The sequence below is a fragment of the Amaranthus tricolor genome, chromosome 3 (genome assembly GCF_026212465.1).
Source record: "Amaranthus tricolor cultivar Red isolate AtriRed21 chromosome 3, ASM2621246v1, whole genome shotgun sequence".
Taxonomy (NCBI): Eukaryota; Viridiplantae; Streptophyta; class Magnoliopsida; order Caryophyllales; family Amaranthaceae; genus Amaranthus; species Amaranthus tricolor.
The window spans coordinates 33,249,607-33,321,324 of NC_080049.1; the positions used below are offsets into that span (position 1 = coordinate 33,249,607).

The 71,718-nt window shown below is 30.8% G+C and overlaps 8 protein-coding genes and 1 non-coding gene across 12 annotated transcripts in view; 7 read left to right on the top strand and 2 right to left on the bottom strand.

Moving 5' to 3' along the window:
* Nucleotides 1-2,317: 2,317 nt before the first annotated feature.
* On the bottom strand, nt 2,318-9,195 carry LOC130809084 (uncharacterized). Of its 4 annotated transcripts, none has more exons than XM_057674716.1 (8): nt 8,964-9,195; nt 8,376-8,630; nt 6,767-6,838; nt 6,452-6,519; nt 5,465-5,621; nt 5,278-5,358; nt 5,061-5,150; nt 2,318-3,724 (listed from the first exon to the last, which is right to left on the bottom strand). In XM_057674716.1, the coding sequence occupies exons 2-8, from the start codon at nt 8,622-8,624 to the stop codon at nt 3,605-3,607; spliced, it is 837 nt and encodes a 278-aa protein (XP_057530699.1). In that variant the 5' UTR covers nt 8,625-8,630; nt 8,964-9,195; the 3' UTR covers nt 2,318-3,604. The 4 variants fall into 4 exon arrangements, with proteins under 4 accessions (XP_057530699.1, XP_057530697.1, XP_057530698.1 ...); XM_057674714.1 differs by having other exon boundaries at nt 8,376-8,646; XM_057674715.1 differs by having other exon boundaries at nt 8,376-8,664; nt 8,964-9,171.
* A 6,253-nt stretch (nt 9,196-15,448) lies between these two features.
* Nucleotides 15,449-31,271, top strand: LOC130809085 (probable apyrase 6). The gene is made up of 8 exons (XM_057674717.1): nt 15,449-16,377; nt 18,282-18,394; nt 22,493-22,600; nt 25,211-25,265; nt 27,703-27,888; nt 29,799-29,896; nt 30,037-30,233; nt 30,516-31,271. The coding sequence occupies exons 1-8, from the start codon at nt 15,759-15,761 to the stop codon at nt 30,784-30,786; spliced, it is 1,647 nt and encodes a 548-aa protein (XP_057530700.1). The 5' UTR covers nt 15,449-15,758; the 3' UTR covers nt 30,787-31,271.
* A 1,086-nt stretch (nt 31,272-32,357) lies between these two features.
* Nucleotides 32,358-34,192, bottom strand: LOC130809086 (salicylic acid-binding protein 2-like). Its single transcript, XM_057674718.1, has 3 exons — nt 33,519-34,192; nt 33,043-33,183; nt 32,358-32,764 (listed from the first exon to the last, which is right to left on the bottom strand). Exons 1-3 carry the CDS (start codon nt 33,765-33,767, stop codon nt 32,489-32,491), a joined length of 666 nt encoding a protein of 221 aa, XP_057530701.1. The 5' UTR covers nt 33,768-34,192; the 3' UTR covers nt 32,358-32,488.
* Nucleotides 34,193-37,904: 3,712 nt separating this feature from the next.
* LOC130809087 (ribonuclease 1-like) lies at nt 37,905-41,264 on the top strand. Its single transcript, XM_057674719.1, has 4 exons — nt 37,905-38,063; nt 38,601-38,756; nt 40,030-40,222; nt 40,908-41,264. Exons 1-4 carry the CDS (start codon nt 37,971-37,973, stop codon nt 41,129-41,131), a joined length of 666 nt encoding a protein of 221 aa, XP_057530702.1. The 5' UTR covers nt 37,905-37,970; the 3' UTR covers nt 41,132-41,264.
* Nucleotides 41,265-45,725: 4,461 nt separating this feature from the next.
* Nucleotides 45,726-48,400, top strand: LOC130809088 (ribonuclease 1-like). Its single transcript, XM_057674720.1, has 3 exons — nt 45,726-45,912; nt 46,442-46,600; nt 47,786-48,400. The coding sequence occupies exons 1-3, from the start codon at nt 45,781-45,783 to the stop codon at nt 48,200-48,202; spliced, it is 708 nt and encodes a 235-aa protein (XP_057530703.1). The 5' UTR covers nt 45,726-45,780; the 3' UTR covers nt 48,203-48,400.
* An 8,737-nt stretch (nt 48,401-57,137) lies between these two features.
* LOC130809089 (ribonuclease 1-like) lies at nt 57,138-60,325 on the top strand. Its single transcript, XM_057674721.1, has 3 exons — nt 57,138-57,357; nt 57,489-57,644; nt 59,708-60,325. Exons 1-3 carry the CDS (start codon nt 57,241-57,243, stop codon nt 60,131-60,133), a joined length of 699 nt encoding a protein of 232 aa, XP_057530704.1. The 5' UTR covers nt 57,138-57,240; the 3' UTR covers nt 60,134-60,325.
* Nucleotides 60,326-64,268: 3,943 nt separating this feature from the next.
* Nucleotides 64,269-66,323, top strand: LOC130809090 (ribonuclease 1-like). The gene is made up of 3 exons (XM_057674722.1): nt 64,269-64,398; nt 64,652-64,807; nt 65,858-66,323. Exons 1-3 carry the CDS (start codon nt 64,288-64,290, stop codon nt 66,278-66,280), a joined length of 690 nt encoding a protein of 229 aa, XP_057530705.1. The 5' UTR covers nt 64,269-64,287; the 3' UTR covers nt 66,281-66,323.
* A 2,558-nt stretch (nt 66,324-68,881) lies between these two features.
* Nucleotides 68,882-68,999, top strand: LOC130809551 (U5 spliceosomal RNA). Its single transcript, XR_009040854.1, has one exon. It is a non-coding gene; the product is annotated as a U5 spliceosomal RNA (small nuclear RNA).
* A 1,628-nt stretch (nt 69,000-70,627) lies between these two features.
* LOC130809091 (ribonuclease 1-like) overlaps nt 70,628-71,718 on the top strand; it is a 2,885-nt gene continuing 1,794 nt past the window's right edge. Inside the window, exon 1 of the mRNA XM_057674723.1 lies at nt 70,628-70,796. Within this exon, the coding sequence (XP_057530706.1) occupies nt 70,689-70,796 (108 nt within the window). The 5' untranslated portion in view covers nt 70,628-70,688. The remainder of the gene's footprint in view (nt 70,797-71,718) is intronic.

The window sequence follows — 71,718 nt, forward strand, 5'->3', positions numbered from 1 at the left end:
CTCAAATACACCAACTTTCTTTTAAATCCTTGTGTTTTTATTTGTGGCTATAATTGGGTAACTATTGTTGAGAGACTAATTTAATTAAAAGTTTAAATTTATAGCTAAAGTTTTGCGATATGTCATATATATATTATTATGTCCCTACATTAGCAACATTTTTAGGCTAAAAGTATTTATGCAACACGAACTCTACTCATACATGGCGTCTGATGGATGATAATTGAATAATTTGTGATCTTTTGTCGTGTTTTCTTCTGATAGTATCTTAAGTGATCAACTCAACCAAAAAGTTAAACTATAATTCCTCTATATGTTATATGCTTTATGATTTACAAAGTATTTTGCATGCAATTAATTAAGAATGTATTAAAGCATATAATTAGTGATGCTTTATGAAAATGAGGTAACAGTATTATATTGTGCTACAAAATCAAAGGAGAGATTGGGCATAGTCCTAGTTTTAGTCATAAACTGTTGCTGAAATGTTGTGATTTGGTGACTCTACTTTTCTATTTTTAGCAATCAAAGTGGAAAAAATTAAATAAGGTCATTGGGTAGATGCTTTATTACATAGATTATTTTCTAGTTATCTTGAGCACAAACTTTTAAAAGCTTGGAGCACTTCAACATGTTAGTATTATGTGTGTTAGTGCTCCTCTTGTAAGTTGTAACTAAGGCATGGATTAATAAGGGTAAAGTGGGCTATTATCCATGATCTCAAAATTTTTAGGGTCCAAAATTAATTTAGATATAACTTATAATTTTTGCTAAGTAATATGAGTTCTTAGTGCTTTTTTATAAAGTAGTTGAAATATCAACAATAAAAAACAAATGGTGTATTATATTGTTTATTACGGCTGAAGTTTTTATGAGTTTTTTTTATCTTTTGCTCTAAAGCCCAAAAATAATCGGAACGACTCTGAACTAGAAAATTGATTGTGATCCTGACATAAATATTTTTTTAAGCATATTTTCAAATTTACACAATATGTTCTTACATTGATATGGTTAATTTTTTTTGGAGATATATGATAGAGAACCTGGGAAGAATTTGAATTATATGTTCTATTAGTATCTAATTGGCCTAGAAGTAATAACATTTGAGTTTAAACTTTAATATCTTTTTAGCACTTGAATAGACATTACTCAATGAATTACTAGTATTGGATAATGGGCGTCAAAAATTCTTTAATATGTGACTGGTTGTTCGATAATTAAAAAGCTTTTGTCTTTTGTTGAACATGTATTTAGTCTCCCGGCGCATATTTGAGCATTAGAAGTTCAAAACTATAATAGAGATCTTTAAGGAATTCAAAATAAATAGACATGTGAAGAATTTTAGAAAGAGACAAACCTTCTCAAAAAGTTTTTCCCTCCCAACACACATAAAACTACAGAGATATGATAAAAAAAATTAAATCCTCTACCATAAGCAATCGTACTATAAATTCCTGACTTAATTATTAGTATGATAGGATATTGGCTCAACGGATTTTTAATCATTTACTAGATTAAAGCTCAAATAATAATAATAATGATATAATCATCAAATATGAAGATAGCCGAGACAATTTTCACTTGTTAGAGATTAATAATCATGGTAATTATAATCGATAAAGATCAAAGTAGATTCTATTATACATAATGTTACCTCTAAAGTTCAAAATTATATTCTTAAATAATAAAATGAAAGAACCGTCTTTTTATTTCCTAAACAAATTTGGTAGGGTCTACTTAGTCTCTAATGCATTAGATTTGCTCTAATTTTAATGGATAACTTCACAATTAAGCAAATGTCCTTGGTTATGCACAAAGAATAAATACTTATTAAAATGGGTTTTATACTAGTTATTAGATACACCCTTTTTGCTTTAATTAAAGTTTTTATGATCTCGGGATAGGAGTTAGTCTTTTACTTCAAAAATGAATACAATTTTCAGTCTGTTTTCTGAGAGATCGTCTTTTTGAAAAAACACCTCTCAACCTCAACCCATTAATACTTAATAAAAGTAAAAAATAATAATGGGCTCACTAAATTAGAAATGGTCTCTAAAAAAAACCATCTCTCACAAAAATTTGTGTAAAATATTATTAGAGAAAATATAAAACTTCTGATAATCCTTTTCTTTTTTGATTCTCAGGGTTAATCTCAATTCTCAAATGTGCGTCTTTTTTCTATTTTAGTTTGAATCTGAGCTTCCGCCTTCATGACAAGGATGAATTCAAAGTAGGGTTAATTTGAAAGGGCCGTAACAAAATATTAATTATGACCCCTAATTATTAAATTGTAAAGCAATGTAATCTAATTTTTTGAATGTACCCGAGGCTTTCTAACTTCTTGAAGGGGTTAGTAAGTTAAATATGCAAAAAGATTGTTTGTTAATCACGTTACAGTGTTGACGGTAACATTAAGGAATTAATTAGGTTAATTGTTGCGAAAGTAGGTTGATCCCTGGCTTTTACAAAAGTTTATTATCCATGGAAATCAGGTAAGAATATATTCAGTGCCAACTTTAGCTTTAGCTTGTCATAATTTGGTCCATTTTGGAGGTACCAAAACTAAACCATAACTGAAATGTTAATTCAGAATATGTAATTTTAAACATTTACCCTTTGTTAAGAATCAATTCTAACACACTTAATATAATGTTTCCAAAAAGCTATTCTCTGTATGTTGTATATATAATCATATTTCCTAACATCATCATCATCATTATCAACATACACAGTATGTCCCATTTATAAAAGCTACGAACAAGATTTGAGGAGGATGATTGAATTAGGATACACGTACCTTATATAAAGAGATTGCGGCCGGCTCGAGGATGACCTGCATGTAAACATGTCCCAGAACACACCATAGGTAAAATAAATAGCAATACAAAGCAAAGAAGTGAAAGTGGCAAGGCTAATCATACTTCCCAACATGCCATTGTTAATATTATTTGATGGAAGGCAAATACTGCAATCAAACCAGTTGGATCACTTGCAATTCAGTTGAACAAGAATAAGACAAGATGGCTATTCAATTATAAATGGAAGAAAAAGACGAGAATAAACAACCGAATCAAGTTAAGAAAAAGATAAAGAGTTTATGGATGAAATGATCTTTGATAATATAAAGTATAAACCCACGTCCAAATACAAAATTACAGCAAATACCTTGAGACAAACACAATTGGTAAATGTAGCAAAACTATTAGGATGGAGCTATTACATGTCTTTCAATCTATACATGAAAAACTTTTTACCTACTAATTTACCTAGTCCAAGTCAAAAACGACATTATTCATATGGTTGTGTTTGTTGTGAGTTGTGACTTTGCAAATGACGTTGCTCGATAAAATAAAGGGCTGGAGTCTGAAAAGCATAGAACACAGAAGGCACGAATTTCTTTAGCGGCTCAAGACCTTTTTATACAGCAGCGGAAGGTTAACCACAAACGCTCTTGCAAAGAATATCGGGCTTCTGGACTTCGTCGACTGGCAGATAATCACAAGGGTGGAATTGAAGTTTTGAAAAATTAAGCAATAAACAAGACTGCTAGGTGGTGCAATCACTGTTTTCTTTCAAAGATGGCAGGTATTGTCATAGCAGAGCATCAAACAGCTTCTTGGGCGGCAGATGTAGGAGAGTGCGGAGCTATCATAAATTGTAAACCCCTACGCTGCCCTGATTGAAGAACAAAAGCAACTTGGGTAGCTGCCAAAGCTGCAGCCTCCTGCAAGCAACAAAATTGCTTGATTAAGTTGCAGCTTTTTAAAATGTTCCCAAACAGTATATGTGAAGTTACAAGACGTTTTCGACAAATCATCGATACACACATTCTCGCTCACAATAAATCGTCTCAGTGTACAATTTCATGGTAATGCAGAGATTTCCCTACCAATAGTCTCTTGAAAAGTGAAAAAAAGGAGCTTACAAAGATTCAACCAGTATTATTAGCACGATACTGTAGATGAATAGAAGCATTGAACCAAAAGGCCAATGATTTTAGTGGATGCTTCCTTCTCACCTCTCAGGTGGTTGGGGTAAAGATTTTTTTGTCTATCCCCTGTGTTAGCCCATCTAGCTGAGCTTTATGCAATTCATCAGGCTCTGTTTTGGTGTGGAATCACTGTGGATAGAGGGATGTTATTATTTGTTCTGACTATACTTATTTTTTTTCTGTTTCCTTGGGAATCCTATCCCCTCCCAAAACTAATGATTGGTCCACAAACCTCCTATGTCAATGCTAGGAACTGTTTTTCCTTCTAAGGGGTCGCCTGGATTCCTAGTACTAAGCCATGGAGATAATTTTCCATGTAAAATAGTAAAGGAGGATACAGTAATGGAAAAATAATTCTTGGAATAAATTTATTTATAGTTTGGCATTTATATTGAAGTGCTAAACTAATTTCAAATGTAGTGGTATGGTATTAAGGTACTAAATTAGTTGCAACTGAAGTTGGCAAAAGAAAACATGAGAGAGAAATTGCATCTTATTATTGAGGAAGAAGAAACCAAGGTTTAATGGTAGGAAAAAGGAGATGGAGGAAACAATTTCTGTCGAAATTATTACCTTGGGGTGGGGTGGGGTGTTGTAATAGCCCCTAATTGGAGGTAAATATTGCAAGCTCAAACATTTACTTTCAAGCCAAACCATATTTATATCCCTAACTTTTCATTGGATTACTATTTCTCCCCTAATACCCTCAATCCAAGCAAGCCATAAGACACACTCATCTCAGCAAGGTTCCTCAGTAGGTGGAAGGCTAAATCTTTCTATCCCACATTGTAGGCATGATATTCTATGTAACACTTTCGACTCTAGTTTAGATTACTGTTATCTTAAACTGGATTTCAATACTTGTTAAACTAATTTAGGTACTCGGTACCAAAAGATGTATAACTAATCCCTCTACGTTTTTTCTTACAACTACGTGATTTCGTTACTGTACGGATGTATAACTAATCACTCTACCATTTTTTTACAACTACGTGATTTCATCACTGTACCCTTATAACCAAAAAAAATCCAATGATAAACGAACATCAAACAGTATTTGCCAGACTACCTGGCGTTGCCTCCTACGCTGCAAAATACTGATAGCCCAAGCCATAATATAACATGGCAAAAGAAATCCAGCTGCCCTGAGTAAGAAAAGCTGCAGAAAACAACAGTCGAAGCAAAGCATTATGATTTTGTAGTAAGCATTGGTTTTAGGACAGAGGCACCGTATAAAAGTTATAGCATCTTTTTTTGGCAAATTATAACATCAACATCCTACTAACCGAGAAAAAGGCTGACATATCATCTTCACCATCAGAATCTGGTACAGTCCATGCATGCCTTAAGAGCAGAAGTGCCATCATCTGCCAAGAAAAAAGAAAACACTTCTTAGAATATCTGTCAATCGCGAAAGATCAGTATAAACAAAGATAATCTGGGTAATATTTATAATGTGACTTTAGAGCTTACAATCAATGCTGCTGAACGACAAAATGCAGCTCCACTAGCACTACTTGCAGCATAGTCTTCATATTCAGCTTCCAGAAATTGTCGCTCTGCCTCAGCAATGGCCAGAAGACGAGGATCATGCAAGTCCAAAGGAGTGCCTGAAATCGTCCAGCCTCCACTACGAATCACAATCAACAAGCATGAGGTCAGACAAGGAAAGAGGAAGAAAAAAGGGGCTTAGCTTTAATTTGGTATGTGAGGGATCAATGCTTATAGTGTAAAAATACTTAAAATGGAGAGATCATATGAGGAACGCTTTTAATAAAGTGAGGATTCTTATCCCCTGTACCTTTGCATCGAACTAAAACCAAGCAAAAGACAGCCAATAACTTTTATGCTTTCCCTGTGTTCCTCTCTACCCTTTACCACTCCACCAACACCATAGATGCTTCATGCCACTGATAACCTCTGGGCTATGGGTGATAGAAAATGAGATAGCCATGGGCGAAAGAAAAGAGAGGGTCGACTGGCAAGATAAGAAAGTTCACTGATGTACTAAGTCTCTTCATTTACAGTCAAGCACCCCTGTCGAGTCCTCAAAACTGCAACATGGTTATGAACACTTGGACACTCAATTTTAAACCAAATAATGGAACTTGTTTTATGAAGCAATTGGGTCGGATCACTTAAACTCCTACACGTGTCAGGCATGAGTAACTGAGTCCGTGTAAAATTGCTGCTAACCACTAACCAGCCACCACAGCTGGAAACGAAATCAGGAGAAGAGGAAAAAAAAGCAAAAGAGATTGACCATAAAAAAGTTGTTAAAATGACACAAAACCAAAAACAAATAGCCATTCCATCTCAAATTCTTATGGTCTAATGCTTCTTGCAATTAGATACCTTCTCTTTTGACACTTTAAGTAAATGTGAATATGAATTCGTGTAGATGCTTGTATAGACAGGTGCACAAAATTAAGGGAATGCACAAGCAAACTAAACACTCACCCAATATCAATTGCAGTGTCTTCAGAAGGTGGTGGTGGTGGAGGAGCAGTGTAACCACCTTGGTAAGGCTGTAAATGTGCAGAATACCACAATCAGACTATTAATAGAGCAAAAAAAACCCAAATTATCTAGACAGAACCGGAAGAAACTAGCAATCACAGAGACATCAGCATTTGAACAAAACCACAAATGTAAACATTTGAAAAGAGGGTCTGTTGGCATGAACTATAAAACTCACAACGTAAATATAACCAGGATATATCTACAAGACTACAACACATTAAAACCACCCAAATGTGAAACTCAAGTGCATACCTGGTGACATATTTCACATGTTACGTCTCCTTTCTCATTGCACCAACGTTGAACACATTTTCTGTGTGCATACTGTACAGAATACAAAAGAAAAAGTCAACATATTGTTGTGTAATAATAAAAATTTAAAATTGAAAAGCTAATAGCTGGTCAATGTGTATGGAGAAACAACACTCGTAGTCATATCCGAGAAGACATAAACTAAGAACATACATAAATCTTTAATGCAACATTTAATTTGTCATTCACTTGAATATCAGATAATATTTTTTTGTAATTCAAAGAGCATAGTCAATTTGGCAACCAATATACTAACCAGAAAATACATTCTTCTTCATTTACATATGGTCCCATTTGTACCCAAAAATCAGTTATCTAAAGCTTTTGGGTCTCTATCATCGGTCTACGTCTCTTGCTAATGATGCCTCAAACACTCTAAGGAAATACTATATTTCTCTTCCTGGTGGACCTGGCATCCAAAACACCACCTCACAAACCTTAATCAATATGTACATTGTTCCCCTCACACTACCTCTATAGAAATGACTCGTCACATTATACCAAAATGAATACTTATTTTAGACTTCTCGATTCTGAAAATCTAACCGTGAATGATTTCCCAAGTAAACTACAGGTCCATCTATCAAAAAGCACACCACTATGTTCATAGATCCTCAAGTCTACAAGTACACCGCTAAGTCGTAATGATATACACACTCATATATCACATTAGCCGATTAAAATAGCTCCTATTCAAACTTAGCATATGCCCTCGTAGAAAATTTGAAACAACCTACATAAAGCTTTGCTTAGAGTGTTTCTACAATTTTTATAACTCAATTCAACACAATAGTACATACTAGAAAGGAATCACACGGGAAAAAAAACACCTTTTCACTAAGGTGCTTCCTTTGTAAATACAAAGTCTTCAAGGTGCAAATCAGGGAACAAAACTAAACAAGATCACCTATTCTAAAAGAAGCCAATAATTGATATATATCAAAAAAAGCTTACTTCATTCAAATCCTACTACATATAACCTTTGCAACACATGACACTCACAATCCACATGACAATGCCCTTATCACCACTTCAAACTCAAAATAACTCTTTTCTTAACACCATAATCCGAATCATGGGTTACCACCACAAAAGCCATACATAAACACAAAACAGACACATTGCCTATGTTAGAAAATGCTATTAAAACATATTTTCTCTGATTTTGCCACAATTACATTTTGAATAGTCCCTTTGATTTAACTACATATTAATTATTGACAACGTTTCCACATTTTCTGTTATTATCTATTCCATAAACTCATTATCTCTCTTCGTCTCATCCACTATTTTTTTTTCTTACACTCCAACTACAAATTAATAAAACTTTGCACTATCATAGCGAAATTCCAAATCAAAGAGACAAGAGTATAAAACAATAAAAATCTCTAAAATAGCTCCTCCCGCTAAAAAATTGTCAACTTAGCAAAGCATGCTAACCAAATGCTTAAATATCATCTTTCCATCATAAACGATAAATCTCAACATAAATATGGCTCAATCAAAAATAACATAATGAATTAAAAACAAAAAAAAATTCAGGGAATACCTTTACGCTGCCACTACAACCACAGGGAACTTCCAAGCCAGAAACACTCTCTTCTTCCTGGCAAATTCGACATTCAGCAATTTGAATAAGTGGTTCATCTTCACCTCCCTCTATTGGCTCATCTTCATTTCCTTCTCTTTTTTTCTCCAACGCGGAATTCCACGAGGACGAAGAAGACGCAACCTCTGATTCTTGCGCATTTCTAGGGTTCACCAATCGTTCTACATGCAACACCAAATGCTCTCCCATATCCCTCTACTCCGCAACAAAACTGATTAATTAACAAGTTCTGAAAATAAATCCCTAAAATTACCCAAAAATTGAATGAATTAACATTTACAACAGATTTGGATAAGGATATAATTACTACTACGATACGAAATTACAATCGCATGTATAACAAAATCACGAAAAAGAGGATAGTTTATAAGAAATCCATGATCACGCTGAGAGAAAACCAGCGGATCGGAAGATTTCGAACTTTTAGGGGAAATACTGCATAGTAATTGAATTGGAAAAATGGGAGTAGCGGATGAGAGAGAGGAATGCACAGATTTGTAGCAAGAGAGAGAAAAATAGAGAATTTACCTGAAAAACAGCGGAATCACGTACTAATTGAAAATGGCGAAGACCAAATTTAGGAATTTGGAAGGGAGAGAAAAAAATATGAAATACTCCTAAGATTTTACAAAATATGATATGACATAATAATTATTATTACAGAATGAATTAAATGAAATGATATATGATATGAGATGAAAGGAAAGGTGTGTGTTGGCTGTACTCCGTTACAAGTAAGATCGCCGCATTTGTAGGTCGTTAAACAGTCTTGAGTCGGTTAAGCTAAGGAGGTGTTGGTAATTGTGTTATGGCGTTTTTTTCATTAAAAAATTATTGTGAATAATACTTGGTCTTATTAATTTAAGTGTCTATTTTTTATTGGTTAATTCACTTTTAAGTATTTTATTCTTATTAAAATTTAAAAATGTTAACTTTTTTTTTTTTATATTTAATTCCATTTAACCACCTAAAAATGGTAAAAAGTCAAATGAGTCACATTAAATTAATAGAAGGGAGTAAAACTTTTTGCTAATTTTCCTTTAATAATATCAACCTTTGATTGATCATGAATAAACTAATTTATGGGTTTTTTTCATTATGGAGTAGTATTTGTTTGCATTAAACTCGATGGATTTTTAAGCTACTAGTTACACAAAAATAAAGCAATAAGTCAATCCAAAAATTATAGCAAAATTTAACTTTAAATGTATGAACTTTCTCTCTTTCATTTTTAGAAATTCAAACTTTGTTTATCTTTTAAAAATTCTAACTTTAAACTACATCTGCTTTTAAAGATTTCTTTGACCTTTAACCTAATTAATAGGTCATCTTCCACCATTTCCAACATCAATAAAAATAACTTATTCTCCCTTTCATTTTCTTCCTTCTTAATTTTCATTAAAATGAATTGTGAAATTTAAAATCTTCTTTTTTCTACTTTTTCTCTCTCCATGAAAAATAATGAATTTGCATAATAAAATTCCATTAAAATGAATTGTTTTTCTTTCACTTTCTTTATTTTTCTCTAGTTTATTCCTTTTCCTCAAGCTCTCTGTTCGAAACGCTTTGTTTTCATGATGTGTTTTGACATGTCAAAATTACGAAGTTTTGAACTCTCAATTAATACTGTTAATGTTGTTAGGTCAAAATTCTTTTATGTGTTTAGCTCAATTTTATCTTTGTTGGTCGGAAAATTATTTTTCCCATCTCATTTGCACTTGCCTAAAAAGAGAAGCGCATTGATGTATTTATTTGTTTTGTTTCATTTATAATACGATGGCCTATGAACATCGTTTTTGCTTTAATCAGCTGGGTTTTGACCTGATTTTGTCTTTTCCTTCTTATCTTCATAAGAAGAAGAGACTATGGTGAAGGTTTAAGGAAGAAATTAGATGAAAATCAGAATGAAGAAGAAGGTAACATATTATTCTAAGTTACTACAACTAGAAGAATCTTTAGAAGCAAATTTAGTTTAAAAATGCAACCGCCTTGAATTATGAAGGCAAACACTAACTGGAATTTAGTATTAATCAAGCGGAAGCTTACTTTTGCCAACACAATTAAGGGGTTACTTAAAGGTCAAATCAATATCCAAGCTATATAATGGAAGTCTTAACTGTCCAAAATATAAGAAAATTACAACCAAATCGAAATAAGTCCAAAGTTCAAATTACATCCTTAAATTAGTCTAAATCTAAACTAATAGTCTCTCAAATAAAATAACGAGATCTAAACAAAAGGGGAGTCATACTCCAACTCAGGTTCATCTTCCGCTCGCATATCCATTCTCCGTCGAGGTACCATAGGGTTTTACTCTAAAAACAAAACCATTGGAAAAACATACAAAGCATAGTATCAGCAAAAAGGCCGAGTATAAACACACTGGTGTCCGTCAAACAAGTTATTGAAGCCCTTTTTTTTTGAGTAAATTTATTTTGAAATATGCTTTTTCATTTGATAAATCATATTATGATTCAAATCCAGTTCAATGGCTCTATAGTCATTTCAAATTCTCATTTTCATCATAAATGATAAGATCTCAATAGATCCAAATCAATTTCAAACTCATATCATAAGTTTACATGGGTACTCTGTGAGTCATCATGTGACTCGTTTGGTAGTCGGTCTACCGTCCGCGACATGTCCGGCAAGTGTAACACAATGGTATTGTGAACAATACGCGCTCAGCATTGGTGAGCCGTTTAATCATGCACACAACATTTGCTGTGGCATATGTACCCGCCATTTAGGCTAAAACATTTTTTTGTACATAATATATATCTTGTAATTTTAATAGCATTTGAAAGTCAAAAGTATCAACTTTTTCAGTATGATAAACATCTTTTATTTGCACATAGCAAAACATACTTTATTTGCGACTTAGCAAAATCAAATCATAATATTTCCCACATGGGTAAAACATGCTTAGCATAATCATATCATTAAACATAACCTTTGTATTATATTGGGGCATCACTAGCATATATGGAAATGCATCGTAACAAAAAGTAATTAAAGTTCAATACAATGTTTTTTTTTTAAGGAAACCACTAAAATGTTTCGTTTCAATCATTCTTAAAGTAAATATAACTTTAAAGGGTTTTGAAATTCATTCAAAACAACTAGAATATGATTCATAAGTCTATAAAATCATTACAATAGAAGATTTCATAAAACACTATTTTCTTAAATACGAGATAGTTTTGCCGGTAATAAAATCGATAATTGATTTACAAAGTAAATATTAATTCTCCAACAAGCCCCAAATTAATCAAGTCATTATAATACCTTATTTAAAATGAATTTAAGGTTGTCCCATCAGATTATAATTGGTTATGCGAATTTATAACGATCTTACAATTACTTTCGACAATTTGGGTATTTACCGTTATTTAAATGGTGTCTTAAATCCGTAAAATTTATAAACCATCTAATTTAAACTTAATTTATACTATGAGGCAGTAGCTTATTAATATAATTATAAATTTTTTATATAGGTCTATTTTTACCCAAATTTAATTAACAATATTACACTTTTTAATAAATAAACATTGTCTATTAATTTGATAAATTAGTAAATAATTAATAATTTATCATATAAAATTATACCAAAGTTCCAGAAGTCATATAATATGTTTATTAGGCTATTTGAACTTATAAAACTCATGTATGATGTTTTATTATTTTGTATAGACATTTTATCGATAAATAGGATAAAATATGTTTAAAATTATTTGAGTCCAAATAAAATATTATAAAAAATTATATGATATTCCAGAAGCTATTTTAAGGGGTATAAAATTTTAAATAACCATTAAAAATCATGTGGGGTATTTTTAATAATTAATATCGTTATTTTACCGATAAATCGAATAAAATTTATTTAAGTCCATATATGGTCACGAAAATCCATATAAATTTTTGAACATGTATCTACTGTTTATATAAGTGTCTCATAAAATTTTCATGTCCAAAAGACGTCATTTAGTTTTTATTTTATATTTTACCGTTTTCAAACTTACCGATTATTAATAACCGAGTAAAAATTATTAAGGTCCTTAAATGTCAACGAAACCTTCCCAAACTTTTACCAATTTTACCTACTGTCCATATGAGTATGTGATAAAAATTTCAAGTCCATATGTTTTTGTTTGGTAATTATTTTATATTTTACCATTTTACAATTTACCGTTAAACAATTTAACGATTATTCAAAAATAATAAAAAAAAAAATTCCAAACTAAATATATTCTGGCCAAATCTTGTTGGAGACATTATAATATGTTTTTATTAATTATTTTTGATGATGAAGAGTTCATCTAATACCATGTTTTATAGTAAGAGTATTTAACACTTTAAAATCCATTAAAATATCAATTTAACGAATAATCTCAACAAAAAGTATCCAAGAAAATTTCTTAACATATAGCTACTGAAAATTTCTTTTAAAATGAATTTCAAATATTTTCAAATTCATATAATCATTTCCATCACAATAACTTTCACAAAGTAGTGTTAAACATGCCTTTAAACATACAATTATTTATAAAATCAACATGCATGATGCCCACAATAATAATACATGTAATAAATTATTCCATACTCAAATTTATCATTTTGACATCATTTTTCAAGATTTAAGAACTTCTCTTTGGGAATTTTATTATTTTTTTTTTAAAAAAAAAGTTTATACACAAACTTTCCCAACTTGTTCTTAAATCCTTTAAAAATCACCCCATGTGACATACCTCGACTCCAAGCCTATATAATTATTCCGTAAGCTCCCACGTAAGCTCCTACGCGTTCTTAGATGTGGTTTTAACTTCGGGTCCTTGCCCTTCAAGTCCCAACTCCAACTCTTCAACTAAATCTATTGCATTCATCCAAAAATCAATAATAATTTTGGATTTCTAACATGCACTTAACTTCCCTAGTTAGAGTTGTCAAACTAATACTTGTGATGATTTTAACATATTTGGAGTATACTTATTATGTTGAGCAACATACTTAATTAAGTCCCATAATTTTACTTGAATCCTTTAAGTAACAAAATTTATATGTTTGTGGAAAAACATCTTCTTACTTTCTATTGTGGCCGATTTTTATAGATTTATAAGTGATGATTTTCTTAGTTTAGAGATAAAATACTCATTTTATAAGGATCTTAGTTTATAGAAAGATTCATGTAAAAAAAATGTTTTACATGAACAAGTTTTAACAAAACTAGTGGAATAAAGAAATGAACATAACTTACTCTATACTTGGTGGATTTCTTCAAGTTTGGTGTCTATGGAAAGCTCTTAAGATGAAGATTATTTTTATGGGAGATTTGAGTTTATAAACATAAATTTTCAGAAGTTTTAGATGGGTTTTTGAAGAAGATTTGATGAGAAAATAAGGTGTTTTTGCTAGGAATTGTAAGATTGAACTTCAACTTTGCTTATGAATGAAATAAGGAGTAAAATGAAGAGTGAAAGAAGGTTGATGGAGCTGAAAATATAGACAGCAAATATGTATTGATTTATTATGTTTGCATGCTTGTTATGATGGTGTTTTTGGGTAAGAACAATAGGGGCTTTGGGTAGAGAGTTTGGTGGAGTGTGCAAGTGAGTTTTGGGGCTAAAAGAGGGCTAGTATGACAGCTAGGGGCTGCTGTTTTGGGGCTGGTTTGAGGTGATTTATGTCCCCAATTTGGTCTAATATGGTGTAAGAAAGGTTTATCTAAGATAGTTTAAGGTTTGGGTAAAAATTGTTGTACATGTAACAAGTTATGTAACTTGTACTTCATGTTTAAAAATCACTTGTGTATGTGTGAAATATTTAATTTACTCCCATCATGGTTACATAATATGCTTGGGTAATAAATTTTTTTTTTATTTTTCGAACTGTTATGGGTAGTTGCTCAACTTTAAGTTTAACCTCCAAAGTTCACGTTACTTGTCACGATTCATAATCATGTTACGAATTAACAAGTTTCTAATCATCGTAGAGATTTTTCAAATTACTACCATCACTAATTAAATTATAATTAGTAACGAACAAATATATAAGAAAAATTAGGCGCTAAAAACGACTAATGAAATCTCCTAATAATACGACTGTTTCAAAAAAACTCGAAACCTTTAAAAGATAAATTAAAGTTGGAACCCTTAAAAGCGGATGAGAGAGAGTTTATACCTTTTAAAGTCAATTTTTCTAAAATTATATAGGGTAATTTATTTATTTTTGGCATGAAAACCAACTTTGACGATTTTAAAACAACAAATTTTTTACTACTTAACCAACTAACAACTTAAAAGTAATCCAAGAAAAATATCGCCTAAAATTTATTATCGATACACACTCTATATTGATTAATAATTGTGTTAAATTATGTCAATCTTGAGTTGAATTTAGTTCAAACTTCAATTAAAATGCGAATTAGATTAATTAGATTTTTCTATTATTAATATGTGGTTTCCATTTGAACTTCAATTTGATAAAAATTGATTTAATTGGTGCTAAATAAAGTTTGGTATAATATTATAATTATAATTATATCATATCATTATTAACGATAATACATATTCACTTTTGAGTCAACGGTCAAATCTACAAATATTAAATTTAGACTCAATGCTTTTTAACGTATTAAGATCTAATTGTGACCTATTAAAACTCAAAAAGGACATATAGACCTATCAAAATCAAGGAAGGAAGTGAGTCGTGGGTGTAGAGCTCAATTATGGTTTAAGGTCTTGTCTACTTAGATCGATATTCCCAGCTTAAAAAAAAACTTACAAAAAACTTATAAGCAAGGTTAAGATTGTTTTCGTGAGAGGACTTAATATGGACTGATCTAATTTTAAATTTCTTAAAATTTAATGAAAAACTGTTTTTTATCTAATTACCTCTTATGTGAATTTAACTTTGTGTTGCTTGCATGAGATCGTATGAGCCCGTCTACGATCTCATACAAAAATTGCTAAAACTTTTTTATTATTAGACTATTTAAACGTAAATATGAGGCAAAATTAATTAATTTTGAAACATAAAAGTTCTCTCATTTTTCCCCAGTCTTCAGGCAGTCAGTGATCGGCCGGTGAACCGATTAGGGAGAGAAAACGCGCGCAAATCCTCGTCGTGTAAAGGGGAAAACGAAGATCCAACTTCGTCTACAGTATACATCTTCTTCCGCTTCTTCCTTTACACTATTTCATTATTTTTCTCTCCTCACTGAATTTCATCTTAATGAACCCTAATTTCATCGGAACCTCAATCTCCGATCATTGGCGAAGGTTTAGGGGTCGATCAAATGATTTTATCTTTTTACTTTAATATTTGATGCACCAACGACATCGTAAGCCTAAATTCGAAGCAAACTCTGTCTCAGATCCCAAGATGGAGCCTCAATCTATCAAATCCTTTCAATTTAGGCAAAACCCCAATCCTAGATCAAGTTCCTTCTACAAAACCCTAAAAAATCAACCTAAGTTGAACTTTATAACCATTTCTATCTTTTGCATTGCATTTTCCTTTGTTTTCTATCTGTTATTTGTCCTTTTCCGGCATAAAACTCCGTATAATGGTCGGAAATTTGGGATTATTATCGATGGAGGTAGTACTGGGTCTAGAATTCATGTTTTTGAGTATAGGATTGAAGCTGGGGTGCCAAGATTTGATTTTACACCTAATGGGCACGCATCTTTAAAGGTGAATCCGGGTCTGTCGTCTTTTGAGGATGATCCTGAAGGAGCTGGCGAGTCGTTGGTGAAGCTGTTAGATTTTGGGAAGAGAATTGTGCCTAGAGAATTGTGGGGAGATACTGAGATTAAGTTAATGGCCACTGCTGGGCTCCGGCTGCTCGATTTGAAAGTTCAGGATCGGATTCTGGAGTCCTGCCGTAGAGTTTTGAGGTCGTCAGGGTTGAAGTTTCGTGATGACTGGGCATTGATCATCACAGGTATAAGTCTTTTGAATTAAGTTCTTGTGATTATTACACATTTTATCATATTGCTTTTTGGTGGATAGCTTTGCTATCTAACTCATATTAATTCTTAATTGTGCTATGGTATTAGAGTTGGTTGGTTACTAAATTGAATTTTCTTGTTATGCTCAAGATCGAGGTGGTATCAGTTGATTTCATTTTGTAACCGACTTTATGGAGTGATATTAATGTCATCATTCACCAATACATTTAGCTTCCATCAAGGCATTTTCAAATTAGCGGTTGTTAGGATAGAATAATTTTTGGAGGGAGACAGGGAGTAATTAAAGGTGTGTTAGTGGGAGGTTGTAAAATTAATATACTTAATTTTTTTGCCTTATATAATATGGGTGCAAGTAATAGATACCAAATAAAAGAAAATGGTGCAAGTAAAAAAAAAGCGGAAGTTTTATTTTAAAAATTAGATTAAACAATTAAAGATGCCCCAAGTGAGTATACGAGTTTTCCTACCTAGCTTACCAGTTAGCCCGTTACTACTTTGATTTTTCTACAACAAGGAAAAGTTACCTTTTTAAGCAAAAGAAAATTTGCACTTAATCACCAACAAGAAATTTACACACCAAAAAAGCACTAGGTTAAGCTGACAAACCGAATAGAAACAAAAGAAGCTTTACAAACTATATTCATGTACAAATATTCTTTGACCTTTCTTTGCTACTAAAGATGGTACGAGCTTTAGTTTCATCTTGATCATTTTGACAAAGTGATTCTATACGCTTTTCCATTCCAAATAATATTGTTTCCATTTACCTAAATTCAATAAACCAAATTTGAAACAACAATGATGATAACCTTCCTCTTGCCACTATGCGCTTTAGCTTGCTTGCATTTCCAAATAAAACATTAGATAGAGCCATTGAGGTTGCCCCAACCAAGTTACGACACTCAATTGAATGCACAACTAACGGAATACTAGTAGAAAAGAAATCCCATGTATTCAGTGTGCATAGAGGAGATAAGCATGAGGCATTTGATATAACTCCCCACTTCATCAACTTTCTTTCCATTTCATTATGTTTTGGATTGCCAAACAAAGAGTAAATCTGTGCTTAGGGACATACATTATGTTCCAAACATTCCTAAGTCCTAACCCAATGAATCGATAAGGTAAATAGAAAACTGAAAATTGAAGGACTTAAATAGAGGGCGAGGATGACCGAAGATAACCTGGAGGGTGTAAGTGGAAAATATGAAGTATTTAGACTAAGAGGTTGAGATAGAGAAAATTAAAATGAACACAGAAGAAGAATTTATGTGGAAGAGCACTGAAACTAATATATTGGTTTATTTACCCAACCCTAATCTTTTAGGATTAAACTTTTGGCATTATTGTTGTTGTGTGGTTGTTGGGGAGTGAGGGTCTTTGGAGAGTGGATGTAGGTGTTGGTGAGGTGGTGGGTAAATTTTGCAAGTGAGCGGTGGTGCTAGACGTGGATGTGATGGTGATGTTGTTGAGTTGGTGTGCATCTTGAAGGGGAGGTTTTGCTTTTTTTTCTTCTTTTAGTGGTGGGATTGGGATTTGGAGGAAACTCAGTTCCTGCCACTGGTTTGAGAAACCCTTATTTGTCGGAGTTGGGAACAAACAATGAGGTGTGTGACATTGCACATGATTATTAATGATTTCAAATCTATACGAGCATATGATTCACAACCCTCTCTTTATTGGGATTAAATGATATGAATTGTATTTTTTTTTGATACTTTCGCTTGAGAATTCTGATCTCATCTCTGTGTAGTGAACTTTTATCTTGTTTTGCAACGTATGCATTCCTTGATTATTTGGTGAAACCAAAATGGATGCTAGTTCTTGTTGCTTTCTATTTGTGGATAATGCAATTACATGTTAATTTCTTATGCAGGATCAGATGAAGGTTTATATGCTTGGATTGTGGCAAATTATGCACTTGGCACTCTTGGAGGGGACCCTTACTTAACAACTGGTATCATTGAGCTTGGTGGGGCTTCTGCTCAGGTATTTTTCTCAACCATGTGTGTATGGATGGATGAGATGAAGAGAGATTAAATGCGTGGATGAGAATACGTGAGAGAATGTAGGCCCATGTTTTCAAAAAGGAATTACCGGCAATTTAGCGGGGTTAATGAAAATGATTTATGTAGAAAATTCAAAGGGAGGTGGGAGACTGTTGTAGTTGCTTGGGTTCTTCTGCGCATCTTATTGATTCAGCTCGTGATGAATGCCATATGCCTTATCCATCTAATGTTCAATTTATAGAGTTATACTTGATAGGCTAACTTTTGTTCTTTAACTATTGTTTCATGTTACGTTTAGAATGGTGCATCGGTAAAGAAGTATTTATATACTGGTAGTATATGTACAGTATAAAGTTTGACATCTAGCTTCTGTTTTCGAAGGGGACCTGACCTTTGGCAGTTGGCGCATTGCTTCATGTGTCGCTGTTTGACTGGAAGGTCATGGGTTCAAGTCTTGGAAGTATCTGAGATGCTTCCTCAGATCTTTGCTGTGTGCGGACGCTTCACACACTGGATGCCCCCCTAATTTCTATTTTACAAGATGCTCTCCTTGGAATTGCCATTGGATGAGTCACTAGAAATCCAGTATGGCTGGTGTCCTGGATTTCCTGAGGACTTTCTTTTTTCAAAGTTCTGTACATCATTGACAGAAGGTGAGGCCTTTCAAAAGACAAGGAGCAAAGCCGAGTAAGCATGCACACTAGGAAAATGTACTAACAAAGGGCATCATACAACTATACAAGTACCAGGCTGTCCCGGTCACCCTTTGGTTTCTGAGAAGGAAAGCTTGTTTAAAAGTCAAAATCCAGCCACACACTCAAAATTATGTATATCCATTACATTAGTATCTGTCTTCTAGCAATACACCAACAGTTTTGCATAGCTTTATTTTTGCATAGCTTTATTGAAGACTTTGTAAATCGAGGGACTTTGTTTTCCACACTAACATCAGTTATTGGGCCAGGTAACCAACCTTAGTTGTTGGATTACCCATTAGAATGCTCGACTTCTCCGCTATACAAGTGGCCCCAGTGGTGATAAGTTCTCATTGCTGTAACCTCTCATTATTGTGGTACCAAACCCCCAAGTAATCATTTTTTTTTTTATTAAATCTCGGACAATTACGATAACTCCCACTCACTATCTTCGGCCATTATGGTAAAAATCTTGGAGTGAAAATTGTTGGAAACTTTGGGGTGTATGTAGCATTTTCTTTATTTTGGACAATTATTCTTTATAGCTGTAGCCTTTGATTCCTTTGTTTCATAATTGGGTAGGCCATTAGATGCTATCGCATCCTTGTTATCTCTGATCACCTTATCCTCGAGTTATACTACTTTGGATAAGAGCAGAGAAATTTCTAACTAAACCTTTTGCTGAGAGTCACTGATATGAAATACTTGTGTACTCGATTGGTCCAGGTAGCCACATGTAAGTGCTGTGGATTATGGGTAAAATCCCATTTATAGGTCGCTTGTAGCCATCAAGCTTATTCTCCATCATGGACTCTCAAGCCATTAGAAATGCGCCCCTCATCAAGCCATTTCCTGCATTTCTATGCAACAGGGTCATAGATATAGAGAGCCTGCCTGCCATGTTCAGATTGTTTTTAAAGTCGTTAAAGTTCTATGTGGTGCCCTTATGATTTCATTTTCTCGGAAACACCTTTATCCCTCAAGTGGTGCAATTTCTCCATGAAGAGGCTTATCCATTCTTTTCTAATCTCACGTAATCAAGCTACAGTAGGAGTGCTAAAACCTTTATCCCAAAAACATATGGGATTGGCTACATGATGCCAAGCAAGTCGTTGCGAGTGGTCGCTGCTACAATGATTATCTAATTCTAATCTACTATTAGAAAAATCATATTTAATGATCATGACATGTTCTTGTCCTCCATTCATTCTTACCTGTTTGTAATATACTCCTGCTAATTCTGCATCTCATTCTTCACTTATGTTATTCAGATTATCTTCCGCCTACTGTCTCTCTTGTGCTTGTCAAAGTTCCAATCTTTCACTTTGTTAAACGTTGTATTTTTCAAGATCGTTGCATGTAGCAATACCAACGTAACTGATTTTATATCATTTTTTAATTCAATATATTTAACTCAAAAGCCCTTTCTTTTGTCTCCAATACAAATTCTTTCCTTTAGCAGATGTTCACTCATCCATCTTATTTATGCATCTCAGCTACCCCTATTTTAACATAGTTCTAAATTTGCAATTATACCCCTAAGGTCTTTCCTTGACCGTAGAATGGACTTCACGTACAATTTTCAAATTAGGGTCTGAAATCCAATGATTTTATGTAGGATCCTTCATTGTTGCAATACCCATGGGCTAGTTGCTATTACGGTCTTTTCCTTGGTCATAAGGGAAGTATCTTTTCAATCTTGTCTGCCCTTTTTTGCAAATTCGACATTGAAAATGCTTGTTTTCTGAATCTTTAGTGAATTGTTGTGCTGCAGTTGTTTGAGTCATATATCTTTCTTTGCTGCTATCTGATATCAATGACACTATAGCCTCATAAAATCAAGGTATTAGACATCATTTTGAGTCATGCCCATGGTTAGCTGAAGGCATACTCATGGACATGCCTACAGGACTACACGGTGACATGCCACCCTCTGTGTCTGGCGTAGTTATGGACTTATCCAAGCATCTTTTGTTGGTGGTGATGGGTGAAACATGGCCATACACCATCCACTTAGCGTAGCTGAAAGAGTACTGCATGGTTTGGTTTGGTTTGATTTGTAGGATTATTTGATTAAGCCTATATAACAGTAAACACCTCTTTTGGATCCTGTCTCTGGCTTAGTCATGGACTTGTCCAAGCATCTTTTGTTGGCTGTGATGGGTAACATGACCACACAATCATCTACTTTCAGGCTTCCAGCGGAGCTGAAAGACTCTGCACAGTTCGGTTTGAAGTGCAGGATTATTTGATTAAGCCTATATAACAGAAAACACCCTTTTTGGATTGTAGGCGTGAATTTCTACATCCTACCCTCCCCATACCTTGCTCGGAGAAAGCCTTTATGAGATTTTGGCATAATGTTATGTGCTAGTTTTGAGTTTTGACACTGGTCTAAATCTCAGCGAGTGGCCAGCTGTTCAAGATGCTTGAACAAGTTTCCCGACTTTCTGTTCTCTGCTAAGTTGCTAGCTTTGAATATATTACTATTAATTTTTTGATTTAGTTCCTATTTTCTCTTTTCTCTTCCTTTTGGGTTCCTTCACCAAAAATTTACCAAACAAGCTGTTTGTTGTTTCAATTTTCAGCCCTTGGAGAATACCATTGTTCATTGTTACATGTGTACTTTATGAGTATTTTATCACTTGCAATATGGATTTGCTGATATGTGAGTGAAATGATGGGTCCATGTTACAAATAGAAGATACAGAGGAAGTATTAGCAATGGAAAATAACAATTCTAGAGAGAAGTTTATCTACTTAGTTTGTTTTGCATTCTATTGAATCTTATGTACTTGATTGATCAAAATACGGCTGAAAGAAACTGCTACTTGATGGAGCATCTTCGTATGCCGGAGTATTGGACCTAGTAATGGTTCATTTTTTAAAATCATGTGAAAACTCAAAACCATCAATTTTTCTTGAAAGAAGCGTGAATTACAACACGCCATTACCCAAGTACCAAATGGCGGGGTTGAGGATTGGACGTATGCGACCTCACCTTGTCATAACAAAACAGTTGTTTTTGATTGACATTTGATTGTAAAGATCATCTGCAAACATAACTTCACTTTGAATAAGGAGTGCTTACTATTGTTTGTTATAATATGAAACCAAAAAACTTTGAATCTTTGGCTCCATCGAGAATGGACATAGAACCTTGAAAAGTGAATGATATATTAAAAAAAGCCTGAACTCATTTTGGAAATTGTCTCTAAAATTTTAGGTTTGAGGTACTAATCCACTTAATTCCCTCACTGTAACTTTTGAAGTGATCTTCATTTTTCTACTATTCATATTTTCTTGTGCTGTTATATGTTAATTGTGAATAGTCACTTTATCAAGATTGGTAATCTGAGTATTTGACTTGCTTATGCTCTTAGGTCACATTTGTCTCGAAAGAATCAGTGCCTCCTGAGTTTTCTCGTTCACTTAAATATGGAAATGCAACCTACCATCTCTACAGCAACAGTTTGCTTCATTTCGGTCAGGTAGATTTAAAATCAATTAAATTTCAAATATATTTTTTTCATTTTTGATTTTTCAACCGTGAAACTTGTTGACAATCACTGCCTTTATTGATTAAATATATATTGCTAATTTGCTATGGACATGTTTTTGAACTAGCGTTGAGTAGCTGGCATCTATGCTGGCTGACATGTTCACAACTATACATCATTTAGCATCAGAAGTTACCCTTAAGTGCTCTTCTATAAGCTCATCATTTGCTTTTCTTGGCTAAAGAGCTGATTTTTTTATTGGAGCTTAATTTGGTTTGTCTAATTAGAGCGACTGTACTTTGGATGACTGGATTGGACTTTGCCCTAAGAAATATACCATAAGTCTTATAGACTTAAATTTTTAATGTAAACTCAGCAAGAGTTTGAGTGGTTGCAATCCAATTGACGTAAATCCAAGTCCAATCCATCTTCAATTTCAAACTCTTTTTCTCTTTCATTTTGTTAGAAGCTAGAAAGCTCACTTTCACTTAATGCAGTCCAAATATATGTATTTACTAGAGTGTTGTGCTTATGTTTGCACTTTTGAATTCTAAAAAGTTGAGTCTATCCAATCTAAATATCATATCTTAACGTACAAATATTTGCTTTCAAGTCTAGTTTAGTCCTGTTACTTTAGACTGAATTTGATGTACTTTGGATTTTGTCCAAAGTACCAACAAAAAATTCCATTAAATTTGACATCAACGTTGATTAAATTTATGTCTGGCACTTGCTTGTTTATGATATGTGAATTGTGGACGATGTTGCTCATATAGAGAGGTGGGAAATGGAAATTGCAACAATATTTTTTCTACTAATATATTTTGTACTTTCACTTTTCAAGAGAAATAGGATGCCATTTGGTAGTTGGTACGCTTAGAGGAATTGGAAATAGATCAGCTTAAGGAAGCAATTAAGCTTCTTTGTTCAAGGGAGAGAAATTTCGCTCTTCCTGTTTTTGTTTTATGGTTCTCAGAAGGTGAATTACATTAGCTATTTTCATAACATTCTTACTGCCATTTCCTTTTTCCATCATTCTTCCACTCGTTGCTGCCATGTTTTTCTCCACTATTTCACTTACTACTTATTTCAGCATCATGTGTATGCTGCCAGCCTGCTGTTGTTTGCAGTCAAGATTGTTGCTGGCACCTAAATCTGAACTACATATTCTCCAATTGATCCATTTAGGTTCTGCATTTAGATACTTAATAACCAATTGAGTTATTGATGGATTGAATCTTGCCATCAGTAACAGACAATTGAAGCTAATATGTACGATACTTTTTAGCTCTGCCATGGACAAACCTCCGTTTGTGCTTTTTCAGGCCTACTATATGGGTGATGGTTGAATATGGTTGTTGGGTGCATGGGAGTTGATAATTATGGGCTGTACAATTGTTTTATTCTGTGCCATAGGTGGTGGCTATGTGGTTTGCTTATGTTAGGTGATTGGGGTCAAGGATGGTGATGGTTGACTGGTGTTATGATTACTACCCCAATGGGGGTACTCAATTCTTACGCATGGTGTGGGAATTGGTGCAGAAGGATTTATGGGCATTGCATGAAGCAAAAAGGTGGAACTAATCAAATTTATGTTTAGAAGAAAGAGTTGTAACGGTGATAAGGTTATTGATTCCCTACCCTTTCTTGAAACCTTACCCAACAACAATGCCAAAGCCTTGATCCCTCTATGGGGTTGGTTATATAAGCTAAAATAAATCACCATGAGAGATCATCACTGACAAAGAGTAGATTTTATTTGGATCTTATCTTTGATGCTAATCTACAACTAAAAACATCCATTTGTATTTGTTTTCACTCCTTAACTACCCTTAAATGTTGCAGGATTAGTTTTCATATTTCAAAGAGACATCACTTGCTACTAAAAATATGTGAGAAAAGAATGACTCCTTGGAAGGTCACACCCATTAGCAGAACTATCTCTTGTTTTAGTAAAAAAGGTCTCTTAGCTCCTGCTCCTGGTTTGTCCATTGATATCATTCACTGAAATATATTACGTTGAAGTAATTGAATGTTGTTGTTATTGATGCTTAAGAGGGTCCTTGTGCCTGCCTTTTGTATTCAGTCAGTTGTGATGATGCAGAAAAAAGAAAAAACCTGTCCCTTACCTTCTCATGTTCAATTTTAGAGGCATAACATTTGTCCTTTTATATTTATTATTTCTAGCAGATTTAAATTATTGGTTTTTTGTTAGTGTCAAAGTCAGATGTTTTGCAATTATTTGAGGTTTAGAGTGACATAGGCAAGTTCAAAATTTGAGTATATATTATCCATCCTTTTTTTAGACATGTTGTCCTTGTTTCTTTAAAGAAATATGCGGTATGCACTTTTCATTATCAAGATATTTGGATTTTACTTCATATTGAACATTACTTGAAAAATTAGTGTTACTTGCTATATAGCTAAGGCTGGTGCCAAGTGGCTGTGTCAACTTTTGGCTCTGATTTATTTTCACATAGTAGTATTTAGCAGTGCCCACGTTCTTTATTTACAGGAAGGAAATATTTTGAGTAATTTCAGAAACATGAATATTGGGTTTGCCATAATTTGCAGCTTCTTACGCATTGTTTTTTCCTCCAGAATGTAGCCTTTGATTCACTGAAGGAATTACTTGTTTCAACTGGTATAAAGTCGGGTAAGTGACCTGTAAATTATTTTACTTAAGCTGTGTTTGTGAGTTTCTGCTTATACCGTGTGCTTCACAATGACTATCCTTGCTCATAAAATATGCATTGTATGAAAAGTTCAAAATACTCAAACCAACTAGAAGTAATGTTTCTGGAGGTATAGTGGATCAATTAATAAATGTGTAGTGATAGTGATTTAAAAAATATTTTATTATCCCAATGCTATTAAGTGGCTCCCACCTAGGTGGGGTCTAGGAGGGTCTGATGTATATGTTAATGATAATACTAAGAAATCGTTTCCGATTGACCCTTGATAGCAAACTTCATTTGCAATATCACATAAATAAGAAGTGCACATGATTTAGGGAGTCGTTTTATTGTAGTCCATTATAATCCGAAACTAAAGAACTACAAATCTTAGGCTCGACATAGTGATAGTGATTAATATGGAAAATTTGAGACATGAAATAAGAGTGGAGTTTGGTCAGTGAAATTGAAACAGATGGAGCTCATCCTATATTTTTCTTTTGGTGGTCAATACAATGATGTTCAAACTTGCCAAATTTGCCGCCTTTAACTGTTCCTGAGTGCAATAATATGTGTCTGGCCTGATAAACACTTAGAATGCATGTCATCTTCCAACCAAACAAAACTTGGTAAATTCAAAACAAAGCTTATCTCAACTGTTCTAATCCACCGCAAAAGTGTAATCTACATTACTTATAATTTGTCTCACTTGTTAAGGTAAAGAAATCATGTTGTTATCACTAACTAAATAATCATAGGACCATTGGTGATATGAAAGGAAGAAAATAGGGAAGAGAATATTGTGTGCTCTAGGCTTACAAATGGATTGGAGCTGAGAATTTGAATAATTCATAATGTGAAAAAGCACATATTTAGTCTTCTAAAACCAAGAATATGTTTTGTGAATGCTATTTCCTTGTACTAATATTTTAGAATGCTGTCCTCAAATTTGAAAATTTGAGCTCTTCATTTCTTATATTTGGGTACGTAAGCCACCTATGTTGAAGTCAAGTAGACCTTGAATTTTAACTTGAGACGATGATACTTCACTTTTACCCAGGATTTAGGGTTTTATTTAAAAATTCTATATTAGAAACTGAGCCATCAATTTGGGATTTGGCCGAAATAAATGGAACATTAGAGAATTGAATCTCCTTAGACAAGTGACCTCCCTGTGGCTCAGTGTAGCTGGTTTCAGTTTGTGGTTGGTGCTTGTGGGGTAATGATCTCTATTGAGAGCCCATCTACAAATGCTTTTGTCTATTTCTCCCTTTGTCCCTTTGGTTTTACTACTAGGGGGTGTTTGGCATGTGGGATTTGAAGAAGGGAATGAGACTTTGTCCCAAAAAAAGTCCAAGACAAAGTCTAAGTCTTTGTTTGTTTAAAGGGAATGAGAATAAAAAAAGAGAAAGTCCCCAAGAAAAATGTCTTGAGGGAGGGAGGGTATTTTAGTTGCGCTTTCATTTTCATCTCTTTTTAAAATCCTGACAAACAAGGGATGAAACATTTTTATCTTTAAAGTCTCATATTATAAGTCTCACAAGTCTTATCCTTGTGCCAAACACCCCCCTAGGGGACAATGGTTTTTTTTGAGTAATTTATGATTCTAGTATAAGATAATAAACAAGTGGTTATAAGAAATATGTGGCTGAAATAAAGAGAGAATGAATTTGTGGAAATGTAACAAATGAAAAGGACAACCCAAAATAGATAGTGCAACAAAATTAAAAGGACGGAGGGAGTATTTATGTAAAGGAATAAGGTTTCTTGGTGAGAGGACGGATTTATTACTAAATAATAACATTTCAAATATTTCTCCCCTTTTTATTCTTGTGCTTTTGTGCCAAAATTTTTAACGAGAAAAAACTATTTATTGGACATCTGATTTCTTTAAACAGAAAAAACATTTCAAAGATAAATTTGATTTTGGTTTTTAGACAAGAAAGAAGCTTCGGTGGAAATATTTATCTTCTAGTAGAATTTCTTAAATTAAAACTAGAAGTTGCTAATTAGTCAGTCACCATGTCGATATCCTAGAAATGGATGTATTTGTGTCCCCGTATCTTTGAATTAACAGATTTTCATATCAAAATCTTAGATCTATGCTGGAGTCTGAAGCCTGCCTCCTAAATTTAGGAAATAATATATTTTTGTAGCATGCATGACCTAAGCGTCTGACAGTCATAGGTTTGGCAACGTATTGATGAACTGAAGGACAGGGGCCTTGTACATATAATAGGATTTTCTCTTATCACACTTTTATTGAATGTGAGTATTGCATTTAAACGGTTTATTCTGTCTTGATAATATTAGTTGCGCTATGCCATTTTGAAATTTCCTTACCAATTACCATTCATTAGCAACAGTTATTTTGATATGTAGAGGTAGTCCATGTTTTTAATAATTTACTTTTTGCAGCTACTGAGTCTTCTGACAAGGAACTAATAATGGATCCCTGTACTCCTAAGGGATATGCTCAGGCCACTAAATCGTTTAACTTTTCTCCCGATTCTGTTGCCAAAAAGTATTCGTCTACATTTCATGCTATTGGGAACTTCTCAGAGTGCAGAGCTACTGCCTTGAAGCTCTTACATAGAGGCAAAGGTTTGTAAAACAATTAATTTCTCTATCATATTATATTATTGTACAATTTAATAAACACATTGGAAAATTGCAACTCACATAGCCAATTATTATCATCCTCACATAGCCCCTCTAAATGGAACAATTTTATTGGCTGATGTTAACTTACGTGGAAAATGGAATTTACAACCAAATCAATCAATCGACTTATTTAACAATTTGGAAAAAGGAAAAAATGATTATGTCTTAGATCAAACAATATTAGATGATTATTTACCATCTTTAAAGATTGAATTTTTTTACAGATTATACAATTAATAAAAGCGCCGGGAAAAATTTAAATGTCATCCTCATATAGCCCCTTCAAAAGGAAGAATTTTATTGACTGATGCTAGCTTACGTGCCAAATATCTTTACCTAAAAGGAAAATAAAGTATGATTTTGCCTTATTATTAAGATATACCAAAAATTTAGTGATTTGAAATTAGTTCATACCAAAAGTTATACCATCTTTACGACTAAATAATTTGAATTAATTTAAAAATCAAGAATGATCATCTAAATAAGGTAAAAATAATATGGGTTAATTACATTTATTAGAATTCACCTAACATAGAAAGCGATTGATTTATTTATTTAAAATATAAAATGAGCCTTTCTTAGTTGATTAATTTAAATTAGTGGGATTATTGATTAGATATATATTTTTATTACGTATCTTTATGAGATAAAAATTGCTGTTTTGATTTTACTATAGTTTTAAATTGATTTACAGTATGTTTTAATACTGAAAATACTAAAAATTAATCCTACCCTTTTTCAAGTATAAATTAAATATGTTGGTTTATTCTTACCTAAGCCTATTTTTAGTTTTGAATAAGTTTATGTTGCTAAAATGACTAAGATTAATGGTTTGAAACTCTCATATGTGACAAGACACTAAGAATCTTGTATACAAAGAGGTGTTTTACAACCTGTGTAATGTTATTTATATTTAATTATTATCTCATCAATATTATATATATATATATATATATATATATATATATATATATATATATATATATATATGTATATATATAATAGGAAGAATTTCAAGTGAGAACCATCCTTATATGAGAACCGTGAGAACCAATCTGTCCGACAAAAAAGTGTTACTTTTTTACTATAAAGGTGTTACTTTTGGGCAACAAAGTGTTACTTTTTTTTTAAAAAAAAAGATGATACTTTTAGGCAAATAACTGTTACTTTAAGAAAAAAATTCTGAAAAAAAAACTTACAAAAAGGTGTTAATTTTTTACATAAAAAGGTGTTACTTTTTGAAAAAAACGTGTTACTTTGTATTTATATTTTTTTTCTGAAAATAACACTTTTTGCTGAAAGTAGCATTTTTTTGTCCAAAAGTAACACCTTTCCTCTGAAAAGGTAACATATTTTTTTCGGAGAAATTGGTTCTTACGGTTTTCATATAAGCTTGGTTCTCACTGGAACTTGATCATATATATATATATATATATATATATATATATATATATAATTTATACTATCTCAAACTGTTACATTATTGTGATATCGATTATCATATTTTAATGGCAAAATTTGATTTTGATATATATAATTTATACTTACATTATTATTTAAAAATTACACTTTTTATATAATAATATTATAAACTCTGTGCATTATAAGAGTTTCTATACTAGTTTGACATAATAAGTTATATTTGACTTTGACTTTTTTTTTTTGCTAGTTCTGAGGTTTGACCTTAAAATATATTTTGTTGCTATAAGTTCTCACAAAAATTTTCTACTTTCAAAGATATTTTGATTAATTGTGATTTTGGGTGAAACTAAAATGTGAATAAATTAGAATTGAGATAATATTTTCTCTTTAGTTCTAAGAAGCTTATGCCAAAATCATTACCTTTGCAGATGATTGCTCTTATCATCACTGTAGTTTGGGTGCCACATTCATGCCTAAGCTGCATGGAAGATTTTTGGCTACTGAGAATTTTTTTCACACTTCCCAGGTTCATTTTTCTCTTTTTTTAATGGGTTGTGGTTTGTGGATGGATATGCTCATGCATTGTTTTTTTTTCTTTACTTGGGAAGACTTCTGTTGCTCTCATAAAAAAATGATTTTTTTTATCCCTTGTCAATTTTTGTTTAGTTCTTTGGTTTAGCTCCAGAAGCCGTTCTTTCTGATGTATTGAATGCTGGTCAACAATTTTGTGAAGACGACTGGTCAAATATCCGAAAGAAATATGCTTCACTTGAAGCGGAAAATATCTTACATTACTGCTTCTCTTCGGCCTACATTGTCGCTCTTTTACATGATAGCCTTGGTGTTGCCTTAGATGACAGAAGGTAATTAAGCTTAATCTGAATCTATACTTTTACCATCTTGTTAATTATATCTAAATCCCTTCCTTTGACTCTCATTACCAAACCAAAAATTTCTCGTTCTATTCTAAGGCGAACTTTAAAATCTTGCTCTTGATATGCAAAAATTTTATTTGGGGGTGTATGAGTGGGAGGAACGATGAGAACTATTTGCAATGCAGTTAAATTGTTTTTTTTTTTTTTTTTCTGTTTAGTTTTCTTCATTTCTCCTTTTGACGATTGTTTACTTATAAATTTTTTGTGCAGGATTGGATACACCAATAAGGTTGATAATATTTCTCTCGATTGGGCGTTAGGTGCTTTTATCTTGCAAACAACAGAAGCCAACAATGGAGCTAACCATTGGTGGATTGCCTCTTTAACCAGTGACATCTTTTCTAATGTTTTCTTGATTACTGGTGCCTTTATCTTGTTAATATTTGCTGCCTGTTATATATCTCAATGGAGAAAACCATACTTCAAAACCATTTATGATTTGGAGAAAGGACGGTACATAAAGACTCGCATTAACAGGTGATGTTCATAAATCATATTTCATACATTTGCAAATTGAAACCCCTTGCATGCCTTGCCGGCTACAGAACAAGGAAATGGATCAATCATCAACATATACCTTTTGGGTGACGGTATTCCGAGAATGACAACTTACTCCTGGAAGGTTAGAGTTTCATTCTTTTTGTGGACAGATTGCAGGACCCAGATTTTCAGAGTTACATCCCCCTCGTTTTCTTGTGTGTAAATTCATTGGTTCTCCATGTAAACTAGAGGCAGTCGAAAGCCTCGTAGCGCAGATTGCTAAACTACTGTTGTAGGCTGTTATGACACATACTTGTATGAAGCTTGCCTGTTATGATCGATCTTATTTTGGTATTTATTCTTAATTCTAACTGAATAAAATTTGTGATTCTATTGTTAATTTCCGTAATACACTCTTTCAATCGTGATCTCAACGTTTGAGAGGCATGCCTACTGTAGTTGTACTAACCTTCTTCGTTTCTTCCACTTAACTTCATGTTAGTTTCCTTATTCAATCTAAATGCTCTGACAAATTTAATTCAATTGTATTCATAAGATTTCATAAAAATATTCAGCAAGTCATCATTTTTGGAAGGTATTTTTTTAGTGATTTCTCTTAATTTTTTGTATAATAAATACACATTTTGCTAACATTAGAGTAGACACAAGTACTACTTTACCTTCGAGATAATAATTTTTCTGTAATTGCAACTCTTATGGTTATGGAGGCTCTATTAGGAAAACACCAACATGAGTTGCAAAGACTATCATTGCTGCTCTAGTCGCTTCTTTCGTGATTCTACCTTCTCAAGCAACAGGTTAAAAAAGATCATTCTTCATATCAATATTTAGCACAATTTATTTTTATTTACTTTTCATTTATAATTTTGTCATGTCACTTTTCATGCATCCAATAGTTCATAATTCTTTGGTTTCAAGTTTCAACCTGAAATAATCCTTAGTAATTCAAAGGCATTAATTTTTTTACTTCTTTGTTTTCAATTCTTGTATTGTTTTTGAAAGGTAAAACTGCATACATCAATAATCAGGTTGTAAATATTGTGTAGCCAAGGGATTTTTTGACCGCATTCTTCTTTATGGGTATGAGTTGTCGTCTTTCTTCCCTTCCCAAACTCTAATCATAGTTTTCTATGAACGAGATACTGCGTGTGATGATAATGACATTTCGTAATGTTTTTTATTTTTTTTAGCTTGGGGGTTAGTTTTTTCTTATTTTACTTGCTATTACATTATTTTGGTTTGCAGGGTTTGTTGTGGATTTTAAGTTTATTATGTGTTTTGTTTATTATGTTTGCAGCAGTAAAATTGACACAAATATTAAGATATTGTTTTGTTGGTGTGATATTAAAATAAAAATTATTCATAATAATTAGTTTTAATTTTTAAATATATTACTTTATAAATACTAACTTTAATCATTAGAACACTTCTTACAAAATGGGTTGTAGGAGTATAAAACAATGGGAAATAATATATGAATGCTTGTAAATTAGCATTAAATTTATATTCTGCAATAGAATTATCTTATGAATTCCATATATATTACACATAACAAAGTAATTGATGTTTATTTTTTTATCAAATATTATGATATAATATTAATGTAAATTACACATAGACGATGTAAATAATACTTATTTTTCACAAACTATTTCTACTTTTACCTCCAAATAAAACAAATTTCAATGGATAATGTGAAGAAGATAGTTAGAAAGCTGTTTAGGCTGACATAACATGGCCATATGATCTGAATTTCTAAGTTGGAAAACCTCTTTAACATTAGCATTCTGAATCATCCACCGTTGAAAATGTGGTGGTATTGCTTCATCTTGGTCGGATATCACATAAACACGCCTCACTGATCCGTATCTTTCTTTGGACAATTTGGTCTCGGGTCTCCATAAATCATTTTGGAACAATGATGATGGCCTCCTCAACGTCATTGCAAGCTCATAATCCTTCATACATTTTCATATAATTAATCACTTCATTTACCACAAACAACAAGCTAAGTAGATATATATATTTTTAAAATGTGGTAACAGGCAGCGATCGCGTAAGAGTGATGCGATTATCGTAATAATTAAATATCGGTCAAAATCATAGAATATCTCATTGATACGGCCTAAAACACATTTTTTTTTTACGCTTTTATAAAGCGGAAATATCAGTTTATTTATTTTGAAAATCTTTACAATGATAGATATAATAAAATGGTGGGGCAGAGTAGTATTACCTGAGGAGAAGAAAGGCGGTAGAGTTTAATCAAAAACCGGGAACCGAAGAACATTGTTGTGAGGGTCTCTTTTGGATCTCCAGAGCTCTTGAATTCTGTGTCTAACCAGTAATCATCTTCTGCAGCCATACTCGCACCAAACTTTTCCAATAAAACCAAAACATTTAGCCTTTCTTACTTTTTACCGCAATTTTTAATCTCATTACCACCGTTTATTACCACCTACCAAACCGACAGTAAGATAATATGTACCTGAACTATTTATATTACTTACTAATAATCCCTAAAGATTGGGTCGACTATAATGAAATAAAATTCCTTTACCCAATGCCATTAAATGACTCCCATTTAAGGTGGGGTTTGAAAATGTCAGAATACGCAATCATACCTTTGTTAATGATAAATTTAACAAAGAGATTGTTTTTAATTGATCCTTAATAGCAAACGCATCATACTATAAATAAATAAATAAATACCTGATCAAAAATAAAGGAAGGAGTGTTCGTAGAATCAGGCATAAAAGCAGCAAGAAAAACAGCAACATGAATCTTGTGAGGGAACATTTCCATAGCCAATGCTATATTCATTCCTCCCAAGCTATGTCCAACAAGAACAACTTTCTGATCATCAGGAAGAGATGACATGAATTGAATCAACGGTTCAGAATAGTCCCGAAGAGTTTGGAGTTGATTGATGTTTTTAAGGTTGATCCCTGAGGCAGCCATGTCAAGAAGTGTTACACGATGTCCTGCGCTTTCAAGTAGGGGCTTAAGCTTAAACCAGCACCATGCTCCATGGCATGCACCATGTATCAATACGAAATGTTTACTTCCTTGCACTCAATAAGATGCTAATGGTAAGCAAAAAATCTTCAACTCAGCCATGCACAAAGTTTTTTTGCTGCGTTTCTTGAAGAGGGATCAATACGAATCAAATTCAGGGCTTGTTAACAATATAGTACTTGCTAAAATTATTAGGATCTAGTACAACTAGATTTTTAATTTGGTTTGATTTGTATTTTGTAAGTAAATGGTGGAAGTCTCAAACTAGTATATATAGAAGAACATGGAGGATTTTATCGGACCTTTGAAGAAATCATGTATGTTTAAGCTATGTTATTTTTTGGATGGTTTGTTTCAAATTGATAAATTAAAAGCAGACTTTATAAGTCTTGAGATTGTCCTTTCTATTATGGTCTTGTAGTTTTGGGATGATATCTCCATGATTTAGGATGTGTGTGCACCTTTTGTGGTTTTCTATTATCTCCATGATATTTCCATGTGGTTTTCCTAATTATATATATGCTGACATTGATAATAAGTTCAGTCAAATGTAACATGGAATTGGAGCCAATAGTTCGATTAAAAAATTGAATGTAAGTGTTGGAATAATTTGTCTCACATCGATGAATTAAAAATGGTAAATACACTTTATAAGTCATTAAAACACTTCATCCTTGCCATATGATTGGGATTATATCTTCTTAACTTACAAAGTGTATACTTCTTAATTACTCGATTATATGCCGATAATTTTGACAATATATAAGTCGAGCCAAATTTTAAAAACTCTTTGTACTTGTTTCGGACTAAGCTGGTTGTTACAACTTTTAATGTAAGTAGCGTAATGAATAAGCTTAGCTTTTTTTTATAGAAAAAAAAAAGAACCAAAAAACTATGTAGCACGTTATATTTAATACTTATACACATACTAGTGATGAAGTTATAAAGAAATTTAGAATGTAATAACGCCATAAAATAAGAAAAAAGTTGAAATTTTTAAGGGAAAATGGCCAAAATGTAAAGCAACTATTGTGGCGTTTGTGTCTTCCGCTAAATACAACTGTTTCTCATGAATGTCATGATAATTTTCAACAGAAATTATAGTCTAGTGACCCAAAACTATGAGCAAAAAGGTACTGAAATTGAGGGGTTTTCACTATAGGAAAATATTATTTAATAATGTTGTATTTTGCTCACTCTACCACTAGTTGACTGAATTTCACGTATTGCATATATTGAGCTGAACTTGGTCAATTTATTTTATTGGGTTATGAACGATTGACAAATTACATTATTCGATTATGATCATATGAAAAATATATAGGATCCACCGATTTAATTTGTACAAAGTATCCATCTGGTTCCATTATATTTTAATTTGAAATTAATTTGATTTGTAAAATTAATCTTTATTTTATATCTAATTTTTAAATTAGTTATTTTTATAAATCATAATTTTTTATTTTAATTACCTAAATAATTAATTAAATAATTAGTTATTTAAATAATAATATAATAATCAAAAAAACTCAAACCCCATGTAACCCTCCCCTCTCATCTCATAAATCAATTAATTAATGATTCTCTATAATCTATACAAATCTTCTATTATAGGAATTAAATTATTTTTCCTATTTCTTGTTATTTAGAATACATACAACTACTCTCTAAAAAAAAAGAAAACATACAATTATAAATATCTTGAATTTTTATTTTACGTAATAAGGGAGAAATATTGAGTGAAAATACATATAAGCAAATTAAGTCCCAAAATATTATGTTTGATAAGTGCAATTATGTACACTTATTCATATCATTTTATACTCCTTAATGATGATCATTGTTAGTAATTTCGTGCTTATTTTGAAAATTTATGCTACTTTACCCATTTTGGTTATTCATGTTCTTTTTGAGTGGTTTTGATCGTTTTTAAGCATAATTCTTATAGTTATAATGATGAGGGAGTTTACTAAGGAGATTATTTCTCGTTTGAAGATGTTTTACAATGAAAACGGGCAAAAGAGTTGAGAAGTGTTTAAAATGCAAAAGTTTTGAGGTGAAATTTGATACATGCTCACTCTTTTGGTCATAACTTTTGATAGAAAGATCTTATTAATGCAAGGTTTACGACATTGGAAAGTAGACTTCAAGAGCTTTCCAACAGTATATTATATGTCCAATTTTGACAACCGAGCAACAAATGCCGATTGTTTAAAGTTTTCCGGTTAGAAGCAAAGCGACGAGTCGTCGCCTGAAAGCCACGACTCGTCGCTCCTGATGCGACGACTCATCCACACATATGCTACGACTCGTTGCTTCTTCACTGTACTCGCATACCCAAGCAGAAACAAAGCGACGACTCTTCGCCTGAAAGCTACGACTCGTCTCCAACCTGCAGATATCCAAATCTAACGGTTTTCTTTCACTATTTTAGTGGTTTTATTTATTTTAGCTTTATTTTATTATTAAAAATCAGTTATTTTTGGGGAGATTGTTCCCCAAGTAACCATAGGATATAAATAGGCGTAGTTAATTTCATTTTTTTGTGCTTTTAGTGCCCTAGATGCCCTAATGCTCTAGTTTTCATTTTTAGTTTATTAAGCTTAGTTTTTTATGTTTTTTATTGCAACTTTCATTTATTTATGCAATCTAGGGTTTGTTTATGTTCCAATTTGTAAGTTTCTTAATCTTGTCCTTTAATTATTCATTAAATTGTCTTTAATTCATTATATTCATCATGTTCATCATCTAAATTAGGGTTTTGTTTATTATTAATTTCATGTTAGTTATTATGTCTAGTGAGTAGTTTTCTCCTTTAGGGTTAGGGTAAAAATCCTAATTCAAAGTATGGAATGATATTCTATCGATTAATTGTGTGAAATTTGGGTTTAAGATTAAACCTATGCTTAATGAATCTTAGTTTAAAATCTTTATTAACCTTTTCAATAAAACGGAAGTTTGAGATTAGGATTAATTTAGGATCGAGGTATATTTAAGTTAAATTCCTATTAGTTTAGCCAATAAAGCGGAAGTTTGAGGATTAATACTATTAAAGTCTTAAGCCGATATTGATCAATAGAGCGGAAGCTTGAGATTAATTAGATCACGTTTAATTACGCCAAAGACTCAATTTTTCATACAATTATGAGAGTTTTGACTCCCATGTTAGAATTAGGTAAATCCTGACGCCCCAAAATTTGTCTTATTATTATTATTATCCTCGCATCAATCATTGTTTTAGTTTTAATTATTAGTTCCAGTTGCATTGTAGTATTACTTCTCAACCCAACTATTTTCGATCCGTGTCTCGTAGTCATAAATCGAACAAATTAATCAACTCGCTTACCTGAGTTCGACCCGTATTGCTACACGTACACCGTGCGCTTACAGTAATTAAAATTTGCACATCAATTACACTTGACAATCTATTTTAGAATATTACACGTATAATTTTTCAAGTTTTTTATTAAATAGTATGATAATTTTTCATGAAGTTTCAACCAACAATCTAAAATAACAATATGAATTAAAAAAAAACTCTTGTTAGCCTAAAAATTTAATCTCAAAGTCTGGATTAAAAGTCTTACGTTTGGTGCTCGCTCATCAAAAAGGTTGGCATATACATAAGAAATGCAAGTTGGTTAAACAAAAATAAGAGAAAAAAATGTTCACGCAATAAAACACTTTTACATGCATACAAGTTAAACAAGTGATAAAGACAAGCATTTTTGTATGATTATTATTGCCGACTTTTGATGCAAAAATTAATATTTGCTACAACTACCAATCATTTGGGGTTTCATTTCATACGTTATATTAAATGCAAAAGATCGTGAGTTCATGTATTTTTAGTCCCAAGTATTTCATGAAAATAAGAACAATAAAAGGTATGATCAAATAATGTGAACCTTTTGACCTTCCATATATCATCCCATCAATATGAACACATTATATCTTGCACTTAAAACGCCGCATAATATCGTTGAGGATATTCGCTTTATTAGACCTGCTAAATTATTTGATGAATCAATTACTTATTTTGTTATATCACTTCATATATATATATATATATATATACACTCATAAATCATAATTCTATCAAAAAAAAATATATTTATTGAGGGTAAAAAAAGCATAAAGGGAATCATGAAATCCATTTACTCCATTTTGTTAGTGCAATTTTTGTTTGTAGTCTCTTCATTTGCCAAGGATTTTGATTTCTTTTACTTTGTTCAACAGGTAAAATATTAGCTACATTGTTTTTTTTTTTTTTTTTTCTCTCTATTCAAGTTTATTGGATTTTTTTGGTTGTTGATTATCGAATTATGACTTTTAGATCTCTGTAGGGTGTCAAACCACACAAGCCATTTAAATTAAAGAAAGATTAATATTAATGATCCAACCTTTCACCGTTCGTTGTGAATAATTCCAACTTTAAATCATTTTTAAAAATTTAACTTTTGCTCTTAATTTGCTATCACCACACCCTTTTAATTTATAATAATATAACTTTTGCCCTTAATTTGCTGTCAGCATATCTATTAATATGATTGAATTATTAAAATAAAAATTCAAAATTGGGAATATTCATAAAAATGGGTAAAAGGTTTTTATTAATTTAAATTTTTCATTAAATTAATCAAGGGGCCACTAGTAATTATTTGCATTACTTTCACATTAATTTAAAGGTCGAAAAAAGTATTTTTATATATACTCTTACTCTGATTACAATTATGGGATGATTTATATTGAATAAAAGTTAAGATGAATTTGTAGTGGCCAGGATCATATTGTGATAGCAAACAGAGTTGCTGCTATCCAAGCACAGGGAAACCAGAAGCAGATTTTGGAATTCATGGTCTCTGGCCAAATTACAATGATGGTAGTTACCCTTCTCAGTGTGATCCCACCCGTCCTTTCGACCAATCTCAGGTTTCATCAATTCTTTTTTTCTACTTTTATGTTTCATCTTATTTTGATATTTGGGTTTTTTAATCTTGGTTTTGTGTATACCGTTTTAAATAATTTAACATAATACAATACACCAAAAGTTACTTTTCCATGATTTTCTAAAAGAATTCCGCCTATTGATAAATTAAAAATCATGTATAATTCCAATTATTAAGTTTATTTTCCTAGAATAAATCCAGTTATCGGCTGACTTGCTATAGCAAATTTGTTTTTTTGAAAAAAAGATAAATAAAAATAAAATGTCGAAAAAATGTTGAAATATATTAAAAATATTTTTTTATTTTTTTCATTATTGAGATTTTGAATATTTTTATGTAAATTTTTTAAATTTTTCTCTAATTTTAAATTAATTTTCATCTGTTTTGGTGAATTACCTAATATAGTAAGTCATTGGGTTACTTGAGTTTACTCTTAGCAAACACTCTCTAAAGTTGAAACTATTTATAATTAATCAATAAATAGAATTATTGTAAGAAATCATAAAAATATTTATTTATTCTAGTAATATTTCCTATAATATAATATTACATATTAAATATTAAAGCAAAATAAACATAAGATATTATCTTATTAATTAAATTTCCTTAAATTGTTCTTGTGGATTTGAGGTAAAGAATTGGTCTCACTTCACAACAATTTTGGAGTTGTGAAAAGGTGGAACTAGCTACTCTATAAATTAAATTTTGGATTATACTAAATTTTAAATGAGAAAAATAAGAATTAGCAAATTTGTAAGTATATATTATTAGAATAGACACTAATAGTACTCCTTACCCAATTGTACCCAATTGTACCCAATTTCTACTAATACAGTGACCGTTAAATATATTCTTCTTTTGTCCTTTTCACTTTGTCCTAATTGTATCATTTTAATCCGTTCATTCATTTTCATTAATTTTTTTTGACGTGTGGCTAACACTCTCAAGTGTTTTTTTATTTCTCACTTATCCATTAGTTTTCATATTATTTCCTATAATCTTAAAAGTTATTTTTTTTTGTCATTTTGAGTGTTTTATTTGTTATTTACTAAAAAATATTTCTTTTTATATTATAAATTTTAAACATAATTAATTTTATTCATCTTCATTTTTATATTTTTGATCTTTAAATATTTTTCACTAATTTTATTTATTATTTTTTATATTGTTTTGTAATCCATATATGTTTTCTAATGACTTTATTAATTTTATTAACTTTATTTTAATATTTTGTACTTAATAATGGATGTTGACAGGTATCTGAACTGTTGAGGAGAATGCAAACAGAATGGCCAACGTTGGCTTGTCCAAGCGGCGACGGAATGAAATTTTGGTCGCATGAATGGGAGAAGCATGGGACTTGCTCGTCCCTTGACCAACACTCATACTTCCAAATCACTCTTGACCTCAAAAATCAAGTTAATCTTCTCCAAGCACTTGCTACTGCAGGTAATTATTCATTAATCATATTCTATAAATCTTTAATCCTCTTCATAATCCGAAAGATTGAAACCAATCATCTATAAATAGCAAGTACATATTATCTAATGAACATAATAAATTGTGTTTAGTACCAGGAGCAGGGGCGAATTAAGTCAGAATTTTAAAACTACTTAAAATTATGAAAAATTTTTAAATTCTATAGATTGCAGTGAACTTGAATTATAATAAAAATTATATTCAATAAATAAAGTTGAAGCTTCTCTATGAATATATCTTTTGAAAAAATTAAGTATTTTTGACTTTATTATTTGCCTAGTAAGTCTCCAAAAAAATACTATTAAGATTAAAATAGCAAAAATATAAACATACGCACTAAAAAATAATAAATATTAAATTATGAAAGATAATGATATCATAATTTAAATTTATTAATTAATTATTAAAAAATAATTGTTTACATTAGAATTTAATCCCTTAACCTTAAGTAATAAATTTATTACTCCAACCATTGAGTTATAATAATTTTTGTTATATTTTACACTGTTTTAAACTTTAAAATATATATTATATATTAGTAAGGTGACTAAAGCTAAAAATACAAAATATTGTATTTTCGGTAAGGGGATATAGCATCGCCCCTATTTTGTACTAACTATGCATTATTTAATTTATGGATACGTACGTGATACAGGTATTGAACCAAATGGGCAAAGTTACTCTCTAAAAAGCATCAAGGATGGCATAAAAGAAGGTGTTGGGTACACACCATATGTGGAGTGCAATGTTGATACATCTGGAAATAGTCAACTTTACCAAATTTATCTTTGTGTAGATCGTTCTGCATCCACTCTTATTGAGTGTCCTATTTTTCCTCATGGAAAATGTGGTTCTGAAATTGAATTTCCTATCTTTTAAATTGTAATTCTAGTTAAGCAACAACATAATATGAGATGTTTTTATTTTTTTTTTCTTAATTCTTTCAATATCAGAGATAAGAGTTTTATTTATCAGATATTTAAATGAGAGAAATTATACTTTTCATAAAGACAAACTAAACAACAAAACAAAAATTATTATTTGGAATTGTCATTGCATTCTACGTTTTGTGTCATAAAAAATGACTTCAAAGCATCAACAACATCTTGCGTAATTCGTTTTAGCCCCCTATAATTGTGTACGTTACATCCAACACGCGTATACTTTCCGGTATCATATAGTGTTTTTTTTAATTATATTTGATCCGATTAGATCAGAAGGAAGAGGTAAATGAAAATTAAATTCAAGACTTCGTTTGAAAAAAGAAATATTCACTTTAACCAAGACAAAATTCGATTTTTATTTCTCCTCTTTAATTTATTGCTTCATAGTGTATATATTAAGACTTCAGGCAAGTATTTAAAGTTATAAAAGTGTTTTATAATTTGTATTTTGCAAAAACATAATTTTTCAACAAATTAACTAAATTTTTAAAAATTAATTTTGATAAATTTCGGGGCATTCTCGGCGTAATGTACTGATAAGATAGATGTTAGTGGTCTGGGTAGTTTTAGTTGTGGATAACTATAGCTGTACAATTATAGTTGTTAGATATTTAGATGTCTAATTAGCAGTTGGAGTATGATTTGTTGAAAATATGTAGATATGATTTTAAACTATTAATTTCGATTTTAGAATGCTATAAGTTGTTACCTTTAGAAAACAATTATTTACACCACTAAAAACCAAAACCGTAAAGGATGGGAGGAAATTCGAGTATGTTACAACTATTTTACCGAATAATGTCATTTTTATAGTTTTTAGCCAGCTACTTTCTTAATTATTGCGTCATTATACTTGGGTGGAAGTAAAAAAGAAGGTAGTGTATCTCAGTCATTTTCTCCGTTTGACACGTAGATTAAATAGTTGAGTAAAATGAGTTAAAGTAATAAGATATTTAGAAATAAGAGAAAAGATAAAAGTGATAGGATCATCTTCTTTCTCAAGTAATAATAATGGAACAAATTAATTTAAAGAACTTTATTGAAAAATTAAACAAAATAAATACACTCAAGAGTATGTGGATGTATCTTTTATGGAGATTTAATAATAATGGAACAAATCAATTGTTAGGTTGATAACGTTAAATATTTTTTCAGTCTACGTGTTGAAAAATAGGCGAATAAGTATTTGTTTTAACTGGATTTGCGAAAGGGTTATCCCATAAAGATGATGTGTAAAAATGACGTTAAAATGCTAGGAAAACACAAGGATACCATTGTTAATTAGAAAAGTCAAAGTTGATTGAGGTTGGTCAACGAAAGTCAAAGGTGATTTGTAATGGTCAAAGATTATTGGGGTTGATCACCGGTCACTTGGCCTGAATTGTGTAGACTTTGATACTTTGATAACTGTAATTCGAAAAAAAAACTTTAAGACTGTAATTTGTATATGCCCTAATAACTTAAAGACCGTGTAATACGCAAAATACTCTTGTATACAATTGTGCTAGATCATTGAAGACCCCAAAAAAAAATGTTTTTCGAGTCGGGGGACTCCTTTGACCGCGCTCTCCTTTATGGGTATGGGTTGCCATGGTCCTTCTCTCCCTAGGCCATAATTTTTATAGGTGGAATATACCAAGTGCTATGATGATTAAACTATTTCTTTCTTTTTCTTTTGTATCCCTCAATTAATTTTTATAAATTATATATGGAATTAAAAATTGTGACAAATGTGTACTAGGTCTTATCTTATAATTCTTATCATCGTCCTCATCGATTTGAACAATAATTAAAGAACATAAGAAACCTCGTGAACGTGCCAGCGAATGATTATCGTATTCTTATTAATCGTGATTAGTGCTGAGGATATTAAGTCAATTGTTATGATCTAGACTACACATTTCATATCCTAACGACATAAGTTAATTAACGACAATCATTTTAAATGGAGTTATTTAATAATATTAGAATAATAAAATTGATAGTTTAATGACGATGAAAGTAGATCTTAAGCAATATAATTGTTAAAATCAAAAAGAGACAGATACAAGATTTATCACTTTTTTTTTCAAAAAAGGTGATGCCCTAACGATGCCCTGGCAACCGTCTAGAGCAATGACATGTGATGGACTGATGGTCGCCAAGTTGTCACCGTAATATAAACTTGCTTAAATTTTTAAAAATCTTTTTTTAAATAATGTAACAGTGTGACAACACCGTCTACATAAGTAATCAAATGAAGTTAGAAAACATGTTGAGAAAAGGGTTTGTTCAGAATTACTACCAATACAACTAGACCTGGGAAAACGGTCGGTCGGTCGGGTTTTGGGTCGGATCAATTTCGGTCGGGTCATTTTCGGGTCGGGTCAGTTTCGGATCAGGTCAGTTTCAGGTCGGATCACTCTGGGTTTCGGGTAGGTTCGGATTGACCCAACGGGTTACCATAAAACATTAGAATATCCAATCGACTAATTCAACATAAAAAAAAATCATTAAAATGTCTAAAAAAAATCATTAGAGAAATTACATGTACGATTTTCAAAAAATAGTTGGTATGTCAGGTTCATTTAAGTGCAAGAAAAATAGGGGAATTAATACTTATTTTGAAAGACTTGTAAGATACGCGCTTTATAAAAGTTATTTTGTTTATTATAATTGTAACGTTAGATAAAAATGACGTTAAAATTATCTTCACAATTTTCATGTTGGAAAGATATACAACTAACTAAGTACTTATTTCGTCTTATAAGATACGCGTTTTATAATTTAGGGTAGCGACATTCGTTTTTTGAAAAGCTCATTCAAACGTGCGAAACGTTCGTATAAATGTAGAAGAATTAAAAACTCATTTGACTAATTTAACAAGATACATGTATTCAATTAAGATGATTATAACGTCCTATTTTTAAAGAAAAATAATTACGATGGCTAAAAAGACGTAAAATACGTGTTTTTTGAGATCTATTGATGAGTTTTAGGGTTCAAGTGATATACTCAATATGTTGAGATACTTTGAAAACTAAAATTTTATTTGAAATGAATTCTAACATTGAAATTACTCTAAAAATTGATATTAAATCTGTCAAAACGGGTCGGTTTCCGGTCGGGTCATTTTCGGTCGGTCATGTTTCGGATTAAGTCGCTTTCGGGTCGGTCGGGTTCGGATTTTGTCGGGTCGGATCCCGGGTTTATTTTCGGGTCGGATAAAATTTTCCCAGGTCTAACTACAACTATATATCATTATAACCAGGAGAAAATTTTTTGAATTATCCAATATCTGATAATGTTCTCAAAATTTGCAAAGGATTGGCGTATACTTATTATTTAGCATCGATGTGGATAGCGAGGAGCAAAAGTTTGTCGCCAGGCCATTGCTAAAGCTACGTTTGGCAACGCCTTGTAACATTGTTATTTGTGTAAATGAGCTAGAGATATATGAGTCATGACTAAAAATATAAATTAATAAATCTCATAAAACTGATCAAAACAAAAATATAACAAAATTTGTGAGACAAAGTTATTATTATTTAAAAGATTGAAGTCGATTATATGGATCGATTTATAAAATAGTTCTTTTAGAAATCTAAAGTTTTTTTAAATATTGTATGTACGCTTTAAAAATATATTAACTAGAAAGAAAAATTAATAATTTAGATGATTTCACAAATAGAAATTGTATAATTATAATGGTTGATTTCAAAAGTCGATTGCTATTACAAAAAATTTCAAATCTTAGAATTTTATATCAAGGATGGTCAGATTAAGCTACTTTGATGACTGATCGTTTCTTAAAAAGACGACCTCAAAACAAGAAGCTCATATTCTTATTTTCACTTTGATTTGTATTAATTGGGCTATTTAGCCCATATATTTAATGCGTCTCTTAGAAAGACAACAATTTGTGTTGCAAAATTACTATATCAACGAGATTATTTGTTATTAGACATTGCCAATCTGGACCATAATGATAGATCTACAGAAGAAACATCGTTGCATTTATGAGAACATTATTGTAAGTTAATTATTAACTTATTATTGACAAAGTCGTTTCTTATGATCTCATTGCGTCATCTTCATAAGTCATAATAATTAACCAAATATGAAGTTTTCAAACACTATAATTTAATCTTAAAGTCTTGTAAAATAATTATTTATGGAAGAATAACATTAGCTCAATGCTTATGATCAATTTAAACACCCGATGGAATTAAATATTGTTTCGGTTGGAACAAATATCATTTTCTTCAAATAATAATTTTGAGTATGATTTTCATCTAATTTTTCTCTAATTCTTTTAGCCTAATTTGTAATAAAAAGAAAAAAAATATATAGAAACACGCAAAAAGTAGTAGCCATTAAATTTAATTCCATGACCATGGCATTCTGACGTGCATATCGCTTATGGGATATGCCAAGTTATTTGAAGTGGTATATTCCGTGACGTAAAGTCAAATACAATTCTAATTTCTAAGTGTACTCTATATATATATAGCCTACCACTCTATCAATCCTTATTCAATCCCAACACGACAAAAATAAGTCATATTTATTTAATTTTAATTAAGGCAAAGAAAAAGATACATAATGGGGAAAGTATCAACGATGATGATCAACGTTTTAGTGGTCTTATGTTTGTTTGGAGAAGCTTTCTCTAAGACCAAAAAACATCATGAAGAGATTAGTACTGAATTTGATTTTTTCTATTTTGTTCAACAGGTAAGGAAATTTCATTTCCAAACATATTACATTGTACTGGCTAATTTATTTTTTGTTGTTGGAATAATATGTGCAATATTTTTATGTATATTATTTATTGTGAAGTGAACTTATATTTATACACTATAAACACTAACTAGAAAATATGCATGTTATATGGTCACAACAGATTACGACGTTAGTCATTAAAAAATTATATATTTATATTAAAAGAGATTTTTCTCATGCTTAATGTGGTGCAATTTATTTTTCCATGCGTTCTTTCCATTACACTTATAGACTATAATATATAATCATCCTCAAAGTTATCGATGTATACGTACGATACATATAATCTTTGCTTTAAAATACTTGCAATTAATTGCATGATATACTGTACAGTATAAAATTATGTTATTATCAGTTAGAAGTATAATGAAACGGAGGACCAGGGAGCATACATGTATTACGTTCATATATAATAATATTAGTTCAATGATGTGATGGAATTAAGTAATTGATAAAGTGAGGTGATATATGTATAATGCAGTGGCCAGGAGCATATTGTGACGCAAAAGGAAGGAAATGTTGTTATCCAAATAGCGGAAAGCCAGCTACAGATTTCTCAATTCATGGGCTCTGGCCAAATTACAAAGATGGTGGTTACCCCTCCAATTGCGACACTTCCAACCCTTTCGATCCTTCTCAGGTTTTTTTTTAAAACGTTAAACTCGCCCGTAAATTTAAAACATTGTCTAATATTTACGATATAAAGGTATTGGTTAATCGAGAGTTTAAATCTTGACCTATTAATGCTTTTATTTAAATAATAATTTTGATTCTTTTAATTTAATTTACGTGTTAGAGTCTAAAATTGCTAAAATTTGATTGCTTGATTTGTTGCCACAATCTGAAGATAACAAAAGAGGACAAAATTTTCTATAAAGCTTAGTTAATATATTACCTAATTTAATTTAAACGAAATATGTTGCGTAACATTTCGAAAGTTGGCGTAGAAACAATCTAATTATGGAACAATTCCACAACCTGTACAAAACTCTAGCGTGACTCGAACAATCAAAGAAAAATAACAAATAAGATTCTTTTCAAGAACAATTATAAAGCTTGTTAATCTATTTTTTTCATTTAGTAATCAGAAAATACTTTTTTTTTGTACTTATTATTAGCATATATAGTTAGAAAATGTGATTGGCGACTTTATATGGGTAAATACTAATTAATTATTATGTAATTGAGTTATATCATTACAAATTTACACATGCGCTCTTATTTTTTAGTCATAAACTACAATAAATTTAAAAAATTAAAATATCAAATTCTAGATTATTAATGGTGTCTTGAAATAATTAGATTTTTTTTGTTAAAATTTAAAACTTTTTATAGGTCATTTGATATTTTCAAATATTCTATTCACATTTTATTTAATTTTCATTAATCAGAAAAAGCTCATATCTCATGATGGAATAATCAATAGTTGTTTAGAAATAATTTAGATGTGGTGTTAAAATTTAAAAAACTTAGAGGTCATTTGAAATTTTTAAATATTTCATTGGTATTATTATATTTATTTTTTTGTAACTCAGATTTCATAATGCAATAATAATCAATTGTTAGCAACAAAATATTGTGAAAGCTGACTTTAAAAGTCAACCACTACAATTACCGAAAAATATATGTGTTGATAAACAACCAGAGTCCAATATCTATATAATTAACTCATTAAGGCTATAAATGATTGATTTAAGATTAAATGTATAAATTAGGTCAATCCAATAGAGATGGTCTCAAACCGTGTCATATGAGAATTTGTAAAAATAAAATGTAAATAATTTAAACTCATACTTTTTTTTCCTTTCGCATGACGAAAAATCAGATAGAAGAATTGGAGGGCAGGCTAGAAAGTGATTGGCCATCACTAGCATGCCCAAGTGTAGGACACAAGTTTTGGGCACATGAATGGAACAAACATGGAACTTGCTCATTATTTTCCACCCAACAACAGTATTTCCAAGCAGGACTAAACCTTAAAGACCAAACCAACCTCCTCCAAACCCTCAAAGATGCTGGAATCGAACCCAATGACGAGTTCTACAACGTGGAGGACATGAAGGAGGCCATCAAGGAGAAGATCGGATATTACCCATGGATCGAGTGTAATCGTGATTCAGACGGAAATAGTCAGCTTTATCAGGTGTATATATGTGTGGATACTAATGGCAAGGATCTTATTGAATGTCCTGTACTTCCTCGTGGTAATTGTGCCTCTAGAGTCCAATTCCCTAAATTTTAAGCTATAGCTAGTTGCATTAATTTTCATTTTTATTCTTTGGAGATTGGGGTGTTGATGTATTTTTTTCATTATCATTCATACATGTGTATCTTCATTTATGATTGTTTGAATAACCATTCATGCTTATTAATTTTAAAAAACTTTAAAGTTCTCTTTATTAATAATCGGATGTAATATGTTAGTCTTTTTTTCGGTGACATTAACAATGTTAATGTTTTAATTGAATAAGACTGGTTAGATACATGAACCAATCATATTTTAAGGATTGTTCACATGGTTTCTCTTCATTCATTTTAATTTTTACTATCTTAACCTCTATATATAAATATTTTCATATATTTTCCACTCCCACCCTTTAAGTCATCTTCGATCTTAGTTTCCTCATCCTTGCATTAAATCTCCCATGTTTTAGCTTTTGATTTTGTTTACCAAATCTCCCATGTTTTAGGTTGTCTTCGGTTTTAGCTTTCATCTTATCCTCAATCATTATGACATACAAAACTTTTTTCTTCATTTCTAATTCTATTCGTGAAAATATGTCGACTCATATATCTGAGCATTCATATTTCATAATACCTTCGATTCTCCAACCTTTCTACAACAATTCTTTCTAAAAGAACGACATTTTGATTTATATAGTACCTTTGGTCTAATGTACATATATGATAAAACTTCACATTTAGCGTTATGTGTACAATTCGATCACATAACTTTAGATTAATTAGAAACAACCACCTGAAGCTAATCTTTCTTTTCTAACTATATAGTTCGTTCATTATTATCTCATTAAGCTAAAGTTACACTTCATATACTCAATCTTGCTCCACTTTATTTAAATCTCGTGACTCCAATTAATCTTATCTTCATCGTTTTAACTTAATATTTACTCTCACCTAATATTATCTATTAAACCAATATTCGTCTCTCCTAATCTTATCTATTAAAACAATATCGTCAGCAATCAATATGAACAAAAACACATCTCCTACGATCAAATTAACTTTATCTCATTTAGGACTATTCCAAGCAAAAATGAAGACTTAGAATTTATTACAAAAATATGATGAATTTTGTATTATTAGGGAGTAACTAAAATTAAGAGAGAAATATAATATGATGAAAATAAGGTAATCTTGGGAGAAGTTTATCAAATTATCTTTGGATCTTATTAATTATTACTATATTTTTGCTTTTACGTTATTTAATATAGTATTATTTTCACCTTTAATATTTTTAATTACATTTATTAAAAATTATATAAAATAAATATTTTAAAATATACACTAAAATAAATAAAATAAGATTACAAATGACGTTATTATTTTTTTTTATATGTAAAAAAACAAAAAAATAAAATAACAATAGTTGATTGATAATAGTTATTATGCACGAATACCAATTATTATATAATATTCTCTCATATTTTAATAAAATATTTTATTTGGTTTAGCACTAAATAAGAAGGGAGAGAGACTATAGGAGATGTAATGAAATAGTAAGTAATAATTTTATGATAATTGTGTGAATAGTTGGATTCTATAAGGCATAAGTAAAGAAAAATTACCAGATAAAGAAATGAAGCATTCGTTAATTTGTCAAAAGAGAATATGAGAAATTAGATTAGAATAGGAGGGAGTAGAGGTTTTTATTTGGATCATCGGGTAAATTTTTGGTCATGTATTTCGAATCAATTTAAAATTAAGTCTTACGTCCACGTTGATTTTATATAGTTTTACATTCACTTTGAAGTCGGTTCAAAGTCAAATTCAATTACAAATTTAGGTGAATATTAGATTATCGAGTCAATTTTAAATCTTTTTAAGAGAGTAAGAAGTAAGACCATAGATAGTGATTATGATGATTTAATTGATACGAAAGATGTGATAAATGTCGAAATTGGTTTAGACATACCCCACTGGCCTTCTGCTTCCTCTAATGGGCTTCATAACACTATTTTTGAGCTTTTACGAAACATAGACCATGCACAAGGATGAAATTCTGAAACTAATAAGTATTTTTAACAAAAGAAATAAAAAAAAAAAAAAGAAATTCGGGTAAATTTAATTTCAGAAATAAGCGTTTTCATATCCGAGTCTAAGGTCAGGTATGTTCGCAGTTACTAACAGTGAACAAAAAAATTGGTCAAAATTGTTTGTTCGCAGTTATTAACTGCGAACAAAAGAGAGACAATGTCATAACGTTAAATGGGGAAGAAAATAGAAATTATGACTGCGAACAAACATGCCTCCATTTTTTTCCATTCCTTCCAATGTTGTGACATTGTCTCTCTTTTATTCGCAGTTAACAAATAATTTTGACTTCTTTTGACCAATTTTTTTTCGCTATTAGTAACTGCGAACATACCTGACTTTTGACTCGGACATGAATACACTTATTTTTGGAATTAAGTTTACCCGAAGTTTATCTTTTTGTTTTTTTTTTTTTTAAATTACCTATTTATTTCAAATTTTCGCACAAGGATCTATTAGACCATGACAATTCTTCACATAATTTCACCGTGACCCACTCGTGTGGACACGGGACACCGGTAAGCTTGGACCCACAAACCCACGGATCTAGAGCGTTGACTTGCACATATACTTGGTGAGGTTCATTGTTTCCCAAAACCATATGGTAGTAGGAAGGTTAGCTCACTCAATATATATATATATATATATATATATATACAAGTCAACAACCCACAATTTTATCGATATGAGATCTTGTCTCATATGTAAAGCATTTCCAACAGGATCATCATCAAATATCTATAGGCTTAGCAACGAAAGGCCCAAATATGATTTGAGCTAACGGGTATACATTTCAACTAGTCTCTTGAAAGCCCATCTCTTTGAGAGACGTCTCTCAATACCAACCCATTAAAACTTAATGTTTACTTACATTATTCTTAATACCTACTTATCGTATCATTAATACCTACTCACAATATTTTAAATGCCTATTTACATAATTTTTAATGCCTACTTAGAATATCTCAAAAAACATATATTGGATCGGCCCAATTAGAAATGGTCTCTTACAAAGACCGTCTCTCACAAGGATTTGTGATACATATTATAGTGTTGGGCCGCCAGCTTCTAGTGGCACAAAAAGTTCCTCATACATTTAGTCTTGTATGAGATTGTTTCATCATCAGACAAATTCATATAATTAATTCAATTTTCTAACTGATTAATATAATAGGTTATAATTAAGTAATCACTTTAAAACAATAAGTATATATTGAATCAACCCAATAAAATTAGTCTCACGGTATAACCATTCAATTTAAAAATTTATGTATTAAGATATGTTAATGTCATAAAAGTCATTAATTTTGGGTACATAAAAGAATAAAAAATTGCACAATTACACTATTATAAATCAAGTCTATTTTAGACTAAACACTAGAAGAGTATCCGTGCTCTCCATATTGGAGCAAGGAGTAGTAATTCAGACAACAGATGAAGGTGGTAATGTCACCGACGCAAATTGTAAGCGTAGACGACATAAGTCCATGGTTTCATTGGTTTGAATTATTGCTTCACATGGTCTTGCCCATGGGCCATGGGTGCTCTTTACCTCACTTTCCTCCACTTAATTGGATGTTAGATTGTTGCCTTAGCTTGTTAGTTGTTACTTATTCAAAGCTATTTATAGTAGTTTATTAGTTTTGACTGATTCAAATTAAAAGTCAAATTTTTATTTGGCTAAAAGCTTTTAGTATTCATCGTTACATTTTTTACTATTTAATTAATAATTAAGTCAAAAAGTTAAAAAGATAACTGAAAAAGTTAAAAGACAACTGAAAAAAATATATATCAAAAACACCTTAGATTTCGGAAATTTAAATTTATATATGAGTGGTTTTGAGTGTGAAAATGTATAATTGCACATGTCAATTAAATTTAAGCCCTGCCCTAATTACAAAAATATAGAAATTAAATTGGTATGCAAAATATTAGTTTGTCCTTATTCACAACAATATATAATTAAAATCATAAAGATAACAATACGATGAATTTAACAAAATTACAAAATTTTGACTAAAACAAAGTAAACGATAGGAGTAACAATTAGAAACTAAAACTATTGCTTTTAACATAAAATAACAAGGTTATTAGAGCGTTTGTTAATTGACTATTGAGACAATTAACTTGTTTGAGGAGGTGGTAGTATTGATTTTTGTTAGCTATTAATCAATTTTATAAGTTACAAGTTCATAGAGCATTTTTATTTGTAAAAGAAGTTATTGGTTGTTTATTAGAGAAATAATATGCTAAGAATTATATAAATCAATTAAAAATTACCATATAAATAAGTTTTTGTGATGACTTAAAAATTATTTTAACAAGTCTTTTTTACTACTCCCTCTGAACCAAGTTAGTTGTCCCATTTTCTTATTTGGCAAAGTCTTTTTAGTTGTCTCATTTCTATTTTTGCCAATCTTTTTTTACCTAGATATCCTTAGTTCACACAAGTAATTACGAGTATACCCCCATATACCTTACTTACCCAACTACCCTTCACTATTTACCCTTCACTACTTAGCCTTTTTAATGGATCCCACACCATCCATAATAACCGTGCCCAAGTAAATGGGACATCTAAATTGGTTCGGAGGAAGTATTATTTTAACAAGTCTTTTATACTATTTGTCAGCATACAAGTAATTACTCCAAAACTAAAATTAATGATAAATTTGATAAAAAAGCTATTTGTGAAATTAATCAATAGAAAAAAGAATAGGGGATAAGATTTCTGTTGTTGTTAAGTTGCTGACCTTATCAGTTCATCAGTTAAGAATAAATAAAAAGTCCTAGTGCAGTACTGTGATCACATGTGGGAAGGTGCAGCGTTACATAAATAATTTAGAAATACAAACAGAAACTTATGTATGTACAACTCAAAGGAGACACTGCATACCTTTTTATACGGATCACATGTGCATATCCTATCCCTTCCTTTCATGCCCCATTTCATATGCTTCTTCATGTGGGATGGCCCGAAATATAATACTTCTATGAGCTCTACATCTCTAATCTCTAAAATATTTTATATTTAAATGTTCAGACGGTCTCTTGAGATATTGTTTCTCTGAAAGATATCTTTCAGGCCAATCCTATTAAAATTTAATGTCTACTTGTCGTATCCTTAATATCTACTGATTATATCTTAAATACCTAGTTACATTATTTTTAATGTCTATTTATAATATTTAAAAAAATATATTGAGCTGACCCAATTAGAGATGGAATTTGTGTTAAATGATTGATATAGTAGCAAAAAATAATAGTTGGATGATTGATATAATAGCAAAAAATATAGTTAAATGACTAATAAGTTAACAATTTGGTAAAAATTTTATGGCTTAAAATGGAACGAGGACAATTGAAGTGAACTGACCAAATAAAAAAAGGGGACAATTGAGATGAAATGAAATAGTGTAACACAAATTTAAAGTATAAAATTAATAGTTTTAGAAAATTATTACAACAAAAAAAATTTGAATAGTAGACCTCAAATATGCTAATTTGTGCATAATTTTTTACTTAATTATGCAATTTTTTAGTCTTTATATTGCGTCCTCCGGATGTTAATAGTTGCTACAAGTCCTGTAGCAATTACTTTTCATCAACTGATCTTATTTGGTATATATTTTTCTCCAAGCATAATGTAGAACATAGTCAAATGAGATTTTGTTTGATTCGTCTTAATGCACATTTTCATAATATTAACTTTTTAGAAATTTTTATCATATGAAATTAAAAATATTAAAGATTAAAATGTGTATTGGATAGCATGAAAAATAGAAGTGTAGCAACTTTTAAAAATCAAAAGAAGTATATATTCCCTTTATTTTCATTTGTTCTTTCAATTTACTTTTTTCGTAGATTCTAATGCAAATTTAAAAATCAAATAATTTAAATTGTGGGTTTTTATAAATTATAAAAAGTTATATTTAAAAGTATTATTGAGACGAATTCATTAAGATCCGAACTAAGTGGCTATGTAGCTACGCCTCAAATAATGTGTTAAATTATTGATAGATTTTTATTTCTTATTAAAAAATTGTAGAACAGTGGTATCTTACAGAAGTGTCATTAATTAGTGGAAGTTTGTCCGCACTTTTAAACAAAATACAAAATCAGATGGTGTTGAGAGACTATTTTTAAATTGGTAGATTTATTATATTTTTAAAAATATTATAAGTAGATATTAAGAATAATGTAAATAGACATTTAAGATAGTGAAAGCGGACATTAAGAATATGATAAGTAAGCATTAAGGATAATATAAGTAGGCATTAATAATATGATAAGTAGGCATTAATATTTAATAGACTAGACTTAAGATACATCTCTTAAAGAGACGGTCTTTCAAGAGACTAGCTGTAACCAAAATCGCTCTTTGGGGAGTATCCATATGTGGGTCGGTGCCTCGGTGGTCACTAGTTTGGGAAGATTTGTGCTGATTTAGGAGTTGGACTGCCAAACTTGGCTCTCAATTGAAACGATTTGTAGGACGAGCCAAGTGAATCTAATTTTGATTAAAGGTTAGATTTCAGTGGATCTGAATCCGTTTAAAAGGGTCATGGACAAGCCTGTAACATCTTTATCCAATCGACTGTCGATGACTATCGTACATATGGAGGTCATAGACTGGCCCTGCAATCTATACAGGTCTTTATATCACACTAATTTTGTTATTGCTCCCTACCAAACACTTTTAACTTTGATAATTCTGGCAAATAGATTCCATTGACAAAAAATTGTCTTCTTGTTGTGAGTAGGCTATTAATTATTTTCAAAGCTTTAACAGAGATATCACATAGTTAATTTCAAATCAACATCGATTCCGTCTTAATTTGGTGTTAGTTCATCATCATCATCATCATATCTAGTGTCCCGCTCGAAAGCAGGATCTGGATAAGGGGAGATGATGGACAATTCATACCTGTACTCCTTTCACAGAGAGGACTAAAGGAAAACGGTCAATTTTACCCCAAACATATAAAACCCAGCATAAAAGGATATGGTTCACGACATTATCTAAACAAACTTATTATTACATACCATATTTATTTACTCAAAAATGTGTGTATTATGTCATGATCTTTGGCTAAGAATATGCCTAACTAATTAGCTATTTAGTTATTTTTGTTAGTTTGGTAGTTTGGTCCATTTTATTAAATGGTCTCTATAAATCTTGGAGTATATGAATGATTGAAAACTCTTTCCCTTGTTCGATGTGCATAATTGTTTTAATAAATCTAATTAATCCATCTATTGTCAAGTCTCAATACGATCTAAGTGATTCATCTATTTTATAGAAATGATTTAGTCTGAAAGCAATGTGCTACTCTTAATCAAATGCTCTATTTAATTATAAATATTCAACAATTACGGGCCAATTACGTGCTAATATTTTAATAGAAATATATAATCATGGAAGTTAAGTCACTTCTTTTGTTAAATTTGTACCTTCAATTTCCCATATTTTAATTTCTTTTAATCCAAATACAAACTTATTAAGAGATACTATATTTCTTATAAATTTTATGATATTAAATGAAATAACTTGCAACTAACAACCTCTAATAACTTGTTGAAGGTAATTGGAATGAGAAAAAAAAAAAAAAAAAAAAGAATGAAGCAGGTTTCGAGGAGGAACCATCAAGTGAGGGTTCCTATTTTTTAAGGGTCGTGAGATTGTAAGTGAAACTGTACAATATGAATATATGATCATTTCATTTACTTTTCAGTTTCTCATAATTTGTTTTATTTGTAAATGATATAAAGATTAAAAAGTTAAATGTAATGAAGTACTTAAAATTAAAATAGTGAATATAAAGAGTAAAAGAGGTGAGAATATGTCAAAAAAAACAAATTTATTTGAAAAAATTAAAATAAAATATAAGACAAATTTATTAAAATGTAAAAAAATAATTTTATGTTGTTTCTGAGTCGGGCTAGTGATCCCTATTTGAGTTATATCTGTAGAGCTACTTCAAGTTGTTCGACCTCAATTTAAATTATTTCAAGTCCACTTTGTGTTATTTGAGCCCGTTTGGACTTTTGTGGGCCTGATTTAAATTATTTGGGTCCAATTTCAGTTAATAGGGTGTTGTTATTTTATCAGCTGGAATGCAGCTGAACAAGTTGGGCGATTCGGGCCTAGGTTCGACAATGGGCAAGATAAAACAAGATACGGCAAGATAATAAAAAAATTGGCTATAAAGAAAGATAACATAAATTAAAGAATACAAAACAAGCATAAAAAATGCAAATAAGAATCATGACAAAAAAAAACTATCAATTGTCTAATTTATGAATTTAGCTTCATCGACTTGTTTTATCTTTAGATAAGACTTTAGATAAAACAAGTCTTCAGAGAGATGTAATTTGCTTATATCATTTTTAATTTGTTGTTCCCACGTTTTTATTGGCCTACTACTTCTCTTTCTATCAACCTTCTATATTCCACTTTTCACAGGTGTATCAGTGGTCTTTCTTTGCACATATTAAAACTATTGCAATTTATTCTTCTAATCTGTATCGAATGAAGTGCAACTCCGAGCTTCTCTCTAAAACTTGATTCTTAATTTTATCCATATTGATGTGTACACACAATCACCTTAATCTTCACGTATCTCTTACTTTCATCTTAAGGCTTATGCAGATATATCGTCTTAAATAACCAACATTTTATCCCATACACGCATACAACAACGTGAAAAGAAATCTATTATCAAATCCCAATTAATAATTAATTATACTAAATTATACCTTAAAACTAAGATATATAGTACCATTGTTAGCAAAATTATTTCCGTGATTTAAGTGATTATTAATACATAAAAATAAACCGAAAAAGAAAATAATTACTGAAATAGTCCTCCAATCAATATCCTTGACCTGTTTCCCATACCCACATGGTAGGATGACTATTATTATAAATACGGCCCCATTTTTCATCTACATTATACCCACTTCACTTACTATCCAATCTACCTCTACTATCACTCTCCCCTAAAAATGACGAAATGGGGAACCCCCTCATTTTTAATCAGCCTTACTTTGATGCTCAGTTTAGCCCTTGTTACTCTTGCTAACAACAATGGCGATTTTCATTATTTCTACTTTGTGCAACAGGTATTTTTTTTAATTTTTTAATTAATTTTTGAAATTATTTTCTCGCAGTTGAGTACCCTTTGATTTTTCATTTTTTTTAATTATACAATTATTAGTATAAGATTATTGATGATGAAATGAAAAATGTGCAGTGGTTAGGATCATACTGTGATCAAAATGGGGAAAAATGTTGTTACCCACCAACAGGAAAACCGGGACCAGAGTTTTCCATTTATGGGCTTTGGCCTTATTACAACGATGGTAGTTTCCCCTACAATTGCGGTGGCGGCAATTTTGATGAAGCTCTGGTACGCTTTTCTTTTCCTTTTTTTTTTTTTTTTACTTTGATATCTGATTTTCTGGGGTATTTTTTTATTTTCGTTTTGAAAATTTATGTGGACCAATGTTGGATTTAAGGGTTATTATTATAAGTTAAAAAATGTGAGTAAAATGGAGTACGAGTAAAGACAAATAAAGAGGTAATTATATAGTTATAGACTTATAGTCTTAATTTTAAATTATTTTTTAATAAATTAATTTTTTTTCTTAATTTGCTATCAGGTACTACTAATAGAATATACTGGTGGTACCCAATTATAGCCAAAGATCAAATTATTATAAAGTAAAAAATTACATTAATAGTAAACCAAAGGTAAATATTAGATTATTAAAAAAAATTACAAAAGTGGTATTATTCACAGGAAATTGATTAAAAATTAAATTATTAAAATTAATTTTTCCTTAAATTTATTCTACACATTGGGTCAATCATTTGAATTTCACTTATTTAATTATAATTTAAAATACTCTCTGTTTTTTGTAGGGTCTATAAAAATAGAAAAAAAAAACAGACCACGTTAGAATGGTGTTGTAAAATGGAAGTTGATGCCTTCAATTTTTGGTTGTTTATTAAGATTAAAGAGAGGTGAGAGGTTGAGAAAATGACAGATGATATAAAATCCATGTTTATGAGTATGGAGGTTGCAGAAGCGGTACATAGGATAGGACTAACAAAAATCAAATTAGCTACACCTACAGCCATAAATAATGGTCAGGATATATCTGGTCATTCTCATCTTTTCTTTTTTTTTTTTTTTTTTGCTATTATGTGTAATATTTTGATAGAAGAAAAGATATATATAAGGCAAAATAAAGGGGTGTTTGACAAATTAGTTTATTAAGCAATTTTAGCTTATTTTGATGGAAATAGAGGGTTGCGTGGTCAAACCAGCTAATGCTAGTGTTTGGTGAACTAGCTGGTTGAAACAGCTTATTAATATGAATAAGTTGTTTTCTAAGAAGCTGCTCATAGTAGCGGGTTCAAAATCAGCTGGTCAAACCAATTAAAAAATAAGCCGGTCAAATCTGCCACTATAATTGGCTATCAGCCGTATGTCAAACACCCTCAAAGTAATTATAATTTTCTATGGCTGGAAATTTAAATATAGTTTTGTTCGTAGAGGGGTAATACGGTTGCCCATATGGTGGCGAGATGGGAAATAAATGTTACTCACAAAAGAATTTGTATGGCTCCTTTTTCTGACTGTCTTCGGACTTTAGCTGAGCTCAATTTGAGCTAGTTTTAATCGACAAGTTTAACTCAAAAAAAAATCGGGAATTTAAATCTTGTGTAAATAGCCAAATGACTATATTAGCAAAGGTTTTCACACTTAAAATCACCTATATATTTAATTAAAATCTTGTATAAATTAAAAATGAGAAAAAAAAATGGTAAAAAGATATTTTTCTTTTGGAAAAAATGGACTAAATATGTGGGTGAGATGAATATAAAATAAAATAAGAATAGAGTGAATTTCGTGGGAGGGACTGATTAAGGGTAAAGTTTCATATTAAAAAATGAGAAGAAAAAAAATATGTAAGTTTTAAATTAGTTGTTTTGGGTTGGTTTAAATTTAAATTGAGTTTTGCATTCACATTAATTTTTATATGATTATGTCATTTTTGAAGTCGGATTAGTTATGCATACAAGATGGGGTAAATGTCAGATCGAATCTATTTGAACACCAATGTCTTATCAATCTCGGTTTAAGCACCCCTAAATCCTAATATTGATGGGTATACGTCATAGTGTAAAAATGCGGTAACTGTTGAGATTGCAGTAAAGGAACGCTGATGCGGTATCGAGAGTGATGCGGTTATCATATCGTCTAAATATCGGTCGAAGCCATAAGATATTCCCTAATGCGGCCTAAAACGCGTCTTTTTTTACACCTTTACAACGCGAGAAATATCGGTTCGTTTAATTTGAAAACCTTTACAACACGGCCGATGCGATGCGATGCAGGCTTATTTTTATTCTATGGTATACGTATACATGGCTAATGGCTAAGAAAATGTGTACATGATGCAGCTTAAACCCATGCAAGACCGACTAAGAAAGGAGTGGCCATCCTTCACATGCCCACAAATCGGAAGAAAATTCTGGGTCCACGAATGGAACAAACACGGAACATGCTCCAAATCAGCTCTTGGTGAAATTGCGTATTTCCAAGCAGCGTTAAACTTGAAGAACAGGGTGAATGTCCTTCACGCTCTTACAAGTGCCGGAATTCGTCCAAACAACCAATTATACCCTCTTAAATCAGTAAAAGAGGCCATTGCTAAGACAACAGGGTTTCATCCTTGGGTTGTTTGTAATCGCAACTCACAAGGGACTAGCCAGATTTGGCAAGTTGCTGTTTGTGTTGATAAAAGTGGTACTAGACTTATAAACTGTCCTTTTATACCTAAAGGACCTGGTGATTGTCAAGATCAAATCAAGTTCCCTTCTTTCTAGTTCTTATCATATATTTGTTCTTATCTAGGACTGGGTACAATAATTAATTCGTCACTTAAGTTTTTAGCTTAGTATGTAATATTAATGATGAGTGTGATTACTAGTTGCGAGATTTGTCTTTGCTATCTTGGCCTTCTGGTGATAAGATCACTTTACATAATCATTTTATTTTAAGTGAGCATGCTATTTTAAGTGCTCCACCTCTTAGGTAATATTTTAATGTTACCCATATATATTGTATGTCAATGTCACTATGAACCTATATAGATGATCTTGATTGTTCGGCTCCTCTTCTTTGTAGTCTTTTGTATTGGACAATATTAAGAGGAACTAATTAAACTAATCAAGTAATAATTCATTAACATTTGTAATTTCACGGTCTCTTTGGTGGTCAGTATTAAATAGTGAGAATGGTAATCATGGGCGAAGCCACACCCAGGGCCGGGGGAGGCCCAACCCCCCTTGCCGAAAATGTAATCCTTTGTAATTTTGGCTTTGGTCCCCTTACTAATATGATATATAACAAAAATTATACTAAATGGTTGGGGTAATATTTTTGTAATTTAAGGTGAAGGGATCAAACTCAAATTTGAGCTATTATTTTTTAATAGACTAATTAATTTATATTATAATGTTATTATTCTTTATCTTTTATAATTTCACATTTATTATTTTTAGTGTGTGTTTATATTTTTTTATCTTAATTTTAATAGAGAAGCTTCTACTCTATTTATTAAATTAAATTTTTATTGTGATTCAAATTCTTTTCGATTTATGTGATTTTAAAATTTTTATAATTTATCTAGTTTTTGTATAATAATCATTCCTATTCAGCACATGTGTCTCACTTTCTTATTTAGTCAAGCCATATTAAATATCCCATTTCTATTTTTGGTATATCTTTTTACCATAATTGAACTCTCTCCTTCATAACTATAAATCGGACTTTTTCTCACAACACATGTATCAAAACCTCATTATAAATTGGATTCTCACTCCTACACATTTGGTTCTATTTGACTACCTAAAATTGGTGAAAAGTCGAATGGGACACATGTGGTAAATAGAAGGGAGTAAAAATAGTTTGCTAGTATATCGACAATTTGGCCCCCCGAACTCAAAATCCTGACTTCGCTCGAGATGGTAATAAAAATTAATGTAATTTTGGTGTGAAAAATTATTAACTTTATGGTCATACTTGATGTACTTCAAGTCTTCAATTATCTCATTTTTTCAGAAAATTTATCCTAATGCATTACTATTTATTGAGGTGATATTAGGTGATATGAGAAATTACGAACAAAATAGTTTTTTTCTTATCAATTTTTTATTACCATGGAAATAAAATGGTACACTTTATGAAAATTTACATTCCAAATAATTTTTATTACCACCATTAAGTACAACAATAAAACGGACCATTAATTATCTTTGTTGATGAGAATTAATTTAACCATTTAATTATTTTGAAAGAAAACTCAAACTAAAACTCAGCACCAAAGATAGGCTAATACGAAAGTATATCCAAATCCAAGTGGATGATGGTCTTTGTCCAATTACAATTTTACAAATTTTTATATGAGACGGTTTCATCTTCAAACACGTTTTACACATAAATTATATAACTCAATAATATAAATTATTAGTATATAAAATCTTATTATGAGGTCGTCTCATCAGTGTCTTACAAGGAGTAGCTCTTCCAATTATAAAAGACCTAAACCAAATCAACAGTATGTAGTGTATGATGAAGTTCAAAACTGATAAGAGGTCCAATAAAGAAGTCATAATTCAGAAGGCCTAACTGAAGTACACAAAAAGGCCTAGAATTTTTTATCCCATTCACTTGCACCAATTGACAACAGGCCCAATTATAGTAGTAAAAATATTTTTTTGAGCTACTATTATATATGAGAGTATGAGACTGTCTTACAGTGAAACATATCAATATAAAAAATCAAAATTTTAAAAATTGAGGTTTTTTAATTTTAATGTATCAATTTACTCATAATTGTCAAACTAATTCATGCATTTATGCTTATGGACAACAACATTGCTAAATTTGTATCAATTCACTACTATGTTAGACATACTTAGTCTAATTTCTACTCATTACCCACATTCATTAGACATATATTGATATATATATATATATATATACATATATATATATATATATATATATATATATATATATATATATATATATATATATATATATATAGTCTTATCTTTGTAATTACATATACTTAATAAAAATAAAAAGGGGAATATAATCCTCTCCTATTTTTCTCTTCTCAATTTTCTTCTATTTTCAGAAATTCAACCTTGTTCTTGAAATCAAGATGTTCAAATCAACATGGTATCAGATGTAAAGGTTCTCATTGCATACCTAGATTATCTCTCGATCAATTCATTTCAGTTTCGATTGTTTCAAATCGCTTCATCAATCTAGGTTTTCTGTTCTTGTTCACTCTATCTTCATTCGCAAATCAATTGATTCTGGTTTTGATTGCCAACGTAAATCAATTGATTTGTTCATTCGCAAAACCCTAATCAAGATTCTGGTTTGTTCTTTCTTTATCTTCTGCTTTCACGCTGCTATAATTGATTCAATTGTTCGTTTGCAATGACAAATCAAGATCCTAGTTTGAGTTTTCTTGACCATTCCGATCCTATATTTCTCCATCCTGCTGACCATCCTGGTTTATTGTTGGTCTCCAAACCATTTAATGGTTCGAATTTTGGTTCATGGAAGAAATCTATGTCAATCGCCTTATCAGCAAAGAACAAATTGATCTTTATCAGTTCCAATTCTCAGCCTAGTGCCACTGATCTGAAGTTTCCTCAATGGAAGAGATGCAATGATATGGTCACCTCCTGGATTTTAAACGTCTTATCTCAAGACATAGCTGAGAGTGTTCTTTATTCGGATTCCGCCTACGACATCTGGAAAGAACTTGAAGATCGCTATGGTCAAGCGAATGGTGCCAAGCTGTTTCAATTAGAGAAAGATATACGGTTATCAATTTGTATCAATTCACTACTATCCTTTTGATTCATGAATTAGTCAATCAAAAGTTTTAACCACCCAATGTATATCGTATAGCCAGTTGAGAATTTCGATTAGGTAATGTTCCTATAAATGATTGGACACAATTAATTTAGCGCTAAATTGGTTAGAGATTAGGAGAGTTTTTGAGAGACTTATCTAGTTTGACAAAACTAAGTTGTTGTCCTTTCATATAAGTTGTCATTACATATTTATACTGTTGTATTGCTTTAGGGCATTTAATGCTACGTACTTTAGGAGATTTGAGAAGATAACCCAATTAAGTGCAAATTCATATAAATTGTCATTACATATTTATACTGTTGTATTGCTTTAGGGCATTTAATGTTACGTACTTTAGGAGATTTGAGAAGATATCCCAATTAAGTGCAAAGGCTTAGCATTCAAATTTAGGAATTCTGATCCAGACATATACACCTAATTAACTGATTGAGAATACGATAATTACATGTTATTCTTAGTCAATAATCATATTGATATCAACTTGATAATAATAGTAATTATACGTGTCCATTTGGCTAAATTAAAGTAATTAACCACTAAGAAATCATTCAACTTGTTAAAAATGTCAACTCTACAATCTGCATTATTGTTCGAGATATTAGTTCCGTTGTATTGAAAATAAATGTCTAGCTAATAATTAGGACATGATTACTCAAAACGTGTCTATAGCCTCTCTTTAGGGTGAATAACCACTTTATTTATTAGTTCTAATTTTAAATTAAGGTAATTGAATTTTGTCTCAGCTAAGAAGTAATTAGTATAAATTTTTTTTTTTAAATTTTAAGTTCAATTCTCATATAGTCTTATTTTTCCTCAATCTATGCTGTAATAATAATAAAAAGTTTGAACAAAGAAAAAAAATCACATGAAATCATGGAATAAAGTACCATAATTAATATTGCGTATCAAATTGGATTTTGCTTAATGATATTTTTGTCTATTTCTTTTTTGTTTAATTAATTAAGAGGAAGAAATGTAGGGGAAGTCATTCTTGTTTAACTCTATATAATGTGATGCCCTAATACCTATATTCACATGATAAGCTCACCATTGGCATTATATACAAGAGAAAGAAACAATGGTGAAATGGAGCATCTCAATTTTATTAATTATGTTGTTGAATTTAGCAGTGACATCTCTAGGCAATGTCCCTAATTTTGACTATCATGCATTCTACTTCATCCACCAGGTTAGTTTTTCTCTTAAAAGCAATTATATATATCGATATAATGGAGGAAAATTAATTTTAATATATTTTTGTTTTAATGAATTTGCTAGTGATGTAATTGATACTGATATTTTTCTTTAAAAACAATAAAAATCAACATATATATCATATTCTGAAATTTCAATTAGCATTTGACACAAGCTGATAATTGATGTACCGATACAAAATCCAAATTTTGTGATTTTCTAAATGGATTATTGTTAAATAAATGCAGTGGTTACCATCTTATTGTAACCAAAAAGGGACAAAATGTTGCTACCCACCAACAGGAAGGCCAGCAGCAGATTTTACAATATATGGGCTTTGGCCTTACAATGATGGTGGCAACTCCTTACAAAACTGTCCTGGCTCAAGTTATGATGTGGCTCCGGTACGTATACTTTATAATCTTTATGATTGGACTCATTCCTACCAGTGTCCAATAGGGCAATATATCTCATATCGTATATCCATTTTAACCATTAGCTAAAGTTTTTTATTATATAAAAAATATTTTTTAACATTTTACTAATTGTCTGATTTACTTTTCGTATCATAATTCATGTTTTAGGTGACTTTACAATGAGTCATTTGAACGAGATGATTTAAAAAAATATTTAAAAAGAGCCATAAATAAAATCTCATATACTTGAATAATGTTGATAAATAACATATTTGTGACCTAAATTAGTTGAGTACAATCAAAAATATACAATTTATTCCATGAAAGTGGCCGAAAATCAGCACATTGAAAAAAATGTTGTGGCCACGTACAGATATACTTCATGTGCTAGTGTAAACTGTAAAGTAAGCTAGAGCCAAGTAGTCAAGCAATGCAAGTTGTTATTGACCATTAATATAAATTTCTAATTGCTCAAATTAAATTCCTTCAATTAAGTAACATACTTGGAAATGCTATTATATACTTGCACAACACTAGAATTTCTTTCACATACTATATCTGTATTTGATTTTAGTAAATTAACATTGAATCGAAAATAACCTATTTAATATGACTAATAAGGATATATTTGACATTTTGATCAAAATTACACACTGAACTGAACAATCAACTCTATATGTGTATGCGCTGAATCAACTTGACTGTCACTCTTCTATATTATGTACGTATATTACGTAACTAATTACTAATGGAGTTTTTCATCAAATTACCTGAGTCATGATATAGATTCCCTCCACCAATATAGTAGATTGATTTTGGTGCTATAACTTACTAATTTATGGGGGTCATACTCTTTCTAATAATTCATATGTAGATCTTTCTTGAATCAATGGAGTTTTTCGCCATACTCTCTTTTATGGATATGAGTTGCCGCCTTCTTTTTCTACTTAGACCCTGATTATAGTTTTCAATGAGTGGATACACTGAATACGATGATGATGATTAACATTAACTTGCTAATTTATGGAATAAATGCAGTTGAAAGCCATACAAAACATGCTACAAAAGGATTGGCCATCATTAACATGCCCACAAATTGGCCGAAAATTCTGGCTACATGAGTGGAACAAACATGGAACCTGCTCAAAATCTGTCTTGGACGAACTGGCTTATTTTCATGCAGCATCAAACATGAAGAACAAGCTCAACATTTTTGAAGCTCTTTCTAAAGCTAGAATTATACCCAACAATCAGTTTTACCAAGTTGAAAACATAAAAGCAGCTATTACTCAGGCAACTGGATATCGACCATTCATATTCTGTAACCATGATGCTGAAGGAAACAGTCAGATTTGGCAAGTTATATTTTGTGTTGATAAAAGTGGTACAAAGCTTGTCAATTGTTCTGGTAGTCCCCAAGGACAATGTGCTTATAGCACTGTTAAATTTCCTTCTTATTAGTTCAATTGTTGTATATTTATGTTGTTTTCTAGCTTTCTAGCTACCTAATTAATGTTTCTTAATATTAATGCTACAATTATAGCATAAGATTTGATGTCTCTAGACTCTTATTGTGTAGTTATGGTACACTTATTAGTTCATCTGCTATCACTACTAATAAACAAATAAAATATATTTGATATTAAATGATGTTAGAACTTAGGAAGAGAATACAAAATAACAAAGACAATCAAGATTAGAATGAATGAAGAGATAAAATTCTCATAAGTAAATCTGGGAGAACAAAAACAATGTATATATATAAGCTGATAATAGTTGACGTATTCTGTTAGTAACTAACTAAAAGGAGAAATCAGGTAATAGAAGCCGTATGCTCAACATATGATTAGTTGGATTCCACTACTTCTTAATATCTATTAGTAGTAGCTAGTAGGTAATTTATCCGGTGAATAGATGTAGCTAAGTTTAACTAAAACTAAATGGCATCAATATTTCAGCCAATAGGTACAAACAGAGAGATCCAAGATATTTATATAATAATAATAATAATGTAATTATGATATATGAGTTATTGATATTAAAAAAAAACATAAATGAGTTGTTTTTAAGCAAAAGAGGCTATTTTAAAATATAAAAAATCCTCAAATTTTGATTGCAAAGCGTTGAGTTTTGAATGAGAAAAGCAATTACTTAATTAACAAATTATGTTAAATGAGAATAAAACAACTTTAATATGTATTAGAAGATGAGGTAACTTTTAAAACAATAAGGTGACTCTATTGTGAAAAATATTGCTTTAATATTAATTGATTTATAAAATGAAGTTTATCGATATTTTTTTCATTTTTTTCTTTGAGAGAATATCTTTTAGTTGTGACAAGTCTTAACTTTTATAAATTGCAAACTCTATATCATTCGTGCACAAGTAAAACATTTCTTAATATATTGAACAAACAATATTCCACCCCTCTAACAATTAAATTCTTTTAATCATCTATCTAACTAATTATGTTTTTTCACTTTGACTTTTATTTACCCTTAAAAGGTTGTTTGGTTTGATATTTTAGGGGGCAAGTAACGGATTCAATTACTTGATACCGTTTATGTAGTGTTTGTTTAAGAAGATGGGTAACAAATACCGTTACTCAGAGGTAACACATACCCCTAATTTGTTACCTCTCAAAATGTTGAAGAAACACTTTACGTTTCCAGATCTTTCTCCCTCAATCCTCATGTATTCTTTCATCTCACTTGTATTTCTCAATTTTTCTCTCTTTGCTCTTAAAATCCGAATTTCATTCTTGGCTATTGATTATGCTCCACACAAACCAGGCCTCCACATCAAAAGCTAATCATCCAACCCGTTAGTAATTTTTATTGTTTGAGAAATTAAAAAAAATTCATTGTGAAATCTATGGAGAAACAAAGAATAAACTAGTCAAATTGGGTTTGGGGTACTTGTTTCAGAGATCAAAAAAGTGAAGATTTTATTTGATTACCTTAGAATTAGATATACCAAACAACAAGAAGCCAAGATAAAAGAAAGTGTTTCTTTTACATGGTTATACCAAACAATCATTAATAAGGATAATTCTTATTATTTTCCTTACCTTTCTTATGAGTTTCCTTTCCTTTTCATTTCTACTTCTTATACCAAACACCCCGTAAATATTTACGCTCAATCAAAGCGAACCATTTGATATTAAGGAAACAATTAACTCATTAAAACATGTAATATTTGTTGATTGAATAGAACTATATATAATGATATATTGAAATACTATATTTCCTTACAAGTCTTTATTTTAATTTAGATAGTAAATCGTTATCACATAATAATTAAGCTAACTGATTTGGTTATTTTTTTTCAACTAAATTCTCCCTCTTATTTATCATGGTTGAAGACTTATAAATTTTATTTATCTTAATTATTAATATAATTACTATGAGTATATGTCTCAATATTGTTGTATATTAAATTATTTATTCACTTTGATAATGATAATTTCATAACAAATACAAATATTTAATAATTAAGTTTATGTTGTAAAATAATATCATTATTCATATTAGTAATTATTTATTGTAATTAATAACATTCGTGTTTTACACATAAATCTATCTAATAAAAGTGAAATCTGACTTATTATTCAAGAAGACAAAAGGTAGGGCTGGCAAAAGCTGACCCGACCTTCTAACCTGATCTGAAATCGACTCGAAATTAGCAGGTTTGGGTTTAGATTTTTGACCCAATTAATTAAATGGGTCAACCCGACCTGATCTGTTTATTAAATGGGTTAGGTTCAGGTTGAATATTTAAACCCGAAAAAAACCTGTTTAACCCATTATTAAATTTAAGACGGATCAACATTTGCCAAATACTTCGTAAAACTAAGATAATACCAATTACCATGTATTGAGGGATTTGTCCGCTGAAGATGACTTTCAATAAGAAAGGAAGTTGTCCCACATCGGCTAAGGGATTTGTCAGCTGAAGATGACTTTCAAAAACAAAGGAAGTTGTCCCACATCGGCCATGAAAGATACTAATAAAAGAAAAATCCTTTAAATCACTTCTACAGATCTCATACCAACTTACGCAGCCACGCCGTGAGCACAAAGCGAACTTTTCTTTCGCCTTTTACTAAAAAGAATACCGTGTGCTTGCTGCATTAAGTGGCATACGTTTATTTTTGGAGGAAGCCTTTAATTAAGGTTAAATGGGTCAAATGACCTGAAATATATGAATTTAATGACCTTAAAAAAAAAGTAGGTTAAATGGGTCATTAGCATGTTGATCCGATCTGCTACAGATCAGGTCGGGGTTTCAATTTTTGACCCATTAATTAAATGGGTCAGGTTCAGGTTAAGGATTTATTGACCCATTTATATATGATCCGAACCTGAAAATGACCCAACCCGACCTATTTGACACCCCTAACAAAAGGAATGTGCACAATGTTTTGAAACGTTAAACGAAATGGATTTACGGTATTCTTACAATCTTATGACATCCATAGGCGTGAGTAACCAAAATCTTTCACACGGGAGATTCTCTTGTGGCACCAACTAAAATTATTGGTAGTTAGGGGAATATATTCCTTCTATTTTAGATCCGATCGCAGGTTAATTGGCCGCAATCTGCAACACCCATTAGAAGGTCGAAGTATTGCCACCACCTGCTTCTGGTCGTGTATTTGGTTTTTGTTTTAACAATCAAAATTAGGTGGCCACAGAACTTTAATTGGTGTTCGACGCGTTTTTGTAGTACTTGTAGATGGATACTTGAAATTTCTTCTTCCGTTTCTATAAGAAATTATTTAAGAAATTTCTTCTTCCGTTTTAATTTTAGATGATGTTCCTACCATTTTTTTTCTTTTTTATCGAAATATTTTTTCTCATTTTCTCTCTTTTTTAATCATCCCTATACAATTTAACACTACAATAAAATTAATTTTTTACGATATAGAATTTAGTGACAATTAAAAAATGTCACTGATTTATATTTTTAGTGTAATAATTGTCGGTTTTTATTTTAAGTTTTACTATAAAGTGATTTAATGACATTTTATTTGGTCTTTAGTGACATACATAATTGTTACTATAGTTTATAATGACATTTATGAGAAATGTCACTAGATCTTATGTCGCGAAAAACTTTAGTATGATTTTTTATTATGCTGTTAAAGAGTCTAATAAATATCATTAAATCCACTATATATATACATTTGAAATTTAAAGAGTAGTCAAACTTAAATTAAATGGCACTAAATAGTCCCCTAAAAGTATATTATATTGTAGTGTAATGATTCATATACCTATTTTAATACATATATCAATTATTAGTATTGCAATCTCTTAAAAACAAATAACTATTAATCGGGTCAAGTTAATTAGCTAGGCTGCGTTACACCTCTAGCAATGGAGATCAAATTCTATGGAGTATATTATTTTTATAGAAATTATGAAAATCACTCAATTTTGTCAACCAGTACATTATTATCAGGCAAGTTTGGTGTATTGCAAACTGATCTTAAATTTCTTAAAAAAAAGTACTCTATATAAGTTATAATATATATTATGATTCTTTTGGATTTATCGTTCACATGCAAAATAGTGTAAATCCCTTTTTTAGAGTTTGTTTCATTTTATCTAAAAAAACTCACAAAAAAATAATTAAAGGGGCAAACTTATAATATAAATAATTATTTGTAGCAATAATAAGATTTTGTATGTATTATGGTAAATATTTGTCTTGCATGCATGTATTCTAGTTCTGACATCAACTAGCTAAAAAATTCACGAGACGATGATCATGAAAAAGACCTCTATATATATAATGCGTACAGAAAAGAATTTTTATATTTTTTAATACTTTACCAATTCACAAAACAAATTATAACAGAGAATGAAGAACTGGGCAAATTTGCTGTTGATAACCATGCTTGTGCTTCTGCAAAATATGGCCGTGGAATCTCAAGGTGACGAACCTCGTGCATTTTACTTTATTCAGCAGGTGAATTATTATTCTTTATTCCCCTTTACCTTCAATTTTAATAGCCTACATTTTGTTGTTCGATTTCGTTATTAAATATAATATATATAATCGATATAACATAATTTATTTTGCACATAATATTTTATCTATTGCAGAATAATTATATTGTATGGTTTTATTCGCATAAATATTAACAAAATTAAGTTGATAGATAAAATTTAAAAATTAATATTTTTATAGAGTTTAATTTACAAAATAACACAATAGATATTTTTCAACATAAAAAATGAGACAACTACAATGAAATTGCTAAATAAAAATGAGTTCGACATATGAATATTACATACCATACTTTGGGTAGCGCATGAATAACCAATGTTGAGAACGAGTGATTGGAGGACAAGATGGATAAGAAGGAGGCGGTTTAGGCCGAATTGATGATAGAGGCGGATCCAAAAAATTTATTTGGTATAAACAAAACAAATGCACTAACACATATCTTTATTTTTTTTTACAAGTTTTATAGGAGAAAAAATTCATGTTTGTAGAATGATGGTACGGCCGCGGACATATTATGTGTCCATAGTTCCGTCACTGATTTACGCGTATCTCTTAATAAATAAAATTAAAATTTATTTTGTTTGATTCATAATTTTTTAACAACATTAGGATTGAGAAAGTGTTTTTCACTTTTATATATATTGATGAATAAAACTTACTTCGATTAATTGATTGAAAATCATGGGTCAACTCGATAGTTGAAGAGTTTTCTTTTCATCTTTGTGATAAATGTTTGATTAGGGAGATTTATGTAATCGAATATAATAAATTTAACACAAATTGTTGTATGAGGCAGTCTCGCTGTGAGTCGTGTCTCGTATATATATTAAATTGCCTCATTAGTACAAATAAGTTTTTTATTTTAAGATTGTTTCGTTGG

Bases quoted from the DNA above. Each gene is read 5' to 3' on its own strand.
- LOC130809089 (XM_057674721.1), top strand. From the start codon at position 57,241: ATGACGAAATGGGGAACCCCCTCATTTTTAATCAGCCTTACTTTGATG. The intron at 57,358-57,488 runs GTATTTTTTTTA...AAAAATGTGCAG, and splicing joins ATTTCTACTTTGTGCAACAG to TGGTTAGGATCATACTGTGA. The intron at 57,645-59,707 runs GTACGCTTTTCT...TACATGATGCAG, and splicing joins GCAATTTTGATGAAGCTCTG to CTTAAACCCATGCAAGACCG.
- LOC130809085 (XM_057674717.1), top strand. From the start codon at position 15,759: ATGCACCAACGACATCGTAAGCCTAAATTCGAAGCAAACTCTGTCTCA. The intron at 16,378-18,281 runs GTATAAGTCTTT...TTTCTTATGCAG, and splicing joins CTGGGCATTGATCATCACAG to GATCAGATGAAGGTTTATAT. The intron at 18,395-22,492 runs GTATTTTTCTCA...TTATGCTCTTAG, and splicing joins TTGGTGGGGCTTCTGCTCAG to GTCACATTTGTCTCGAAAGA.
- LOC130809087 (XM_057674719.1), top strand. From the start codon at position 37,971: ATGAAATCCATTTACTCCATTTTGTTAGTGCAATTTTTGTTTGTAGTC. The intron at 38,757-40,029 runs GTTTCATCAATT...GGATGTTGACAG, and splicing joins GTCCTTTCGACCAATCTCAG to GTATCTGAACTGTTGAGGAG. The intron at 40,223-40,907 runs GTAATTATTCAT...TACGTGATACAG, and splicing joins CCAAGCACTTGCTACTGCAG to GTATTGAACCAAATGGGCAA.
- LOC130809088 (XM_057674720.1), top strand. From the start codon at position 45,781: ATGGGGAAAGTATCAACGATGATGATCAACGTTTTAGTGGTCTTATGT. The intron at 45,913-46,441 runs GTAAGGAAATTT...TGTATAATGCAG, and splicing joins TTTTCTATTTTGTTCAACAG to TGGCCAGGAGCATATTGTGA. The intron at 46,601-47,785 runs GTTTTTTTTTAA...ACGAAAAATCAG, and splicing joins ACCCTTTCGATCCTTCTCAG to ATAGAAGAATTGGAGGGCAG.
- LOC130809084 (XM_057674716.1), bottom strand. From the start codon at position 8,624: ATGGGAGAGCATTTGGTGTTGCATGTAGAACGATTGGTGAACCCTAGA. The intron at 5,622-6,451 runs GTGAGTGTTTAG...TGTGATTCGTAG, and splicing joins GACACTGCAATTGATATTGG to TGGAGGCTGGACGATTTCAG. The intron at 5,359-5,464 runs GTAAGCTCTAAA...TTTTCTTGGCAG, and splicing joins GTCGTTCAGCAGCATTGATT to ATGATGGCACTTCTGCTCTT.
- LOC130809086 (XM_057674718.1), bottom strand. From the start codon at position 33,767: ATGGCTGCCTCAGGGATCAACCTTAAAAACATCAATCAACTCCAAACT. The intron at 33,184-33,518 runs GTATTTATTTAT...TTATTGGAAAAG, and splicing joins CTTCCTTTATTTTTGATCAG to TTTGGTGCGAGTATGGCTGC. The intron at 32,765-33,042 runs GTAATACTACTC...AAATGTATGAAG, and splicing joins ACCGCCTTTCTTCTCCTCAG to GATTATGAGCTTGCAATGAC.
- LOC130809090 (XM_057674722.1), top strand. From the start codon at position 64,288: ATGGTGAAATGGAGCATCTCAATTTTATTAATTATGTTGTTGAATTTA. The intron at 64,399-64,651 runs GTTAGTTTTTCT...AAATAAATGCAG, and splicing joins CATTCTACTTCATCCACCAG to TGGTTACCATCTTATTGTAA. The intron at 64,808-65,857 runs GTACGTATACTT...GAATAAATGCAG, and splicing joins CAAGTTATGATGTGGCTCCG to TTGAAAGCCATACAAAACAT.